Source organism: Diplotaxodon limnothrissa, linkage group LG6 (assembly GCF_057381915.1).
Source record: "Diplotaxodon limnothrissa isolate DT_005_m linkage group LG6, D_limnothrissa_male_GT1.1, whole genome shotgun sequence".
In the NCBI taxonomy this organism is placed as follows: domain Eukaryota; kingdom Metazoa; phylum Chordata; class Actinopteri; order Cichliformes; family Cichlidae; genus Diplotaxodon; species Diplotaxodon limnothrissa.
Window position 1 is genome coordinate 3,941,498 of NC_140601.1, and position 63,550 is coordinate 4,005,047.

The 63,550-nt window shown below is 41.8% G+C and overlaps 4 protein-coding genes across 4 annotated transcripts in view; 2 read left to right on the top strand and 2 right to left on the bottom strand.

Moving 5' to 3' along the window:
• Positions 1 to 1,130: 1,130 nt before the first annotated feature.
• Positions 1,131 to 9,382, bottom strand: ifngr1 (interferon gamma receptor 1). Its single transcript, XM_085355478.1, has 7 exons — positions 9,319 to 9,382; positions 4,542 to 4,647; positions 4,125 to 4,309; positions 3,889 to 4,034; positions 2,813 to 2,999; positions 1,615 to 1,748; positions 1,131 to 1,499 (listed from the first exon to the last, which is right to left on the bottom strand). The coding sequence occupies exons 1-7, from the start codon at positions 9,380 to 9,382 to the stop codon at positions 1,131 to 1,133; spliced, it is 1,191 nt and encodes a 396-aa protein (XP_085211604.1).
• An 18,506-nt stretch (positions 9,383 to 27,888) lies between these two features.
• On the top strand, positions 27,889 to 29,762 carry smim28 (small integral membrane protein 28). The gene is made up of 2 exons (XM_085355383.1): positions 27,889 to 27,987; positions 29,349 to 29,762. The coding sequence occupies exons 1-2, from the start codon at positions 27,889 to 27,891 to the stop codon at positions 29,760 to 29,762; spliced, it is 513 nt and encodes a 170-aa protein (XP_085211509.1).
• Positions 29,763 to 32,562: 2,800 nt separating this feature from the next.
• Positions 32,563 to 34,445, bottom strand: LOC146629925 (lysozyme C, milk isozyme-like). Its single transcript, XM_085355479.1, has 5 exons — positions 34,244 to 34,445; positions 33,265 to 33,465; positions 33,017 to 33,080; positions 32,761 to 32,805; positions 32,563 to 32,632 (listed from the first exon to the last, which is right to left on the bottom strand). The coding sequence occupies exons 1-5, from the start codon at positions 34,443 to 34,445 to the stop codon at positions 32,563 to 32,565; spliced, it is 582 nt and encodes a 193-aa protein (XP_085211605.1).
• Positions 34,446 to 55,781: 21,336 nt separating this feature from the next.
• The window catches only part of akt3b (v-akt murine thymoma viral oncogene homolog 3b), a 17,753-nt gene continuing 9,984 nt past the window's right edge, over positions 55,782 to 63,550 (top strand). Inside the window, exon 1 of the mRNA XM_085355384.1 lies at positions 55,782 to 55,839. Coding sequence (XP_085211510.1) covers positions 55,782 to 55,839 — 58 coding nt within the window. The remainder of the gene's footprint in view (positions 55,840 to 63,550) is intronic.

The window sequence follows — 63,550 nt, forward strand, 5'->3', positions numbered from 1 at the left end:
ACAGAGCAGGTTTTGCCGGCTGCATAGGTGTGGCACCGTCAGCAACATTGAAAGGTAGCTGTGACACCTGCAGATCTGCTGTCAGGTGTGGAAAATTGCTGGTTTATCTCTGACTATTCATGCAAAACCCTTACAATGGCTCTAAGGCATTTTAAGAGTGTTTAAGGGTCAATACAACAAAAAGACAGAAAAACAATCATGTTTATTTACCCTGTTATAGATAGTTGGGTTTTATTTGAGCCACTGGCCTGGTGATAGACTTTCCCCCAGGGTGAGTCTCAGACAGGCTCCATTGTCTTAGATATAAAGTTAAGAGAACAGATGGACGGACGCCCCTGTCCCAAATGTCTCACACACACCGTCGGCTGGTATAGGCTCCAGCCACGCTATGACGCTGCTTTGATAAGCCCCAACACAAATTTAGAAAATGAATGGAAGCAATTGTTGTAGAGCACAATACAAAAAGATGCAAATACATTATATTTGTTTAGATTAGTTAATATGGTTGCCCCTGACAATCAGTAGATATTTGCACCTTTCACTGCAACTGCTTTCAATAGATCAAAGTAGTAGTTAATATTCCAACAACCTCCTTTGGATTAATCTACATCAGTCAGTCACCTCACTACACTGAAAAACGTCCAAACTGATCACTTCTCTGCAGCATGTAGCGAAAAAAGCACAATGCAGAGAAGCTCCACTCCACAGTGAAAGGAAACACTGTCACATAGCACTGCTGAGCCCGAAACAATAATAGGCAGGTGATTTTAATATTGTGGCGGATCACTTTATATATAGACATACATGTTAAGCAGAGATTAAAAGACGGTATATAAAAGTTGCCTATTATCCTTGTATCTGATGCAGGGGCAGAAACCAGCAGAGATCCAGCTAGCTGCCTCTGTAACCCGACAGAAAACAGCTGGAAGACAAAGATGTCCAGCTTGCTTCCCTGAGACAGCCAAGTCTGTCAGTGCAGTGTTAACCACTGGCCGAATATGTTCAAAAGGCAAAAATATAGTGAAGATTTCATATTGTTATAAACTCACATTCCAAAGGTGGGCTTAGACTGTAACCTTTGATGACCTGAGTTTAAACAAAAAAACAGCTTCAGTCCTCTGAGTCATGACTTACTTCCCAGTGTAACCTGTAACCATGTCTCCACCACCCATGTCCATCATCACATGTGGGCAGTCATAAGCAGACCTTTCTTCAATTGAAACACACTCCGTCTTTACCGAGTCATCTCCAGAGTCATCATCCGTCCCGCTTCTGTCAGAATCGCTGCTGTCCAAATGCGGTCTCTCTGCGTAGCAGGAGTTGCTAGGGTTGTAGTCAGAGCCAGCACTGCTGTTGTCTGCAGACTGACCGGTGTCCTTGAGAAGAACAGTTTCCTCGGGGTCGTCCTGACTGCTGCCTAAGCTTTCGACAGAGATTCGACTAATGTGTGGTCTGGTTGGGTTGGTTGGATGCTTGCTCTGATTCCCTGCACTGTCCTTCTGCAAGGTACAGGAACAGAAAAAGCATTTGGCACAAGGTTAAAAAAAACAAAAAACAGCTAAAGCAACATCATGATCTGCTTATTTTAGTTTAGTTTTTTATTTGACACCTTACCAGAGATGATGGTAGAGTATCTGAGGGGTTAAATGTCCATGCCTTTAGCTTACAGATGCAAGCTGTTACCACAATGAGAACAAATAAAAGCAAGGCTGACAGCACAGCTGCGAGTATCACCTCATTGGAACCTGCTAAAAAAACAAAACATACAAAAGGTTAATTCAGGCACAAAGTAAAGCTAAAACCAAACTAAACAAAAACGACATCAGTTGGTTCTAATTTACAAATCCAACCCATAAACTCATACAGGGCTGCATTTTTAAACATCTTCAGCCTGCAGTTACTATAGATCTACCACCCCAATGAGATGCTTGCTGTGCGATCACATGCAACAGATGCTCAGGACATGTGCTCACAAATTAGAGACGTGTTCTGCCAGGACATTCTGCACCCCTAACTCTAGTACTCAGCGGATATTTTCAAGCTTCTATGTTGATTTTTGTGGTGTTTCTCTTCTGAATGCCCTCCCATCAAGTTAATCATGTAGAAACCATGGCCTTATGATGACTGAACGCAGAGCATGAGAACCTTCACAGACGCAGAGCATTCAAATATCTCGGACACTACTTAAAAGAATGTTTTATCTACAAATTTACTGTCCTTTGGAAATCTATTTAACATGTAGTCACGCTAGCAAATTCTGACCATTTTTCACACCAGTACAGCACCAAAAACAAAAAACAAGCCCCAGATCTCAGCAGTTACATTAAAGTTTGACCAGTTAAAACGTGACCCAACCAGCCAACCTGTTCTCTTTATGCAAATCTGATGCCCTTAAATATATAATATAGTATAATATTCCCCAACATTTAGACGTATTCCTTCTAGGTCTGCTTCATGAAAACTTTGGTAAACAGTGAAATTCATTTGCAGTAAACACTGTTAGGCGTCACCATAATAATATAGTTTACATACGTCAGTGTTTCAGTGTTTGTATCCCAACAATCTGAATATTGTATGAGATGCAAATCGCTAAGGGTACAAAAATAATTGATGAATAGCTGGACCTTTAGTCACATTGCAATAATAGAATGAATGAGTTCCCACCCAGAGTTTGCATGAGGCCTGTGCAAATACTGAACTACTTCCTGTTGACAGATGTGCCTGTGCCTTTAGTTTCTCAACTTTGTTGATCCTAAAACCACTCGTCTCTGTCCCACACCGCCAATAAAAAACAAAAAATAAAAACACTTACGTTGGGGAGGTGATACTGCAGAGGGCCAGATCGTGCATGTCTCTGTCTCCTTGAACTCCACCTGCTGAGCACCGACCCCGACAAACAACGTTCCACTCACATTGACGCACTTCTTCACACCCTCTTTGAATGACACATTATCACATTGGCAGATTTTTTCATCTGTGCATGACGTTGTAAATTCTCCCTGAAAGTCACAGACGAATTTATTAATGTCTTGATTATTCAAGTTAATTAACAGAAATAATGCAGATCATGGTGGTTGTGACACGTAGCGCATTGGTGCGTTATTACCAACAGGTGGACTGCTCATGCTCATATCTGGCTCCAGGTATTAAATAAGTACTATATAATATACAACATCTTTATTCTTGATTTCCAGGAGGCAGTTAATATTGTCACTTCTAAATTTTTCAGATGTAGTTTACAACCAGCAAACTTTTGTCTGCAATAAAAAACACGAAAATATTTTTTGCGTCCCAAAAAGCTTCCTGAAAATGATCTTACAGACTCATAACTGCTTCCCAGAGCACAAGGATGTGAATTTGATCAAAATCTTCACTATCAAGACTCATTTTGGTCAGGAATAAGAAAAAGAAACATCTGTACAGACCCAGAGAAACATTTGAGCCTTATCATGGTCTTGATGCATCTCAATCATCCAGGAAAGTAAATCTCCAAAAAGTTGATTCTGTTCATCTGGACGTAGCGTTTTGTGGGGGAAACGTTTCGTCACTCATCCAAGTGACTTCTTCACTTCACTTCACTCCCTGTACAGCTGCTATACTGACATACACTTCACTTGGAGAGCAGATAGCCTGCATTTATCACACATTTATCAAATGATTGAACTAAAAGACTGAACATGGGAATTCTGTATTCTGTTATAGCCAATAAACACGTGCAGCATGCAGCTTTCATGTTTATTAATGTGTTGATTCATTTTCTTCCTCATAAAGAATATGCAAGGTTTAAAATGAAATCACTACATCTTATAAGTATCATCACGGTTTCATTTGTCAAAACACATAAAAACACACAACAATTTTCAGCAGTATATGCCAGCCACCCCTTACCTGTTCATTTTTAACTGTAAAGTCGATTTGGTATTCACGCGTGTCCTTCTGTGCCATCTCTTTGTAGAACTTGAGGGGATTCTGGAAACTTACTGTGGACATCTTCTCCTTCAGTTCTATTTCTACAGGAGGGAACTCTAAAGAACCTAAGAAGAAGAGAAGAGATATCCAAGCTTAATCTCCATCTCTCTCACTTAAACCAGGCTCTGCAAATGTTTACTAGCAGCATTGCTTACATTTTGTGTCGACTGTGACGAAACTGTTAAAGGAGAAAGTATTTGACTTCTCAGCTTCAGACTTGATGCCTCCCTGTACAGCTGCTACACTGACATACATGAACTTGAGATATCTCTCATCCCCAGATTTCCAGATACAGTTGCTCAGGTCATACTCGTGATCTGTGGTTTCAAATGTACAATTCCTAAATAAAAAACAAAAGAACAAAGACAGATTAATCCCATGAATAATACTTTAAATATAGTGGAGGAAAGTTTAAGTTTCTCAAAAATAAAAGTCTTTCCAGAGTCTAATGCTGACAAACGGGAGCGCACAAAGCAACAGAACAAGCACAGCAGTGCATTTAGGCACCTGTATCACACAAAGTAAAATCCAAATAAGTTTGAACATAATGTATTATAAAAGCTCATTCTTACCATGGATGAAGAGTTCCTCTAAAGATTTGTGGTTGGGTTCTGTAATCCCAGCGGACAGAGACCTTTACATTTTGGCAGCTCACTCTTACATTTGTTGGAGGTAAAACTGCAAATAAGAAAAAGAGGAAAGAGACATTTATTTCATATATCCTGTTCAGAGCATTTTCCACCAGAAATCAGACTTTATTTTTCTTTGGGAACTTTTCAGAAATTCGAAGAAATGAAGGAGAGAAATATTCAGCTTACCATCATTACTATAAATGGGGTGGACACAATAATAGAAACACCTGACTGCATCAGTGGCCCTCCCACTGATTACATGGTTGAATCATGTAATCGAGCCTTATTATAGGGTTGCCTGGTTACACCCTCAGAGCTGAGGGGACATAAGAAAAAAAAAAAATCTGCCACCTACAATGTTGTTTTGTTTTGTTTGGGAAATTCTTCTGGGAAATTTGCACACAGGAACTGAAGTTTCATCATACCCACACCTCTGCTTGCTGCGTGTTGTTAGCGGGGTGGATGTTGTTAGCGGGGTGGATGTTGTTAGCGGGGTGGATGTTGTTAGCGGGGTGGATGTAGTTGGGTTTTTTTGTTAGTTTTACACCAAAGAAAACATTTGTTAAAATTTCAACTTTCATACGTGCTGTCAGAGCTGGATAAACACATTTATCATTGGAGCCAATCAGATCTGCACAGACACGAACAGTCTACGCAGTTACCGTGCCGCTGCTCCTGTGTCGGATTTCACAAGAGAGGGAGTGTTAACGCATACTCTGTCTCAAGGTAAACTTACAGTGGCAGATGTAGCTGTTGTTTTTCTGGTTTCTCTCCAGCATTTCACGTTGTTACTCAGTATCTGTCTCACCTGTTTTGAGTCTTAAAGGGCGTGAACATCAACATTTAAGCAAAACAAGGATCCAAAGGTAATTGTCAAAAACATTTGGTGTGGGCGGAAAAGCTACATTAAAGCCTTTACTGATCCATGCAAAATGAAAACCAAACTCGGAAAGCAAAGATAACTTTAAAGCAGAAATAGTGAAAGTTAATTACACCAGGAACATGATGCTGTCCATAACTACCAACCAAAACAATGACACTGTGTGGACCACAGAAAGTAGGCACTACAGAAACTTTTACTTTTTTTTTTTTGGGCTTTCTAATTATATTCAAGAAAAGATCATCTCTATGCGTTTTTATACAAATTTCACACAACAGTAATTTAGTTAGATAAACGGCACTACAGTCCAGAGGAAACACACACTGCAGAAAGTGTTTAGCGACTGGAGAACTACAGCCAGTATCAAACACTTCCACATCAGGTTCCAACCAAAATGTATAAACTGCTAAATCTTTAGAGCTTATTGTGTTCACTGCTGGTATTAACAACTTATCAGTCTTTGAACGTTTTGCAAAATCATATAATCTTTGCTGAAAGATATCGCGAGTGTGTGCTTCTCAGGACAACAGCTCAGGTTCAAGCTCCTTGACTCCATCTGCAGTAGATGAGCCATCCATCTTCAAATGCTCATTTTCAAAACAGCCACAGACAACAATCAAAGGTGTCAGGCGCCGTAAAAAAGAATAAATACACACACGGCTGCAGCGTTTGCTTCAAAGTTAAGTGTGCAGTTGACCTTCAGTTAACTTGACCTGTTGTGTAGATTTTCTAAATTTAACGGCATCTTTTGTCATGAATATGTTTACCTGAACGTACAACTCATCACACCATTCACAAAGCCATCACGGACTCTGCAGCAGCTGATCGCTTTGTCCTAGAGTCAGCTAACAACAGGATCATCTGCATACTTTTAACATGATCCTGTTGCCATACCTGCTGTGGCACATAGCTATGTACAGGATAAATAATAGCAATAGCACACATCCCTGTGGGGAACCAGTTGATTGAAACGAGTTCTATTAATCTGGACTCAGATTCCTGTTAGTTAGAAAGTCAAGAATCCAGGCCTTGAGATTGTTATTCTAAATGTTTAAATGTTGTGAGAGACGTCTGAGGTGAAACTGTGTAGAAGGCTAAAGAACAATCCAAAAGTAATAGAGCTTTACTATTTCTCTCCAAGGATTGAACTGTTAGTTAGATCATAGTTAGAGTTCTTGTTGGGGGCTGTCTTATTTCCTATTAAAAGTAGTAGAACTCTGTCATGCTATTATGGGAAATTACTGTACATCTAGGAATATGAGTTGTTACAGCTAAAGTTAAATGAATGAATCATTCCAAAAGGGCAAGAATTAACCTGCCACTTCCGATCCCATTAGATGTTATTTAATAATCCTGCACAGAGTTCATGTGTCTGACGGATGGTGGAAACATGAGACGGTCCCGTGTTTAAGAAAGTTGGACGACTATAGAAATGATCAGTTTTAAAGATTGTCTGCTGTCTGTTGCTTGATTCATACTACTGCCCTAAAGTGCAGCTGTAAACCTTACATCTAAACCTTTTAAAAGCTAAAAAACACAACACAAACAAACATATTCTGATACCATAGGGTCAGAGGGTTAGGGGGTATTTTTTGCGGTCATCATTGATGATGACTTGGCCCAACACAAGGTTAAATCAAAGAATTTGCCACATTGCTGTTTGTCATTTCAGGTGATATTTGAGACCTCTTTGAAAAAGAAAAACAATAAAGTGATGTTGATGTGAACACACTGAAAGTTAATGACTGCAGTTCACAGCCAAACAACCTCATCTCAAATGTGTAGGATGTGGTGGAGGTCAGATTGTTTGTGCAGGTCAACTTTCAGAGAAAACATTTTTCTTGATGGACCTGGGTTGGTCATATAATAGTTATGTTTGAAATTCCAATGAACGCCACCAAACCAACCACAAACAAACATACACGTATTTGATTTGATGAATTAAAGTTTGAGGACAAGGACATCAGAGGAGTGTCATCAACTGACTTGTTCAGTTCTGTGGAATACGCACTGTAGCTGGTACCGTCCTTTATCAGACAGAGCAGGTTTATCAAGACCTCACCCTCTTTCACAGTACAGTTTGCAAACACTCACAGTGCCCATAGTTGACCTTTGTTTTATAAGGGAAGTTTAGTGTTGCAGTTGATCAAAATTAGCTGATATGTGGTTCAGCATTGAAGAATGTCAGTGCGCCACAACAGGACCGGTTAGCTGTGTTCCTATAAATAGAACGACAAAGCATCTGAGAGGGAAATGACAACTTAAGCAAAAGGTTTTCCACTAAATGAAACTGTTCTTAAAAGTTTCTGTGAAAAGATTCGAAGCAAGCAGGGACAGAGCTACCTGATTACTAATTAAACTGATTGTAAAATGGCCACAATTATATGAACATCACCTCAGCAGCAGCCTGGACCTTGATCACATTTATAACTTTATATTTTCATAGTATCACAAAGTCTAAAAACACATAACATTCCCAAACACACCCACACCCACCTTTTCCTTAAATCATTAACAAATCGCTATCAACTTAGCTTCTGCTATCAAAATTAGCAGGTCTGGAGATGAGTTCCCAGAAACAGTGATTTGAAATAATAATAACGACATCTCACGGACACTGTACTGCCTATAGATAATGGCTGGAGCAGTCTTCCAGAGAAAGGGTGCGTGGCAACAACAACAACGACAAAAAAAGACGTCCAGTCTGAACAGCATTGCTTGCTCAAGCAAACTCATCAGAACAGCAGATGCTTGAAGGAAATGGAAATCTTTAAGAGCTTCAAATGTCAGCAAGACATCTACAGGTAGCTCTGTAACTGTTAGAGTAATAGTACACACAGAAAAAAGGGGCATGAATCCAACCTTCACTAGAAAAATTTGCTATTCAAAAAGAACTCTGAGGAAAACTACAGCGTTCCAGCAACCATACAGGAAAAGACCAGGTGTGGTGACAGAATGTGCTATGGACAGACGAGTCAAAGGTAGGGCTGTAAATGCTCTGTTTTAGGAACAGGACAGCTTGCAGTCATTCCCTTAACCATGAATACATCATGTCAGAAAGTGTTTGAGGATAATGAGAGATCACCTGTCAAATAGATGAGGTGCTCTCAAGAACAGCACAAAATTCCCATTTTAATTTCCCAACAACAACAAAAAAATACATTCAGGGTTATGGAATGGCCTGGTCAACACAAGTCCCACTGTTGGGGAAATTTGGAAAGGAGAACACACGTAAGAAAACCCTCAAACATCTTAGAAATCAAGGGGGAGAGGTCCAAAACTCCAACAGGTGACATTAAAGACCAGTGTAACATTTTGTTCAATTAAATTGAATTCATTTAATAAAAGATTTTCCTTTAGATTTTTGGTCAAATGTCTCACCTCAAAGAGGATAAAGTGTTTGATTATTCAAATGTATTAGAAAAGTGACAGCACACTGCATAAACACGTTACCTATGCTTTTAGCATGCCAATTTCATTAACCTTCACGTCGTTTGGGTGTTGTAATAACTTTTAAGTCATAGTCTTTACATATTTGTAGCAGTTTGATTGTTACTTTTATCACCATATTTTTGTCACGTGCAACAATGTCCACATTTTACCAGTTTTTTCTCCTTTTGTGCTCAGCTCGTTAGACACATGCCAGGAACTTTAAATTACATGGTGACATAAATAAAACTTTATTAAGTGAACGTATGATTAATGATTGCCCTTAAAACAGCGCAAAACAGATCAACTTTGTATGTACTCTTCGGTGTATAAACTTGTCAATTTTATTGAACCCAAGGTTTGAAGAAACAGTGATTCTAAGATAAGTACTTAAAAGGGTCTACATACCAATCACAGCAGAAACCCCGCTGATCAGAAGGAACAGAACAGTCAACTCATCGCTCAGAGACATCGCTCCGACCTCGAGGCTGTGATAGCGACTATTTAAATTAAACTTCCTCTTCAGAGCCCAGGAGGCAAATAAAACGAATAAAACGTCAACTTGCCCTCATCGAGAAACAGACTTGTCACAACAACACGTGTAATTTCTCATCTGCGAGCTTATAAAAAATATTTTATATTTCACCACAAATCTGCTGATATCAGCGGACTCACATCATTAACAGCTCCTACTCCGGCATGTGTCTAAGCGCGTACAACCGACCAAATTTACCTGGAAAACACCTAGGCGACGTCAACGGAAGACGCACTTGTATTTTCAAAACAAAAGCTTTAGACAGCGCACACATTTTCTCGATCACTTGACACGTTTTTCTCAAAACAGTTTTCATAACTCAGGTATTTTTCACAACATAGACTCACCCTTTTCACATCAGCTCTCCGATCAATGAATGAAAACATTTTAACACCAACAACGTTTTAAGACTTGGGCACCATTTTTTTTAAAATGCCTATTGTGGAGAAAAAAAAAGTTAAGAAAAAAGTTCAGACATAGAAGTGAAATGTAGCGGATTTATTTGAAACTTTAGAGAATTCCTGAAATCAAAACAGCAAATGTGCATGTGCAAAAACAGGCAAAAAGTCCACAGAAGTATATGCAGCTCGTTGATGCAAAATATGAATCAGACAATTACATGTCAGCAACACAAAGCGGACTGAGAAAGACACACACACACACACACACACACACACACACACACACACACACACACACACACACACACGTATATATATATATAATATACAATAAAAGACAATAAAAGCAATAAAAGCAACTTGACTTGACATGCACTCATCGACCACTTTAGTAGGTAAATTAAATCCCTTTTTGCCCTCTGAGCTGCTCACAGTTTGTCTTTTTTTTTTTTTTTTTTGCCTGTCCCGTTTGGCTCTTTTGCATCAGAATTGTTGTCTAAAGGCAAAGAAAGATGCCCAACGGATTTACTTTACCAAATTGACCATCCCAGCCTTGCTGAATGGTCCATTTGATTCACCTTTTATTGTTTATTTTATTTTCACTTGCTGAATACGGGACAGACTTGACTGGAGGAAAGAAGGGGAGAAAGAAAGAGGGAAAGAGAAACAGCTGAGAAGAGGGACGGGGGAGAAGGGCAAAAAACAAAAACCAACAGAACGGGCAGAGAAAAAAAATGCATATATCAATCACCTGGATCACCTGCTGAGAAAGAAAAAAGAAAACAAGCAGAAGAGAACAAGAGTAATAGAATAAACAACATCACAATGATATATGGGAATATGACAGTAAATACTAAATATTAAACATTATTGTGCAAGCACATAAGATCAACAGAACACAGTGTGCTTTGAGGTAGGAGCCACAAAGGGTGTAGTTTGTGTGTGTGAGCACCCGTGTGTACACCTGTGAGCATGGACGCGCTTGTTTTTAAAAGGTTCCTTCATGTAATGATCTGCTAGAGGGTGTGGGGGGGGGGGGGGGCACAGCCCCGTCCTCCAGGGCATGAAGCAGGTATGGAGGAGATCAAAACTCCAGACATCCAGAGGCCCCCAGAACACAAGAGACCAAGGAAGACCAACAGAGGGGCAGCTGCGCCACTGTCCCAGAAAGAGCTGAGGAGAGTCCCAGATGAGGGTTCACCCAGCAGCCGCGGAGCAGAAGCCAGGGGGAGTTGCAGTGACGCGCCCGTGAGCTCCGCCGGCAGCCAGCCGTGCCTGAGTGACCGAGCCCCAGGCCGAGAGGCCGGGGGCACCCCACCTCTGAAGTGGCCCGAGCGAGCCCCAGGCTCCAGGCCCCGATAAGCGGCCGCCAAGGAGTGAGCATCAGCAGCAACTCAAAGCCTTTTAAGCATGTAGACATGGTCAAGACAGCTTGCTGCATTTCATACTGAGCATCAGAATAAGGAAGAAAGAGGATTGAATCATTAATCTCACACAGCCTGATTTTCCTGCACAGCCATTTACATGGAATGGTCTGAAATGAGAAAAATCCAGTTATCCAGTTCCAAGATATCTTTACCCAGCAGTCCTCTCGGTAAATGTACAGTCCTGATCAAATGCTTAAGAGCACTTGAAAAATGGCAAAAAAAATATCTTATATTGCATGGTTGAGTCTTAGCAGGGTTTGAAGTATAGCTTCAACATGCAACAAGAAGAAATAAGAGTGAGACAACACATTTTTTTATGAGCATGCAATTTATTGAAAAAAAACGCTTAAACTGAAACAGGCTATTTTACAGCTGATCAAAAGTTTAGGACCACATGCCTTTAAAAGGTCAAATCTGTGCAAAAGTGTGGATTTATTGCCATTTTCTGTAAGGTAGTCACACTGTCATGATGTTCTGATGGCAAAGTCAAAAACCCTTCTCCTTCTTGAACATGGGCGGGTTGTTGAACTGCATAAGCAGCGTCTCTCAGAGCGCACCATTGCTGCTGAGGTGGGACGCAGTAAGACAGTCATTAGGATTTTCTTAAATGATCCTGACGGTTATGTGGATGGGGATACAAGTCGGAGATCGGTAGCGTTACAGAAAAACACTGAAATGTACACAACAATGGGAAAGAACAAGAGGAAAAAAAGATACCTCTACTCATGCTGTGCTTCCATGGTAGGACAGCACGAGAACAGGAAACAAAAAAACTCCTCTGCACAAAAAGCACATAAATGTCCACAGCACAACTTTGTGAAAGACATGACAAGCCACAGGATTGGGTGGGGGGTGAGGAGTAATACGAAGCGAACACAGCAGCCGCCCTGCACAGCGCTACCATTCCAGCACGGCACACAGACCTGCCGTGTTCCCCCGCAGGAAACAAGCATCGAAGGCGTTTGGAAAGGGAGGGGGATGAGTGTGTGCTTATCAGTGTAAGTGTATGTGTGTGCGTGTCCATAGTTCAGCTGAGACAGTGTCCTTCGCCCTGCCAGGCTAAGTAAACAGTCTACCAGCCAACCCAGGTGGCCTTGCATGGAATGGGAAGGAACAGACTAAACACAGTCGTTATCAGGGTGTTGTTTTTCGGCTCCAGCCCTGTTCTTCAGGAACTTCACTGGCTCCCTGTGAAATTCCGGATAATATTCAAACTTCTTCTGCTCACCTTCAAGGCCATTCATAACCTCGCTCCTCCTTACCTTTCTGACCTGTTAAGCACTACCTGTTCTGCCCTTTCACTTTGATCTTCTTCTTCTATCCAGCTTGCTGTACCTTCCTTCCGCCTCACCACCATGGGAAGCAGAGCTTTCAGCTGCTCTGCTCCCAGGCTGTGGGACTCTCTACCCCCAGAAATAAGAAACATTGGTTCTCTCCCCCAGTTTAAATCTCAACTCAAAACCCATCTGTTCAAATCTGCATATTCACTGTGAATCCACTGTTTGTTCATTTTATTTTATGCTTTTGTTTTATTTTTCTTATTTTGTCATCGTTTTATTATGTGTTTTATCCTATTGTAAAGTGTCCTTGGGTGACTTGAAAGGCACTCATGAATAAAATATATTATTATTATTATTATTATTATTATTATTAAATATGACTCTGTTCTTGTTATTGGTGATTTTAACATGCACATCTGTTGTAAGGATGACCTGCTTGCTAAAGACTTTCTTGCTTTAACTGACTCTTTTAACCTCCTACAGTGGGTAAATGGACCAACCCATGTTAAAGGCTATATGTTGGACTTGTTCTTTACGTATGGCCTGGATATATGTATTAAGGATATAAATGACGCTGGAATGATCATTTCCCAGTTATTTTTGATATTGGTTTATCTGCCGTGGGACCGCAGTCTGTAGCTCCCTCTTGTCTGCTACATATACTCAGCTCTGAAGCTGTGTCAAAGTTTGCTGTGTCTTTTTTGGATTCGGTATTTTTGATTCCTGACTGCTGCTCAATTCGCTCATCTGATGGTTATGCTAATATTTTGTTATCATTATTTTCTTCTACCCCTGATTTGGCTGTACCTGACTGCTGTTCTCTCTGCTCGGTTGATGGTTATGTTAATATCTTGTTAGCTCTTTGTTCTTCTATTCTTGAGTCTCCTGCTCCCATCAAAATGAAGCGCTCTAGAACCTACTCTCATTGCTGGCTAAATAATACTACGCATGCCTTACGACGTGTTTGTCGCTGTGATGATAGAAGGTGGAAAAAAGGTAAACTTCAGGTCTCTTATGATATGTTACGGACTAGCCGCTCAAATTTTCAAACTGCTGCTAGAATGGCTAAAGCATCTTTTTCTCCCAAAGTCATTCTGGCTAATGGTCATTAACCATTAGTACTGAGCAGAATGGCTAATGACCTAATGCTGAGCCAGAATTTGTTACTTAGTTTTTAAGTAACAAATTTTAAGTAAAAAATTTTGTTACTTAAAATTTTTAATTCTGTTGTTAATCCCTGTTCTGATATTCCTTTACTATATTCACAAGCTCTTTGTGAGCGTTTTCAAATTCTCTTTTTAGATAAGGTTTCATCTTGAAAGTCTTCCTCTTCATCTGCTTCTTGTCCTGTTTTTTCCTCTGGGTGTAATTCAACTTTTCATCGAGTTGAGCCCGTGGTACTTTTGACTCTCAAGCAGCTGGTTGATCAACTGAAAAACACCAATACTATGTTTGATATTCTCCCATCACGCATTGTTAAGGGCTGCTTTGATGTAACTGGACCAAGCATTCTATTCTTAATAATTTAAGAATAGTCTCTGGATCCGTCCCACTGGCCTTTAAGCATGCTGTAGTCCAGCCTATTCTAAAAAAAAAAAGAATCTTTTTTTTTTTTTTTTTTTTTTTCAAAGAATCTTGATTGTTATGATCTCTTGAACTACAGACCGATCTCTAAGCTTCCATTTCTGTCCAAGATCCGGGAGCAACTAGTTCTTTCTCAGCTTCGGGCGTATTTAGACGCAAACAACATTGCAGAGAAATTTCAGTCTGCCTTTAAGCCACGGCTCAGCACTGAAACTGCCTTGCTTAGAGTTCTCAATGACCTTCTTATAAGCACTGATTCTGGACGCTCTGTGGTCCTGGTTTTATTGGACCTTTCCTCTGCTTTTGATATGGTGGATCATAACATTCTTCTACTAAGACTTGAGCATACTGTGGGTATTAGAGGCACTGCCCTTAACTGGTTTAAATCTTATCTGGCTGACAGGTCCTTCCCGGTTAATTTGGGCAACTTCTCGTCTTCCTTGGTACCTGTACGCTGTGGTGTGCCTCAAGGATCTGTATTAGGCCCTATTCTCTTCTCATTATATCTGCTCCCTCTTGGAGCAATTTTTGATAAGTATAATATTACCTTTCATTGCTATGCCGATGACATACAGATTTACTTTGAGATTACTGACGATCTTGCTGTGTCTTTTCATTATTTTCGTGAATGAATGCGTGGGGTTAAAGATTGGTTTAAGAGTAATTCTCTTGTCTTGAACAAAGAGAAAACAGAGATTGTGGTGTTCGACAGTAAAATCCTCCGCGACCAATTGTGTGCTGCTTTGATGCCCTTTGCTAGTTCCTCTTCTGATTATGCCAGTAATTTGGGTATATTATTGGATAGCTCGTTTAAATTCGACACGCAAGTGTCTGCTGTAGTGAGGTGTAGTTTTCATCAGCTGCACCTTATTTCTAAGGCTATGCACTATGTTCCTCATAAAGACCTGGAGAAACTTATTCACGCATTTGTGACCTCCAGGTTGGATTACTACAACTCTCTTTACATTGGCCTTTCCTCCTCCCTTCTCCTTAGGTTGCAGACTGTCCAGAATGCAGCAGGAAATTTCCCTCCATCACTCCTGGTCTTGCCGGCTTGCACTGGCTGCCAGTTAAGTACCGTATTCAATTTAAAATACTACTCTGCACGTACAAAATTCTTAATAATTTAGCGCCGAGCTACCTCAATGAACTTCTTAGGTTACACACTCCTGTCAGAGCACTTAGATCTGCTACCCAACTACCAAGGTGGAGCAATCTCGTTCTCGGCTGAAGTCTCGGGGCGACCTTGCATTTGCTGTAGCTGCCCCAGTCTTATGGAACAATTTTCCTGTTGCTATCTGGGTGTCTGACTTTATGTCATTGTTTAAATCACGGTTAAAGACATTTATTTAATCTTGCGTTGCCATCTAGCTATTTAATAATAATAATAATAATAATAATAATAATAATAATAATAATACATTTTATTCATAGGCGCCTTTCAGACCCTCAAGGTCACCTTACAGTAACACGTAAACAATACCATAAAAAACATAAGAAAAATGTATAAATAGCAAACATGGTAAGATAAAATTTAGACATAAACAGTCATAAAAGTATAAAAGCAAATATAAAAACTGAGCAAGGTAAAAATGGCCTAAGACAGATCAGGTGTATGCAATTCTAAATAGATGAGGTTTGAGACGTGATTTAAAAGTGGTGAGACAGTGTGTGGTCCGTAGAGCAAGTGGAAGTGAATTCCAAAGTCTCGGGGCAGAACAACTAAAGGCTCTAAGTCCAATGGTAGTCAGACGAGCAGGTGGAACATAATATGATCACCTGGATTTTGAACTAACTGCAATTTATGGAGGGATTTATGAGGTAGACCATAGAGAAGAGAATTACAGTCATCCAGACGAGATGTGACAAGAGCATTGACAAGTATGGCGGTACTGTCTGGTGTGAGTGAGGGACGAAGACGGTTAATATTACGAAGATGAAAGTAGGAAGACCGAGTGATAATATTTATATGTGCTGTGAAGGACAGAGTGCTATCGAGGATGACACCAAGACTCTTAACCCGAGGGGAGGGTGTGACACCAGAGTTATCAATGGATAACGAAAGACTGGTTGGAACTGTAGTCAGTTTTGATCTGGTGCCTATTTAAATGAATTCTGTTTTATTGCCATTAAGTTTAAGAAAGTTGTGAGGAAACCAGACCTTGATTTCACTTAAACAGTCAGAAATGGATGTGGGTGCAAGAGTAGCTGTGGGTTTGGAGGATAGGTAGAGCTGGGTGTCATCTGCGTAGCAGTGAAACTGGATGTTATGCTTCCTAAAAATATTACCTAGGGGTAGGAGATAGATGATAAAAAGTAAAGGACCCAGGACAGAGCCTTGGGGTACACCGGAATTAACTGGAGTAGATACTGATCTGTGAGGGAGTAATTGAACAAACTGTGAGCAGCCAGAGAGATAAGAAATAAACCAGGTGAGTACTGTACCATGCCAATAGATGCTAATCTGTGAAGGAGGATGCAGTGGGAGATAGTATCAAAAGCTGCTGTAAGGTCAAGGAGAATGAGGATGGATATAAGTCCAGAATCAGCTGCAAGCGGAAGATCATTGGTGATTTTTACTAGGGCTGTTTCTGTACCGTGACATGAACGGAAGCAAGACTGAAACTGTTTGTACACGTTATTTCCAGTAAGATGACGATGAACCTGTGCAGCCACTATCTTTTCAAGATTTTTTGCTAGGAAAGGGAGATTTGAAATTGGCCTGAAATTATTTAGATTGGAGGGATCTGAACCATTCTTTTTCAGTATTGGGGTTATTATTGCAGCTTTAAGAGAAGAAGGAACAGAACCAGATATAAGAGATGAGTAATATTGTATACAATATTAGCAATCAGTGGGGCAAGAGATGGGAATGAGAGTTTAACAAGATTTGTCGGCAGTGGATCAAGTTTACACTACGATGACTTTAAGTTAGTAATTATGGAAGATAGCTGAGTTATTGTGGGAAGTTCAAAATTGGATAGAGAGAATGAGGACAAAAAATGCAGATAGAACAATTGACCATAACACAGGACGAGGGCAATTGTTGGTAAAGATTCTCAATCTTGGTGTAAAAAAAGTCCATAAATTTGTTGCAAACTGCGACAGAGTGTGCATGTATGGCAAAGGTATCTGGGGGTTTAACAATATTATGCAATGTAGAAAACAAAGTGCAAGTGTTTCCTTCAGCGGATTCAATAACAGAGGTGTAGTAAGCAGATTTAGCATGATGAATAGCTTCTTTATAATGTTGTATATGACTGAGATACATGTCCTTGTGAATAGTATTCCTGGAGAGACATTCCAGGCAGCGTCCGGTAGCTTTAAGTTGGCGAAGTTCAGATGAGTACCATGGCGCAGAGCGAGAGAAAGAAACAGTTCAAGTTTTTTGGGGAGCCAAGGTATCTAAGAGGTTGATTAAGTTCATTGTTATAGTGAGATACCAGGTCGTCTATGGAAGCTGAGGCATTAGTGGTAGGTAAATATATTAATGCCATGGGAAAGAGCTGATAGATCAATGCCCCTAATATTTCTAAAAGTAATTGAGCGGTTTTGTTTATTTTTGTATAGTGGGAAACTAGCATTGAATAAAACTAATTTATGGTCTGAAAAAGGCATGTCCAATACAGCACAATTCTTAGGGGTGACACCAATCCAGCAAACAAGATCCAAAATGTGTCCTTTGGAGTGTGTGGGAACGTCCATATATTGGTGTAAGCCAAAATTGTCCAGACAGGATATAAACAGGATATAAAATCTCTTGTGAGTATTTGATGTGTGTTGATACATTTTTATCTGTTATGCTTTGTTAACTACTTTTATGTATTATGATTGTTATGGTTTTCATATTTAATACGTGCTGGGTATTTTCTCTTTTCCCTCTCCCATCTCCTTTTTTCCTATGTTATTTTGTCAAGCATCTTGGTATACCCTTGGTTTTTCACTGTGCTTTATAAATAATGTTTATTATTATTATTATTATTGACCAATCGATTAAAATGTAAAATAATTAGATTAAACAGTTAGTAGGCATAGTACCAACTAATGGCAATGGTGATGACTAGTTGACTGGTTGACAACTTAGACACATCCTTTGTTTAAACCAACGCAGCACTTAATCATTAGTTATTATTAATCTTTCACTCTCTTCCACAGTGTGTCCTTGTTCCCTCACTCAGCATGCAGCATTATTTACCATCCCCAAATTGAAGGACACGTTATATTTAATGGGAAATGGGAGATCAGAGACAGGCCACGAACTGGGCATCTTAAAAAGACCACACCACAAGAAGACCATTTCCTTACCCTGTCAGCACTTAGGAACCACAGGCAGTCTCTTAAAGCTTTGCACTCAAGGTTTACAGAATAATATTGATGATGGCTCTCTATTTAGCTAGGTCAAGTGATGGCTTTTGAAGCAACGGCTTAACTACTGCCAGCTTCAAGGCCCGTGGTGCATAGCTGTTTAATAGAGGTCGGTTGAAAAGACTGCACAGAGCAAACCTCCAGTCTTATTGTACTGCAATGGCTGCCCTTCACCGTCAGGCCCATTGGTGGTGTGCTGATTCTGGCAACATGTGCACTGGAACCTGAACATGTGGAGAGAGGTTCAGCTGTGTGTCCAGATTCTGCCAATGACAGTTGAATTGCTGAGTCAAAATGTGGAGAAGATACAGAGAACACTATTCTGATTGCTGGCCAATAGGCTGGTGGCAGTGTGATGGTGTGGGTCAGCATCACTTTCACTGGAAAACAAGGTTTTTCATCATTGGAGGCAATCTCAGTGCAGAGGGATATAGAGATGTTATTCTGCAACCAATGGCAGTCTGTCATAGTACGGCTGTGTGCCGGCAGGAATTGGACCCAAACGCAAACTCACTGGAGACAGGACTGAACTCAAAATGGCAGCTTTTATTGCTGAACACAAAGACTCTAACAAAACACACAGGGAGCTACAGGTAGAAACACACAGCATGAGGGTACAACGCGACAGGGAGCACAGGAAAACACAGGGCTTAAATACACAGGGGAGTAATTAGGAAATGGGCAACAGGAGGGAGACACAGCTGGGAGAAATTAGGCTAACGAGACAGGAGAAAGGTAAAACTGAACACATTGACATGAGACATGAACTTTCAGAACAAAACAGGAAACTAACAGACAGAACCAGAACGGACACTGAACTTGGCAGGCAGACTCACGAGCAGACACAGTGACACCATGGACAGACAGGGAACACAGGCAGGCATGAAACAAGCACACTAACACATAGCAAACCTAAACAAAAGACAAGGCAGAATAAACAAGTATATAGAAGAATATAAAGAAACACAAAACATCGAGTCCTCAGACTCAGGACCATGACAGCAGTCCATATTGTCAAACTTTGGGACTGAACTCTATCCTTCTGACAATGCTCATCACCACAGAGCAGGATTTGTTAGAGACTACAGAATTTGAGAGTGGAGAGGTCTGCCTGCAGTCTTCACCCAACTCCACTGAGCATTTATGGCTGCTGTTTAAAAGAAAGTAAACAGGCTTTCAATTCAAGGAGCTTAATATTGTAAGGTAAAGACCCTACAATAACACAAAGAAAACAGAGTAAAAATCAAGAATACGACCTCCTGTGAGAAAGCACTTTGGCGACAGTGGGTTTCCTTTTAAGAAACCTCCAGCAGAGCCAGGCTCAGGCAGGGGCTGCCATTCACTGTATCCAGTTGGGGTGAGGGGAGCAAGACAGGACAAAGACATGCTATGGAAGAGAGTCAAAGATTGATAATAACCAATAATTAAATACAGAGTGATGTATAAACGTATGGTGAGCGAAAAGAGAAGAGAGAACGAGAAACAACCAGTGCATCATGAGAAGCCCTCAGCAGCTTAGACCTATTGCAGCAGTAACTAAAGGTGGATTCAGGGTCACCTGATCCAGCCCTGACTTTAGGTTTGTCAAAAAGGAAAGTGTTCCAGGTTCCACAGAGGAGGGGCCTTAAAGCTGAAGGCTCTGCTTCCCATATTACTTTGAAATATCCTAGGAACCACAAGTAAGCCCACAGTCTGAGAGCAAAGTGCTCTGAGGTGATATGGTACTACAAGGTGATCAAGATACGATGGAGTCCAAAAGCCATTAAGAGTAAGCAACACTTTTGATACCATGTTGCCCATTTCTGGAGCCGACTACCATAACCTCAGTTTTATTTAAATTTAGCAGCAAAAAACAAAAAAACTAAAATTAGAGGCCATCCAGGCCTTTATATCTTTAAGACATTCCTGTAGTTTAACTAATTAGTGTGTGTTATACCAGGCTTTACGGATAGATAGAGTTGAGTGTCATCTGCATAGCAGTGAGAATGTATGCTATGCCTCCTTATGATACTGCCTGAGGGAAACATGTATAATGTAAACAGAACTGGTCCTAGCACTGAACCCTGTAGAACTCCATAATTAACCTCAGTGTGTGAAGAGGACTCTCCATTTACATGCACAAATTGGAATCTATTAGATAGACATGAATCAAACCACTGCATTGCAGTACCTTTAATACCTTTACAGCATGCAGTCCTCACTGCAATAAATTATTATGGTCAACAGTATCAGTCAGGTGTTTTACAGCTACTCTTTCAAAAATTTTTGAGGTAAACGGAAGATTGGGGTGTGGCCTATAATTAGCTAAGACAGCTAGGTCAAGTGATGCCCGTTGTGCATAGCTGTTTCATAGAGGTAGGTTGATCATATCTAAGATTCAAACATTGCAATTTAAACACATTACCTATTACAAAAAAATCACAGTTTGGTGAAATAATCTTTTTGAAAAGGGTGTCAGTATCTGAAACCAGGTCTTCAAATGACAAAGTGACTTGCTAAGACGGGGATGTTTTAGTTGGTAGGTCAGACACTTTGAAAGTGTCACGGTCCTGGGTCGGGTCGACCCAGCATTTTGAGTTTCTTATGTTTTGGTTTATTTTTGCATTATGGATTAGTTATTCTCTGGTGGTACTGTTTTGATTACGATTATATTCTGATTCTTTAGTTATCTGATGATGATGTTGATGACGATGATGATTATTTCTGGTTTAGGTTTTGTTATCTTGCCCTTATGTTTAGTTTAGGTTGCCTGTGCTTAGTCGTCTCTGCCCGTATGTCCCTCTGTTTGTCCATGACGTAATTATGCCTGTTTACGAGTCTGTCTCTGTCTGGCGTGTGCTTCCTGTTTTATTTTGTAGGTCAGCCGTGCCTCCCAGCTGTTTCCTCTTCGCTCTATTCACCTCTTGTATTTAGTGTCTGTGTCTTCCCCTACTCGGTGTCACATCGTTAACGTCTGTTCACCCTCGCTTCCTCTGTGTGTTCCGTTTGCCAGCAAGCCAGCCTTCCTGCCTACTTATTCCGTTCTTCCAGTTTAGTTAGTGTTTTTCTGTTCTGCTTCTTACCAGCAATAAAGCTGTGTGTTTTGAATTACTTCCGCCTCAGTGAGTCCTGCATTTTGGGTCCTCTCTTCCTGCCTGCCTACACACAGACATGACAGAACGATGCGACCACAACCAGGACCCAGCGGACTCGTCCCGGGAGTGTGATCTCTCCCGCATCCAAGGTTTGATGAAGCGGATTTCCCACACCAAAGACACTACGACTATGGTGGTTGGGATTAACGCTATCAAAGCCATCCTGGAGGGAAATCCTCACCTGCGCCAGCTAAGAGGATTTATGGGCTATATGGACCAGCTGCACGAAGCCCAGGAGGTGCTACAAGCTTGCGAACTCGCGGCTTTTGCCCGCTCCCAGTTTGCCAACCTGAAGCCACCGCAGCAGCAGCCGCGGAGCACGGAGCTTCCCGCTACGGAGCAGCGACGGTCACAGGGGAGAGGCGTCTCCACACCTCTGCCGCGGGATTCCTCCGCGTGCTGTTTCGAGCCAAATTCACCGGCCTCCTTCTTGGCAGCGATGTGGTCAGAGGATGAGGAGCAAGTTGTCATCCCTCCGCCACTTCTGTTCCCTCGTCTGGGAGGAAACGCCGCTCACGCCGCCGGCACCCCTTACCTCAGCTGGATTCGGGAACTTCTGAGCAGCCGGCTGGGGTGAGTGACAAGAACACTTTTTCTGTCTCGTCTGAGGGGGGCTGTTCCCTCTCAGGGGATTTAAAGGACTTTGTTCATACTCCTTTGGAGCTTAGAACCATACCCAATAAACCGAAGGTTAACTCAGAGACTAAAAATTCCAGAGAAGCACTTGTTGCTGCTAAACTAGTGTCTCCTGACCCTATGGGGCTAGTGCAGCCTGCTCTTCCCCCCACTGGCAGCTCAGCCGAGCGGTCTTTGCCTCCTATTTCTGCTAAGAGCCCAGACGAGCTCAGCCTGCCTGCTAAAGACTGTTTTTTACCTGCCCACTCAGAGCAGGGGAACCCGAGGAAAACTGTTTTCTCTGAGCCCATCCAGCGGGTGAAACTGTGCTCTGGAGGCTCAGGAGAACATAGGCCACCACCCTCTTTACGTTTGCTACAAACACCTCTTCAGCCAGAAGCTCAGTTAGTTGCCCGACGGTCCCCAGTTCAGTCTCCTCCTGTTCTCCAGTCAGTTCAGTCTCCTCCCGTTCTCCAGTCAGTTCAGTCTCCTCCCGTTCTCCAGTCAGTTCAGTCTCCTCCCGTTCTCCAGTCAGTTCAGTCTCCTACTCAGTCGAGTTCAGTGCACTCTCTTGTATTGCCAGCACCTCAGCCATTAGCACTGCCTGCTCCTCAGCCACCATCTCCACCCACTTGTTTTCAGGAGGAGGATAGCCCCACACAGACTTTTGTTGCTCCTCAAGACCTGGCTAAATTTGAGACTTTTGCTCTCTCCAGGGCCTCCCCAGAGGTTAGATGTCAGCATTCAGTTAACTCTGGCCCCCTGGATGTAAAGAAGCCAGCGCTACCTGTTTTTTCCCTGCCAGAGGTCCCCGGGCCTGCTGGTTCTGTTCCGTGCCTGCCAGAGGTCCCCGAGCCTGCTGGTTCTGTTCCGTGCCTGTCAGAGGTCCCCGGGCCTGCTGGTTCTGTTCTGTGCCTGCCAGAGGTCCCCGGGCCTGCTGGTTCTGTTCCGTCTCTGCCAGAGGTCCCAGAGCCTGCTGGTTCTGTTCTGTGCCTGCCAGAGGTCCCCGAGCCTGCTGGTTCTGTTCCGTCTCTGCCAGAGGTCCCAGAGCCTGCTGGTTCTGTTCCGTGCCTGTCAGAGGTCCCCGGGTCTGCTGGTTCTGTTCCGTGCCTGCCAGAGGCCCACGTGCCTGCTGGTTCAGTCCTGTGTGTGCCAGGGGCCCACGTGCCTGCTGGTTCAGTCCTGTGTGTGCCAGGGGCCCCGGTGCCCGCTGGTTCTGAGACTGTTTTCGCTGGGGGGCCCGTGGAGCCCGTGGAGCCCGTCCAGCCTCCTGCTTCACCAGCTGGGGGGCCCGAGGAGCCCGTCCAGCCTCCTGCCTCGCCAGCTGGAGGGCCCGAGGAGCCCGTCCAGCCTCCTGCTTCGCCAGCTGGAGGGCCAGAGGAGCCCGTCCAGCCTCCTGCTTCGCCAGCTGGAGGGCCCGAGGAGCCCGTCCAGCCTCCTGCTTCGCCAGCTGGGGGGCCAGAGGAGCCCGTCCAGCCTCCTGCTTCGCCAGCTGGAGGGCCCGAGGAGCCCGTCCAGCCTCCTGCTTCGCCAGCTGGGGGGCCCGAGGAGCCCGTCCAGCCTTCTGCCTCGTCAGCTGGAGGGCCCGAGGAGCCCGTCCAGCCGCCAGCTGCAGCTTCATCCACGCCGCCAGCAGCAACATCAGCTTCATCCACGCCGCCGGCAGCAACAGCAGCTTCATCCACGCCGCCGGCAGCAGCAGCAGCTTCGTCCTCGCCTGCTGCAGCCTCATCATCCTCGCCAGCTGCAGCCTCCTCATCAGCGTCGCCTGGTCCAGCTTCAGCATCCTCATCAGCGTCGCCTGGTCCAGCTTCAGCATCCTCATCAGCGTCGCCTGGTCCAGCTGCAGCCTCTTCATCAGCTGCCTCATCCTCGCCTGGTCCAGCTTCAGCCTCTGTGTATTCATCCTCGCCGTCGCCTGTTCCAGCTTCAGCTACACCCACGCCGTCGCCTGTTCCAGCTTCAGCTACACCCACGCCGTCGCCTGGTCCAGCCCCGGCTTCGGTTTCAGCCTCGCCTAGTCCAGCCCCTCGCCTAGTCAATTGGCAGAACCCAAAAAAATTCACCAGCACTGAGCCGGAGTATCCAATTGGCTGTCGGGCTGTTGGGTGCCGACTGCAGCCCCGTAACCATCAGATGGCAACTGAGACTGAAGACTGGTGTAGGGGCGTCAAACAGCCAGTGACTATGTCCAGATGTTGCAGAGAGCATCCCTGATGACAGAGAGCCCTCGTCTGTGAGGTAACCACTGGGTTTTTCAACAAGACAACGCAGCAGTACACAATGACCGCAGGATAAGGGACCTCTTCCAGGAGAATAACATCACTCTTCTGGACCATCCTGCATGTTCCCCTGATCTAAATCCAATTGAGAACCTTTGGGGATGGATGGCAAGGGAAGTTTACAAAAATGGACAACAGTTCCAGACAGTAGATGCCCTTTGTGCGACCGTCTTCACCACTTGTTCCCACTCACCTCATGGAAATGCTTGCAACAAACATACCACAAGGAATTATTGAAGTGATCAATAATAACAGTGGAGCTACTGATTACTGAGTTCATGTTTGAAACTTTGATTTCTGTTGCGTTTAACAGGATTGTTGGAGGTGTGGTCCTAAACTTTTGATCAGCTGTAGAAACAGCCCATTTCAGTTTAATTGTTGTGGTTGTTTTGTTTGTTTTTTTTAATAAATTGCATGCTCAAAAAATGTTTTGTCTCACCCCCATTTCTTCTTGTTGCACGTTGAAGCTCTATTTGGAACCTTGTTAAGATCCAACCATGCAAAATATGAATTTTTGCCCATTTTCAAGTGGTCTTAAACTTTTGATCGGGACTGTACCTTGTTGATGTCATAAGAGAACTGATAGGAAGGCAACACTAATTCAAATAACTACTCATTACAAACAAACTATGTACTGAAAGCACAACACATCTCACCTTTCTTCCTGATGCTCTGTTTGAACGTAGCAGGGTTTCTTGGCCATCTCTTGATTTCATTCTTGATTGGCTGATTGGATATTTGTCTTAACAAGCAGCTGAACAGACATGCCTAATAAATGAAGACTGCCTTAACTGATCTATGAGCTTCACTAAGATTAATGAGAGTGACATTACTGCTGTGAGAATTGTGCTAAAGAAGTTGAGAAAAAACTGTAAAATTTGTACTTTTTGTATTAAAAAGAATAAGATTTGTAACATTTAGTTGGCAAAAAGAATAAAAATCTGTGGTGTCAGTCACAACAGGTCTTACTCTTTCCATGACTGTTCGCTCCACCTCTGTAGGCATGAACCCAGCCTCCTGGATTTCTGACCACTCGGCACTCCACGTGAGCCTGTATTACAGCTGCCTTCTGCACACCCATATCACTAATCCAGCTGTGACAAATCCTACTCGCTGCTAAATCTCCCCACCCTCAACTCCCCAAACCCTTCGACAGAGAAGCCATCGAGCATCCCATCGGGTTCCCTCTACACAGATGTTACAGATGGATTGCAGATGTGTAAATAAATCACTGATCAACACTGTGAGCTGCATTTTTTTTTACAGCGGGACAGCCGATGTTACTGGGTGCTATTTGTTAAATGAAAAGAAATACACCATTCAAATAAAAGTGAAAAAAAAAATGTAATTGAGTGCAGTATTGTTTAATCTGCAGCACTCACAATCAACAAACAAAACGAGTTTACTAAAAATGAGACACCCGTATGTTAGGTGAATATTTTCACACTCAGTTCTGTGCCTCCTTTGTTGTATCTTTATGCAGTCACTTTCCCCTCCATCGCAGACTTTTTCACACACACTGCATCTGAAAAGCCACAAGCACTGAGGACAACCCCACACATGCCTCATACCAACTCTTTAGCCTCCTGCCATCTGGCATCAGGGACTAAAGTATTTAGGTCCCCAGTGTCAGACTGCAACACTTTCTTCCTGTAAGCCAACAGAAAGATTAATACTCAAGGAAACTGGAAACATACACAAATACACTTCCCTAAGTGCTTGCACTTTGCAAGAAAAAATGTACATCAGTGAAGGTGTGAACAACTTTGACTCCATTTCCTAGTCTTGCCTCTTGATGACCTTGTTACACACTTTGAATTTTAATATTAATATTAATTTTAATATTAACCTGCCAATCCAAGTCAGTTCCTACTTCAGAGTCCACAGGTGAGTTTTTAAGGTTGAAGTCTCCTACTTATGTACTTGAGGTGCTTTACTTAAGTATTAGGATATTTAATCTATTAACTCATTCACTGCCATTGACGTCTATAGACGTCAATTGAAAACATACGTTTGAAAATGGCTGGCAGTGAATGAGTTAACATAAAATCTATTAATATATCTATCACATAGGTGGTACTTCTATACCTATGCTATAGTACTCATGTAGCATATGAGACAACACAAAGGCATAATAATGTAATGTCACAATGTAACAATGTAATGGGATACTTTTGTAATTCATAACTTTCACTACTTAATAATACTGAAGAGACCTACAGACTGTCACCAAGTTTTTATTCATTAAACTCTGTCGCATCCATCATGCTAGGATCTACGGTATAAACTGGCTTGAGGCAACTGTGAATGACTGTGGTTTAAATAAAGTTGAATTCAACTGAATTGACAGACTAGGAAAATCTCTTTGAAAATGAAACAGAATATTTAATGATACTTTGCTCCAAAAAAGTTGTATATAAACACATAGGCACGACATTCTAGAACAAAGAGAGCTCAGGTGTATTAAATTCAAAGTGATCACTCTCATGCTCATCTGTATAAGCACCATCATCAGTCAGAGCTTGATGGCTGCTTTATATCCCCTGACTGAAGGCCTGTTGGGGATTTAAACCAGAGTGAGCAACGAGTCTGCGGATTTATAAACCTGGGTTGAAAGTCAGGCTTCATCTCCAGGGGACACAAGACTTCTTATCATCTGTGAAGTCTGAAACAGACTCTGAGAGGATCTTCACATGTGATGCTGGTGTCGATGCCGCCCACATGAAGGCGTCCAAAGCTTGTCAAAGAAGACTTAAAACTGTAACTGCTGTAAAAATGGCTGAATTAAGGCTGACAAAACTTGGAATAAGGGAATTCTATTTTACACTTTAACTAAATTAGCAAATATTTCTAAAAGCACCCCTTGGCTCGGACAAATGATTAAGAAAATGGATAAATGCATGAATGTTTTATCATTTTGTAGCAATAAATAGTAATACACAAATAGTTTGTAACAGGTGTGTAACTTCACTCTCAGATTGATTTATTTCTCGATTATGTCCATGTGTCTGAGGTTTGATGTAAAGTGAAGCCCCGCCTTTTTATGTAACCAAGCTTTTCACACACACGCTCATATATACTTAATATTCTTATAAGGCCGGCTGGAGTATAAAGCCTGCATGTGCGAGCATGTGAGCAGCTGCTTAGCATGTGGCCCCTCCCACCAACCGTTTGACCCCAGTTTTACTCATTTCACCGGACTCCAAGCACCCTCCTCCCCCCCAATCAGCAGCCATCTCCGCCCTGCTCTCAGCTTTGTTTACTCCCGAAACATCCGGACCAACAGCTCGAGCCAGTCTTTACTCTGTAAACATATATTTCACCATCCAACATCAATCACACACACCTCAGCATCATGCGGGGGCTACTGGATAGCAGCTGGATGAGGTTTGGACCAGCAGGCAGAGAGTCGTATGACTGGGTGACAGGATCTCCTTCAACATCAGAGCAGCAGGTGTGTAGAGTTCAGCTGTGTAAATCTGACAAATTAATCCTTTATATTAAAGCTCCCCCAACAACAACTACTACCGTACTAATAATAATAATAATGAATGAAAGAAAGAAACATTTCTCACCTAGCTTATTTTTGTGTATCCTTGTTTTTAAATTAAATGTTATAATTTTAAGATATGAGTTATTCCAGCACTGATGCTGCAGAGCCAACATCTGTTGGAATAACACCACAACACCTTAAGATGAGTTACTGGCTCCTCTGCTGCTTTGATGATAGCAGATGTTGGTTGTTAAGGAAACAGATTTTTACATTAAGCTCAAAGTTGCAGCTGTTATGTTTAATAAATACTTTTATGCTACAGTTAAATTAAAGGTTTTTTTATTTAAGTCAACTCATTTTTTTTCAGTTAATCTGATTTAATTTTCACCTGTTATATGTTCAATTCAATTCAATTGAATTCAATTTTTTTTATATAGCGCCAACATGTAACTCTGTGAAATGCAGAGTTGCCTCACTTTCCTGTTGCCTATCCAGGCAGCATTAACTAATTGCTAGAAAAAGTGAGGCAACAGGAATTAGGGACACTATGAGTGGACGTAAGAAGAACATGTTTCTTCACACGTTGTTCTCTCAAAGCTGGAGGGCTGTAGAATCACCCTTTGTTTCTGGATCAAACCGTCTCAGGGTTATGAGTGATCAGCACTGCAGATGTGCAGGTGGGACAGCTTAATCTAAAATGAAATCAATGTTATCTCACTGCAGAAACAGCTGCTGCTTATTATAAATTGCCCATAGGTGTGAATCTTAGTACGAAAGTCTGTCTGTCTCTATGTGTTAGCCCTGTGACAGACTGGCTAACTGTCCAGGGTGTACCCCGCCTCTTGCCCTGGAAAAGCTCCAGCCCCCCGGCGACCCTGAAAAGGATAAGTGGAAGAGAATGGCTGGCTGGATGGATTATTACAGCAGTTGTAGTAGTAGCAGTATTCTACTACGAGACAGCCAGGTTCCTTTTGTTTGTACAAATTTGTTCATAAAATACCAACTGTAATAATTCAACAATTTGTAAATGAAACATTCTGACACATAATTTATGCACTGTTAGTGAATGAGGGCTGTTTTTTGGTTAAATGGTACATTTTTTCAGTTTAAACATTTGATTTGTTTTTAATGTTTTATTGTGAATAAAATCTTTTGGGTTTTTTTGGGAGGGGGGGGGGGGTATAAGGTTATATACTTACCTGTACATCATTAGCAATCTGCATTAATTTGCACATCTCTTACATGAATGTGCTTATAGATGACTATGGAAGTTCTGACAGTGCTGACAAATATATCATGAATTCTTCTTTGCTGATCTCTAGGACAACAGTTTTTATGGACTCCAATTAGGATTTCCAGAAAGTGTGGAGCTGGTGGTTTACATTATCCTTCCAATTGTCTCCGTCCTCCTGCTGGCTGTCCTGGTTGGTCTGATATACTGCTGTTATTCACACAGTAAACTAAGCTTGGCTAACATCATCACTCTTGACCTTGAGGATGCAGAGAGCAGCGTTGAGTTTCTGTCCTCTCTGACCAAGAACGCCGAGCGCCACGCCAGCACCAGCTCTGATGGATCCGATGGAGTCTTTGTTATGGTCTACCTGCCTCCACCGTACGAGGAAACGCTCACCAAGATCACCAGAGCTGCCAGCCTATCCAGTTCCAAAGATGTAGAGTCCATAAAAATAGAAAATATAGAAGCAAAAATGTGTCCAGAGCTCAAATCCACTGGGTGACAATTGTCCTAAACCAGACCCAGCCAACTTAACTATCATCCAACTCTCCAGCGCAATAGAAAACTTTAGCTTCTCTTGGTTCCTGTTTTGATCTTAGTACACATCAAGTCTTGTGTGTTTTTTTTCCTCAACACTACATGTAATATCTTTTCTAGCAGCAGAGGGCAGTAGCAATCTCTGATAAAGCAAACACACCACATGCCAGTGTAAACAGATACTGGAAAGGACCATCTAGCTGTTCAAGAGCCAAACTGGACTTAAAGGGAACAAATGATATGAATTGCATGCTGGTCTTTATTTACTGTCTTTATTAAAGTTGATTCTGTTCATCTGGACGTAGCGTTTTCAGTGGGAGAAATATTTCATTATTTATCCAGGCTTCTTCAGTCTCAGCTGACTGCAGGTTTACACAACCTTATAAACAATACATTTGCACAACGACTGAAACTAGCACCACTGAATGAACAGTGGGCTGGGAGGTCAGTTTAACCCCAGTTTAACAGTTAGAAAACCTGAAACTTATGGATTTCTAACTGTTTTGGGGTCAGGACGAAAGAGTTAAAAGCCAGAGAGATGCAGTGTTTAGAGAAAACGCGTCTCAATTGTGATTGTGTGATTCTCCTGACACACAAGGGATCACTAAGGGTTAGTGTTGTAGCGTCCTGATGACACCCAGTTTGTGCTCCAGTGGATGATGAGAGTCAGACATTAAATACTGATCCGTGTCCGTAGGTTTAAGGCACACATCAGCTTTTAAATGTCCACATTACTGTTGTAAATCTCACGGTCTATGAAGGCCAACCTGCCATTTTTCGCATCCTCCCTGGTGAACTTGCTGTGTTGACCCACCGTGTTAATGTGATCAGTGAATTGTGGTATGTCCTGAGATTTGATTTTCTCCAGGTGTCATCCACATACCTGATCCAAAGCTTGTTGGTGTTCCATGGTAGGATAACAAAGCCCCCTTTTCCACTTCTACCATTTGCAGGTTGGCCAAAATCGATGAAACTGGGGAACCCATGGCACAGCCATGTTTCTGCCTGTAGTACTGACCCTTATTTCTAAAATAGGTGTAATGAAGACAGTTCCAAGAGCAAAAAAATGTGGTAAGTGCAGAGAGTGGTCCTGTTGCTGAGGTTGGGGTCACCCTGTAATCTCTTACAAACTACCTCCACTGCTTCAGTAACTGGAACACAAGTGAAGAGAGATGTAACGTCGTACCAGACCATTGCTTCATCTGCCTCTATAGTCAAAATCCGAGGTGTTCTGGATGTGGTGTTTATAAGATTGGGGAAACCTGGAGCCTGAAGAAGTCACTTGAATGAGTGATGAAATGTTTCGCCCACTGAAAACGCTACTTCCAGATAAACAGAATCAACTTTCTGGGATTTCCTTATACCTGAACGATCGAGCATGCATCAAGACATTTACTGCATGTGTGAATACACTTGTTTGTGTTCTCAACTTGTTTCGGATTTTCTTTCCCCTCTGTGACATGTGACCGTGACATGTGTGTGACTTGTCCCCAAGGACAGAGTGGAACAGAGAGAAAGACAAATGTAGAAGTGCAGGATGAAGAATCTAAAGAAACTGCATCAAAGACTGACCTCTAGTGGTAACAAGCCAGAATGACAACATCAACAAATTTGCTTACTCTAATATGGTTTTAATACACTGTATGATGTACACGATCACATGTTATGGTCATAATCTTTAGTAGAAATCTGATTTATGTTCCCAACACTGCACATGAAACCATGATAGTGGTATTATTTGTAACTATGCCAGGCTGAAAGAAGCACAGAATTGTTTTTAGCATTTGTTATTGCGTCATATATCATGTTTGAACAAAAAGATGTCTTCATTATTGAGGATCAAAAATAATTAAACTACAGCCCTTGAAGGGCTATCACCTGCCAACAAAAAGGTCCTGCATTTGAATCAAGGTGGGATCAACCTTTCTGTGTGGAGTTTGCATATTATCCAGTACTTCAGCAGCCTAACACAGTCCAAAGACATGCATAGGGGTAAGTTAACTGGCGCTTCTAAAGCAACTGGGGTGAATAAAAACATGAAATGGTTCTGGATTTTTGACACTAAAGGACACCTTGTTCGTCTCTGTGAGGCCAACAGCCTCCGACTGTATTTGACACCTTGCAGTAAGAACAAGTTGGATAGCTCTGCACCGTCCTGCTAGAACTGTTGGGGCTCTTGACAAAGCTGAAAGTGAATCTTACTTGTCGAGTACATCCTACATCTATATTGTGTCTCCTGATGCTAAAGTTTAGTAATCAACCTCACACTGGTGATGAGTGCTCCCACTCTGCCTGCTCTGTCCTCTTTCTGGTTTTGTGTAGAGACAGGCAGGGTGTGCGAGGCAGTTCCTAAAGGAAGTACACCTACTGGCTGACTGTTTTAAAAATGGCTTGATGCTAACAGCATCTTTCTTCCTTTTAACACCTTCACCACATTCATGAACTCATCACATATATTTTGATGGTAATTGAATTTGATTGTTTTGTTGTTGCTATTCAAAACTCCATTATCTGTGTGGTCTCACTGTTTTGTTTGTGCTTTGAGCTGCTCCATGGCAGTACCTGTGCCATAGGACATTATTATCTCTACTTATCTAAGTCACTGGTTAACATTTCTGTAGTCTCCTCTTCACACTGCTCATCTTAATCCACATTTCCTAGATTCAATTCAGTTCTTCCAGACAACTCTAAATCTTTACTTTACATGCTTTAGTTTTATTTTATTTTCACAAATCACTTTATTCCTGTTAACATAAGATTCATTACTAATGGCATTCAGCAAAGTACTCAGCTGCTTGCTTATCTTTGCACTTATCCTGCAAGATGAGCTTAATCCTGCAAGAGAACAGATTTGCATTAGTTTATGTATTCAAATATTGCAATTTATTAGGAATAGCATATGCACTGAGCAACGAGTTCATCTTAAAGGTCATGTTTTCAAAACAGATAAAGACATAACTCACTCTTTCTTTAGCTCCTTCCAATGGGCTGCCCCAAAACCTTTTTCACTGTGGAAATCATGAAAATAGGCACTGAAGTGAATTTCACTGAGTACTCACGGTTCCTTCTGTTAATAATTGGTGTAGTTGCAAACAAAACATTCAACTTTCTAATCTGATCACAACAAAATCTCTCAGTTGTCATCGTGGATCTTTGCTGGTTCGTTGCATCCTGTGACATCATACCGACAAATTACATAGAAAAGACAGAAAGACCTACACCAGATCGACGAAGAGCTTCATCAGACAGCGGACATCGTCTTGTATGTCATCATCAATCAAGTCTAGAAGGAGAAAAAGAAACAAACATTTTTCTAGTTCAGATGTAGATTCTGTTTATTTACATTGTCTAGGCTTGACGCTACAATTACATCTGATATTCTATCCATCAAATTTCAAGAAAATAACAAGTGAAAGATATTAAAAATCTACAAACGTACTTATTTGCCTGTAATGAATGATACTCACCCATGCAGTTTATCGCACAAATATTTGGTGATGAATTTGTGCCGTTACCACAGACCAGCTGATCCCAGAGCTGGAAAATGCCATAGAGTGTGTCGTCCGAGTCCCCAGAAGAATTGTTCTTCTGCCAAATGCCATCGTCTCTCAGCCCGTTACTGACCAAACTGGTGTTAAATTCTGATACGTTTTCCACAAAACAGACGACTGGAGAAGAAAAGAGAAGCAAACTGACAAATGTTTTTCAAACGACTGGGCATATATCTGTTTAATTTCCTCTGGATATTTATGGCTCCTAGAAGTTGCTAATAATTCCATGACTTAGTTTTTCCTAGCACCACCAACATTTCAAAACATGTCTTTTAACATATCTTAAACAAACCCGAACCAGTTTCACCTAACATTTTTACCACTAATCTGGTTGATCTGGAGGAAGAATATTTATCTGTGTTTGGGATCATTATCCTGTTGCAATATGAATCCTTCTCAAAGATGACAAAGCAGCTGCCATCTGGCATGTTTCTTTGCTATCACAGTGGTGCTTAATAAGTTGCTGAGAGTTTGCTTTGTCATTTCACGTGAATCGTCGGATCTTAGTTGTTCACATTAAAATGGGATTTCAGAGAGGAAACAGAGTCGAGCCCACAGTTAAAGTACCTTAATAATGAAACTAAAGCATAAGAGCAAGATAGAAGAGTGAGTTGGGCTAGCTTGCCATTTAAAGTGAACACCAAATTACTGTTTATATTAAAGATATACAAGAAAAAAGATGTCAGGCATGACTCTTGTCATACTCCCAGTTTGTTTACAAGTCTAATGTTTTGATTTCATCAGCTTTCAAAGACTCTATACGAGACTTAAAACAAATATCAATATAAAATCGAAGTCCTAAAATACAATGCGTCACAATCCTTGGTTTCAATAAATCCATTAAATTAAATCTATTTCATTTCTAAGCAGACTTCAGTGCATCGTTGCCACTTACTCTTGGTCACGAACTTCTCACTGTCCAGTCCTGAATCTTTTGCTTTCTGTGGAAGGCTGCTGGTTGCCCAGATCAGTTGGTCTCTCAGTTCACATTTTGGCACAATTCGTCCACCGGCCCAGCTGCAGCCCAGCACTACCAGGAGAAATATTCTGTGTACCCTCATCTTGAGTTCATCTGTCGTCTCTGACTCAAAGAGCATACGTGACTTAGAATATATCATCTGCAGAGCCGCTGGCAATAGGCCATCTCTTGTTCACTTTAGATAAATGCCATTCCCTGAATGGAGCACAATAGTTATCCCCACCAGCAGCCAATATCACATGGCTTCTGAGCTCAAAAGAGGGTGTGGGAAGAAAATGATATGTCTACCTGAAACTCTCTTTTCTTGTTTATAGGGCATGCCTTCATGTAGCTGAAAAGACCTGGCTGAGAGTGTAAAGGACAGACGAGGTGAAGCTGAATTATCACATTATCAGGATTCATAATTTCAGAGGATCAGGTGTTTGAGCACACAGTGTTACTACAGTAACCACAGAATGTATTAAATATAAGGCCACCTGATTCCTGAGTGCAGCTGTCATTTTATATCCAACAAAAAGAAGAACAATAACAAGTCCAGCAAAACAGCAACATAAGAAGAGCAAATCATCTTCACTCAGGAAGGAGACTAAAAAGAAGAAACCAGAAGTACAACACATTATACAAGCAGTGCTCATCTTCATTTGACTTGCAACATTACCTCATATTCCACAGTCCAAAAGTCAAAATGCTGGGTCAAAGTCTCAGGACCGTGACATAGATTGCATATTTATTCAGGTACCTGACCTGTGTGTATTTTGCTGTGCAGAACTTACCTCCAGTAAACAGACCAAATAACACGAACAATATCATCAGTTGTTTTAAAGTCAGTGAAACTTTAAAGGAAACAAAAATGAATGCACTTTATGTGTCAACATCCAAAATCGAATTTACAAAAGCTTGCCAGGTTTTCACGACTTTAACTGCAGTACGTTTTAATGCTTGATGATGATTATTATGATAAACAAAATAAGCTTATTTGAAATATTTGTCAAGAAACCTTAAAGCAGATTGTCGTGAACACAGTCACAGTTTGCTGTTCAATAATTTCTTCCCAGGCATCATTGTAAGCCTACAAGGAAGTCATTGGTTAAAAATAATAGCGAGAAAACAAGTGAGGGAAAAAACTGTCAACTGCGAAAACTGTAAAATTTACTGCAAGCATCACGGTTATGTCTCCACAAAACGCACGAAACAGCAACAATGATCTGACAGATAAATTCAAGCTACACAAAGTCAACCTAAAAAATAGCCTAGTCAATGTACGATGTTATAAAGGGCTTAAAAGTCTTTGAAAGTTTTCTCACCTTTACTCTGCACACAAAGTGAAGTTAATTTATTGTTTATATAGGTTGACAGTGGCTTATTCTACAATCATAAGTGCATGAAATATAAAAGCTTCCTGTTGAGCTGCGGGGAGTGCTTATAAATTAATTAGGGCCTAGAAATTTGACTGCTATCGGTGAGGGCGTTCCCGAAGCGGGTAAAATTGACCAGCAGGGTGGGCAAACCTGGGCCTTAGAGGCTTTTAAATTAGTCGAAAAGTTAGGTACTGAGGTTTTGAAGATGAAGTGAAGATGTGATATGGTAATAGAAATAATTTACCTTGGCAGTCAGTGGCAGTCTTTTGTTATAAATGTGTGAATGTATAAATGAAGTGTAAAATTGTTATTTGGATGAATGATTAAATGTGCACATTGTTTTGAGAGGAAAGGCTGTGTGTGTGTGTGTGTGTGTGTGTGTGTGTGTGTGTGTGTGTGTGTGTGTGTGTGAGAGAGAGAGAGAGAGAGAGAGAGAGAGAGAGACAATTTTTTTTTAAGGAAGCTCAGGGAAGTGTGCAAAGTGCTGATGAAAGTATTGTGTGAATGACACTACAAAACTGAGCTAAAGAATGGTGATCTGTGTGAAAAAAACTGTGTTGAATGTTGATGTGCTGAATAAAAGCAGCCATACTAAATATTGACTTTCACGTTGGTTGGAATTGTACAAGCCCCAGTTTTGCCTTATATGCTGTATATGGTGTTTATTGTTTGGGTTGTTTTCCATTGTAGTTTGATGTAAAAGCAGACTGGCCTGTCCTGACTAGGACAGAAAGAGCGACCTCCTCTGGACAGGAGGCACTTCTGCAGATATCAGACTTGCCACATTTATATAATATGTACTGTATATACATATGTTGGTTTGGTTCAGAAGCGTGGAAAACAGGAAAAGGACCCCCATGTGGGATTCAGGAGATGGAATGTAAAATCAGTGGGTAGATTTATTAAGAAACTCTCAAAGCAAACACAAAACAAGGACGTCAGATGAGCTGGCGCTAAATAATCAAAACTAGGAATCACAAGAGGCATAGATATGAACATGGACACTACACAGATGGATGAGTGAAGAGCGAGCTAATATATACTAGGTAACGTGAAACACCGGGGAACTCAGCTAAAAAATCAGGAATAATGTTAATGGAGACATAAAACTCAATATGAAGCACACGAGATTATCTAAATAAAACTGAAACTAACACACACACTGAGAACCAGACTAAGACATGCGAACCCGAGAACCTGAGAGACAGAAGAGAAACAGGCAAGACAGGATAGAAAGAACAGAATGGAATTACAAAAGGAGACAACTCAAACTACAGAACCAAGAAGATGAACTTGAGTATAAACAGAAACTACAAACAGAGGATATAATAAATGCAAAGAAAGCCATCAAAATCTGCTCCTGAGAAATGTAACTGAGTGACGGAAGATAAATGAAAATGTTACCAAATCGTAAAACCATCAACAAACAGCCTCAAAAGTTCCTAAATAAATGTATTTTCAGTTGCAGCATATTGAGAGGTAAAACATATAATACTTCTTGTATTTGTATGGCTTTTTTACAAGCGATTCACGTAACTTCCTGCAGTGTTTTCTTATGATAGAATCCATTTCTAAAGCATGAATGCAGAAGTGCACATGTTTCTCTCGTGGACGGATCATGTGGGGCTTTTGTTGCACTAAAGAAGATATTGTGCTTATGTAAGTAGTTAATGCCAGAAATGATAAGGATCATGCCAGACAGTACATGTATGAACATATCACATACCTGGATTGCTAAAAACAAAACAGGTTTTTGAGCCAATGACCTGATGAGAATACAGACGTGTTATCATAGTGCTTCCGTTTTTGATTCACATCAGAACGAATGTGCAGCTCAGAGAAGGACTTCATGCACTGCGTTGGTTTAGTATCTGAAATAAAAATGTACTTTAGTTGAACAAATACAAAGTGTTTCTGCTATTACTGGATAAAAATCTGCTTGAATGTTCCCCAGTTTTTAACTATTTTTAATTTGATTTTAAGTTAGAGGGAGGGTCAGCAGACAGCTGGCATGTGAAGATAATCAGTTACCCCGGTAACCCCAGCTGAAGTTAATTGTCTTTCATGAACAGAAAGCCTGGATTTTCCCTCATCTCAGGGTTAAGTTGACAAATTCAGAGTTGTTAGCTAAACCTGCTTTCTGGAATAGGGCTCTGGTTTGCTCTTGTGTTTTGTGGTTTCACTCTCTCCGTGGTCTGGCTTGGGTTGGGCATGCATGGTTCTACTTCTGGATGGAGGTGTGGTCTCCCACTCTTCGGTCATCCGCTTCATCACCTGGATTCTTCTTCTGCAATGTAAAGTAAGCTGTTCCACTCACCTCCCAATCCAGTATCACGGAGTAACATTGACAGCATTTCTGACAGACTTACCTGGACTAATTTACCTCTCCGCTCACGCAGTGAAATGCTGTCCAGTTACCTGCTTTGGCTCCATGCTGTGATCCTCTCTGTGCAAGCTATTCTTTCATGAAAAACAAAACCTGTAGCCCTCTTCAATTACCACCAATTACAAAAATGCAGTAAAAGCAATAAGTCTATTGGAATGATTTCAGTTTGTTTTAATGTTAAACATGGTAATGTACTGCAATCCACAGGAGAAAAGGATTAAAACAAAGACAGACATGTAAAGTTAAGATTGCATATTCATGAATATCACATTTACAATATGAATGAGCAGAAAATACAGTTAGATGTTATTTAAAAGTGGCACACTACAGCTGAAAATGATCCTGGCAGGCTGAACAAGGAAGGTGCTGCTCCCAGACTTCCGCATTGTGGCGAAGGACACTCAAAGCTCTCAGAGTGCAAATATCAAAGCTCGGCTGGTAGCTTTCCTGTTGATGGTTTGGAGACGCACGGAGGTGCTGAGACTGTTCACTGTGGTGTTCATAGCTGTTACATGGTGAAAAATAGCATGAACACAAGCATTAATACCTTAAAGTCACTGATAATAGCTTTGCTTGTCTCAAAGGCTGACCGCTCAGGTGGAAATGTCCAGACTCCACGGTCTTGGACTACAGCTGGCCAGTTGAGACGGTGGTCTCATTTTGAGCAGATTTTAGCGTGTCCTTTCAATTCTTTGCACCCTACGTGTGGGGTGTGTACCTGGAGGCAATGGCCCCTTTCTCCACCATGTTTGGTTCTGGTTGGGGTGACACATTAGCTCCAGTCTCACGGAAAGCAAAAGAGCGACTATTGTCACCTGATGCTGTCCAAGAGGGTGGAATTGGAGTCTATTTTCAAGATGCAGGGGTTACTTGAGAAGTTGCATTATACAGAGAACTACCACAACAGTTACCTGACTAAGACTACATGCATGGAAGCATTAGAAAATACATGTAGCAGAAATTACTTATTTCTCAGTATAAAAGTTATATATTTCTGAAGTAGTTTAATCACTAACAGTGAAAACTGAACATGTTTCTTTTGCATTAATGAAATAAATCATCTGCAAAAGTAAATATCACATGTAAAATGTTGGCCTTTTAAAAACATATTTAGATACATAAACACTTTTAAACAGTATTAACAAAAATGCTATGTTCAAAAAGGCAGCTATATTTATTCCACTCTAAGCAAGATCATCTCCAAGTGGTTTATGTCAGACACACTGAACTCAAGAGCAGACTGTTTGATGTCTCTAAGAATCTAAAGATTTCAGGACCCTTCATGGGAGGCATGCCAGAAAAACATGTGCTTTCTAAAAAGAATATAAAAAGACAACAGACTGAAGCTGAATAAAGACAATGACCAGCTAGATAACTAAACCTAACCTTTCTGTATAAAAAGCTGTCTGAAGGGAATGCTGAAAAATAAGGGCTCATAATGCAAGAAACTTGACCATATAATGGCTCAAAAAGATTTCAGGGTTTCATCGAGGACTAATTCTATAGAAATACACAGAACTTTGAACTTTAAGATGTGGGGATTTGAAATAGTCTGCTAATTCAGGAATACTTTTGTCCCTCTTCCCGCTCCACCACAATCACCCACACATGCAGGGCCTTGGGGTAAAGGTGTGTCACCAGGGTGCAGGGGAGGCACCCCCCCCTCTGTCCCCTTCTGGCTGCCTGTGCCTCAATTTTATCCCAAAACATTCACATTACTCACACTCTCATTACACATACATATAGGATCTTGGGGGTGGGCACGCTACACGGAATCCAAAGTACCATCAGGGTGTACGTCTCACCCCTGGCGTCGTTGCCCACCCCTCAATTTTAAATACACGTAGACATTGAGGGCTAGCAGGAGGGACTATGCGCTTACCTGCTGCTCTCTGGCAGGTAGCTCCATGCCCTCCTGGGTTTTAAATGCACCTTAGAACACACATGCATCAACACTACATATGAGCGGGTGGAGGGAGGTTTGGAGTCTTCACACACCCCGTGTGTGCGGCCTGCTGGAGCGGGGGGGCTAGGAGGAGGAGTTGGCTGTCCGATTGGGGTCTGGAATGTGGGGCCTCCCTGCTGCTGCTGCGGAGTCGGGGCGGTCTGTTTCTCTTCACCCCAGGGAAAAGGGAAACACTACCTGGGTCTGGGTGCAGTTTCCCCCTCCAGGGGCAAGGGTACCTAGACCCGGTTTGTAGAGTACGCTTGGGGAGTGTGATCGTGTGTACAGCGTCTCTTTATGTCTGTCTCCACGTTGGGTGAGTGTGGAGTAAGTGCATATGAGAGCATGAGGGTGGGAATGGATGTTTGTATATGTGTGTGCCTGTATGTCTGTGTCTATATGTCAGGTTGGGTATCAGACGCCACCTCTCTGGGGACATCTCAGGCCCCCCAAGGTTTGGAGGCCTATCTCCCCCCACCACCACTTCCCCTGCCAGTGGCAGACGCCCTCAGACATCGGTGCGTTGGTGGGTCTTTGTGTCTGGGGATGGGCGTCCAGGTACACACCGGCTCACTCCTTGGTGGCTGCTTGTCGGGGCCTGGAGCCTGGGGCTCGCTCGGGCCACTTCGGAGGTGGGGTGCCCCCGGCCTCTCGGCCTCTCGGCCTGGGGCTCGGTCACTCAGGCACGGCTGGCTGCCAGCGGAGCTCACGGGCACGTCACTGCAACTCCCCCTGGCTTCTGCTCCGCGGCTGCTGAGTGAGCCCTCATCTGGGACTCTCCTCAGCTCTTTCCGGGACAGTGGCGCAGCTGCCCCTCTGTTGGTCTTCCTTGGTCTCTTGTGTTCTGGGGGCCTCTGGATGTCTGGAGTTTTGATCTCCTCCATACCTGCTTCATGCCCTGGGGGACGGGGCTGTGGCCCCCCCACACCCTCTAGCAGATCATTACATGAAGCAACCTTTAAAAAAAACAAGCGCGTCCATGCTCACAGGTGTACACACGGGTGATCACACCCACAAACTACACCCTTTTTGGCTCCTACCTCAAAGCACACTGTGTTCTGTTGATCTTATGTGCTGCACAATAAGGTTTAACATTTAGTATTTACTGTCATATTCCCATATATCATTGTGATGTTGTTTATTCTATTACTCTTGTTCTCTTCTGCTTGTTTTCTTTTTTCTTTCTCAACAGGTGATCCAGGTGATCGATATTTGTATTTTTTTGTCTGCTTATTTTGTTGTTTTTGTTTTTTCCCTTTATCCCCGTCCCTCTTCTCCGCTGTTTTTCTTTCCCTTTCTTTCTCCCCTTTCTTTTCCCCAGTCAAATCTGTCCCATATTCAGCAAGTGAAAATAAAATAAACAATAAAAGGTGAATCAAATAGACCATTCAGCAAGGCTGGGATGGTCCATTTGGTAAAGTAAATCCGTTGGGCATCTTTCTTCGCCTTTAGACAACAATTCTGATGGCAAAAGAGCCAAACGGGACAGGCAACAAAAAAAAAAAAAAGGAAATACTTTTGTCAAAAAAAGAGTAAAATATTATCATTTTAATGAGCTATTGTCAGAAACAAATGAACATCTTCAAAATACCTCAAATATTTTTGTTTTGTTATGTTTTTCCTTTTCCTCCGATCTGAGGCCAACAGTGTAACTGATTTTTCAACCGAAGAATATTTGATCTTCTGATATTTGTGCTGAATCACTGTTCAATGTTTTCCCCATGTGTTTGTCAACTAGATACCACTGGGATCGAATGTTTGCTTGTCCATTTGATATTTTTCCTATTTTTGTTGAAACTGAGAACATGTATGTTTTATATACAAGTGCTGTACAAAAAAGAATGATAAATAATGTAAGTATAACTATTTTGCAAATAATGACAGAAAAAAACACAGAAATGGTCTTTCATCTGTTTTTACATTTTAAGCTTTTATGCCTTCTTTTTTATCTTTTAGCTGTAACAAGGTAAATCACTGATGAAATACAGGAAAAATCCCTTGTAATCGCCACAGCAAAGATTCATATAAAACCAGCTTACCCACAGGCCTTGGAGTGGATAGTGTGTACTCTGCCCAGCTGTCCTGGATATAATCCATGCACATTCCTCCCCAAACGTGATCTTCTGTAGAGAAAAAGAAACAAAATTCTGTGTGAAAAACTTTTTGCTCTTACTCCTGACATTGCTACACTTCATTAATCATGATATCCAAAAATATAAAATAATAAAATTACATTTGATCACATGAAAGTTCATGAAATCAATAAGGTTACAGACTTTTCTAATACATTTTTGAAAGCTAACTATAGGGCCAGTAGTTATTTCTTTCTCCAGTGGGCTAGTAGAGTTTTGCTCCAGCAAGATAGAGAAATCAAATCCAAGCTATCTGCCGAGTACAGTGACTGCATTTGCTTCTACTTGGATTTCTGCATATATTTGGGATTTACTGTAAATGTAATACTTTTATGACAAGAATGATCTGATGTTAGCCAAATATATAGTTACTCCACTACTGCAGCAGGATAGATATGAAAGGTTTTTTGAAGTCTTTCTCCTTTCAATTTTGAAACTTACATATATACACTTTTACACTGTTCAAAAAGAATTGCCTGACATTCTTTTGGGGGCCTTGTGCTCAATCCACGGCAGTGTGGAGACCAATTGGCATTTGACAATGAAGACAAAATCGGCAGATCCACCACTGGCATCCTGTGCTTTTCACAAATAAGCGCATGCTCACCCTACGCACTTTAAGACAGATGTAACAGGGTCTGGAGAAACTGTGGAAAACGTTGTGCTCCCTGTCACATGGTTCAGCATGACCGGTTTGGTGGTGGGAAGAAATCACCAGGACACCATCTGCCATCTTATTAGCTTGTCATACAAGCATGTCAGGGTCAGACAAACTACTGAGTGTTATTTATGTTGTTGCAATGAAATTTCTGCAAAATGATCCAGCCTGCCACATCAGAATTTCATTTTGAATTAAGGGGTTGTGTGTGAATTCAGCCCTTTGTAGGCTGATCATTTTAATTTCCATCAAACGATGCCATCCTGCCGTTCCTAACACAATGCGCAGTTCAGTATAGATATAAGCATGACTTTTTTTTAACAAGTTTTTTTATTTCTTTCTTTTATTTTGTAGCAGTATAATTTACATTTATTACTTATACCATAAGTAAATTTGAGGGCTATTTGTAACAAAGTATTTACACATTATGGCATTAATACTTTTACTTAAGCAAAAGGTCAGAGTGTTTTTTGAGAACTTTATCCAGATTTAGTTTGAGAGAGTGACCACTCACTTTGGTTTTAACATAGCTGGTGAGACAAGCTCTTTGGAGTTGTGAGACTCTCTGAACTCATGCAGCCTCACAGCGACACCGGATCCTGCCATCACTGTCCAAGTTAATGTCTGCAACGGATCCCAGTGAAGGTCAACAATGAATCCACTATCACAGTTCAAGTTTGAGAGTTTCCTGAAGAAAACACAGGAGACACAATAATCTCTGCTGAATAATGCATTTCTATATCATCAGTCAGCCTTTAAATCTGTGAACATGCCTAATGACAACCCTAAGAAATACAGTCATCTTTAAGCCTCTAAAGTAATATATGTGTGCAGTATTCTGGTGTCATGTGCTAATATATTTTGATGGGTAATGATTATTTTGACCACTTGAGGTTGCTAGTGAGAAGTTACTGTTTTAGTTATGTTCATAGTGTCGTATTTTTAGTATATATAAATATAGTATTTTACTAACTAATAATACTAATAATAATACTAATAACTATATTTTGTACAGCATATTTAATCCAAGTATAGTTGTAGGCAAAAGAAATGCAGTCAAAGCCTGCATATAAAAACAATCACATTAGTGAGTTTAAGCACAGAATAGGAAAAATATAATGAATTCATTTATTTAATAACTTTGGCTTTGAAATATGTTTCCTACATAAGAAAAGCCTTGTTAATTGAAAAAGCAGCAGAGGACGTGCAGCCTTACCTTAACATGAGAGAGTCATCACATCTATTCGTCCTATCAACCCGAGACCAGATACACTCGATTCTGCTCACTATTTCCTATCCTATGTTTCTCTTCTCTGACAGAGAAACCCAACACTAAGTGCTCTGGCAACAAAGAAAGCTGATACTAGCAACTTTAATCTCTCTCTGCCTCTCTCACTCCCTCACTTGCTCACACACAGACACATGCATACACCTGTAGTTCCAATTTGACCTGCTAGTAATTTGCACAGAGAAATATGTGGGACATCTTATCTTGCATACACACATTCATTCATCCAGAACTTCAAATTCCTGTAAAACAATGTTTCTATCTTCAGTTCAGAGGTTCGATTTTTTTTTTTTACATTATGGCGACTGGGTTGGTTATCATAAAGAATATCAGATTCTGCTGTAGACACAGGCTGGGACCTCCCACAGTCCACTAAGCACTTCTACTCCAGTTGATTATTTGCTGTAATGGCAGAACTTTTGTCTTCTGTTTGGTCCTTAGTCTCACTTTTTCTTTCATTCTTTCTTTTTTTTTCGGTTTGTTTTCTTTCTACTCAAATCAGTCATGGCAGAGCATCTGTTGGTTCCATGAAAATATCTTCTGGTCCTTCTTCTTATCTACAGTTTGACAACAGGCTATCACACTGTTTACCCTATAAAGCCTTTGAAAGGATGTTGCTGTAAGCTGGTGCTACATTAAAAGAACTGAGCTGAACTGACCTCAGTTTAATTAATATTAACATCTCCAAAACAGGAATAATACCTGGAGCGTACAAACACAGAAGTTGACACTTGTTCAGACGAAGAGAGTTCAACATACCTAGGGTATCTTTGTGTTATCTGGTTTCACTTATTCTAACTTACCCAAGTAATTGGTTGACATCATCTAACCAGTCACAGAGGCATGTTTCACAGATCATATGACTTGTTTTCCACAAAAAATGATCCCAATGAGTGGCGCCTGCTGCAGAAATATTATCAAATGGTGATATAAATCTCTACAGATCACAAAAATGTACCAGTAAAATACAATATTGTTGTTAAAATGATGCTGATAAATGTTGCAGAAAATGTTTTAGTTATTCTGGCGATTTAGTGCACACAATAAATATTTTAATTCCAATTAATAGTTTTATCACCAAGTGCGTTCTCACTGCAGATTATTATTTGTAATGTGATGGCTGCAGTTCAGACTGAATCCATTTAAACATTAAAGCTTACTATCACACAGCCTAATAAAGGAGATGCTTCAACTTGTCGCAGATCAAAAGTAAATCCTTTTTATTGGTCGAACAGGTATCCTTGCTGTGTATTCTGTGTTTGGAGGTCCTTCCAGGAATGTTGATGCTATTTTCTGAAGATTTATTTGGTCAGTAGGTGATAATTTCATACCTGCTGATCTTTAATCTGGATCTTAACCTGCTCTGTAGCAGGTTTCAAAAATATTTAAAATATGCTCACAAATATGCTAATACAATAACAATAACAATCTTCATCATAATCACAATCATAATAATGGCATCAAGTGCTGAGATCTAACAATAAAAAACAAAAAAAATCAACGTGTACAATGAATTTACATCTATTAATAAATCTCATTTTTGAACAATATCCTTAAACTACCTCATGGACGTTGTAGACCAGAGACTGAGACTGAATTGTTCTTTCAGACACCAATTGATTAATGCAAAGCACCAGCACCAGCAACAGGAGCATCACTCCCACAGCCAGACTGGGACCGGATCCTTAAACAAAGCAGCCATTGAGTGGAAGGCTGGGGAGGAAAAGAGGGGGGGTTGCTATACATTTTCTTAAAACACAACAAAACAAAACAAACAAACAAACAACAAAACATTACCGAAAATACATATTTTGTGTTGGGCAAAACATACACTTAAATATACACACAAAGAAGACACTTATATCTGCTGTGAATCATAGGAAATGAATTATAACTGAACTGAAACTGGACAGATACAAACGCTTCACACACACACACACACACACACACACACACACACACACACACAGCGAGAGAGAGAGGGAGAGAGAGAGGGGAGAGAGAGAACAAAAGCCAGGGATCAACAAAAGCCTAGGATGCCATGAGGAGACAGATGCTGCATTCACGTGTTCCTCGTAAAGTCTCTTTTACCACATACACATGTAGCCAACAAACAAACGTGGAAAGTCGAGTGTCTCTTTCAAGTGCAAAAACAAAAATTGAAACACCTGGGTTTTCACAAGATAAAAATAAAGGGTAAAGATGACATAAAGCAGAAAAAGTTAGAGTACTGAGAAGAATACACTACGAGTAATAGCTCAGTGGAAATCCACAAACGTTTTTGTAACCACAACGTAATCCCCATCATTCGAATAGGATTCAAATCATTTTAGCGCCTTTAGAGTTTATCCACGGTTTCATAACAAGGGTCCAGCAAAGAGATTCAATCACACCAAGAATGGCCCCTTTTTAGCCAATAGATGCCACTTACAACTTTAAGAAAACGTTTCATTTTCCGTTTTCTTATGAGTTTAATTCTATAATTGGTTACTAAATGGATAGTGAGACTCCATTTGTTGATAAATACTTTAAAATGTAAGTTTAGGACTTGAGTAAAAGCTTGTTTCTACCTGCATTTTAATATATATAAACTATAAGGCAGGTGGAATGTGGAAAAATATTGCATAAAAGCAGCATTTTGAGCTTTTAAATGAATCTGAACACATATACTTATAAAGTACAGGAAGAAATTATTTGATGCCAAATAAATAATTACCTTTGAACCTCACATGTAATTTTTCTGCAGCTATTTGAATTAAGTAAATAAGCCAAGCTCCTGAAATATAATCTATGTTTTAAATTGCGTTTTGGTCCCCCACTTAAACAACATGTCATAAGCAGTATTGTCTGATTCAAGTTAAGTAATGTGGCTGCGACTAAATGGCGAGGATAAAGTACCCCAAATTATTTGATTAGCTGCGACTTTTTTGTCACCGTTTTTAGAAAGATCACATTTCCGACAGCCCTTGAAGCCAGCAGGAGTCCTCCCAGTCAGATCTGGCTGAACGTGACGAGCCGACTCGGAGCCGAGCGAGGTTTCCTGGCGGAGCTGCGGAGTTGAGCGGGTTTGTCTGTCTGTCTGTCTGTTCGTGTGTCTATCCGCCGCCGCAGTCGCTGTCTGCCTGGGATATAAAAACAAAACAATACACCCCCGAAAACTCATCTTTACGGCTTCAACGGTCTGGAGACGGCATCCACGGCTATGGACCCATCGATGTCCTCCTGTTATCCACACTGAGCGACGTTACTCCGTCGGATGCTCCAGTGCCCAGAGGAGAGGAGGAGGAGGAGGGGGTATCCCTATCATTTTTCGACTGCCAGGTGAAATAATTATATGATATAATGTGTGTGGGGTGGACGCTTGGGTTGTTTGTGTGAAAAGGGTGATAAGGAGGGGGGAGTGGGAGTCGTTGTTTGTTGGGCACGGGCAGCGGGTTTGTCTCGAGCCTGGAGCGGAGGTTAGCACGCTAGCTAGCTGCAGTTAGCGGACTGCTGCTGCTTCGTCATTCGCCGGGCTGGGAAGGATGCGGCGCTGGGATGCTGCCGCTGCTGCAGCAGCAGGGAGGGGAGGGCCAGTAATGGTAACTGTACCGGCCGTCTGGCTTCGGCCCATCGTCCTTATGAACTACACCCCCAACCTCCCGTTTCCCCCCCCTCCCACCTCTCTTCGTTGCGCCCCCCGCCTTCATAAACCACAGACTCTCGTTTCAGTTCAGGATGAACAAACAAAAATCGCAGATGATAGATACCGGAGTGGTTTCATCTGAGAAATAACACCACTTCCAACAGCTTGACTGCCGGACTGTCAGTTAGCCAGCTATGCTAGCCAGGCATTGAACTGGCTGACCGGCTAAGATTAGCACTAGCATCACCCCCCTCACCCTCCCCAGCTAGCATCCCTGGCTAACCCGCATCCTCCAGCCGAGCCATCACAGGCCAACCACACAACCACCTTCCCATCCTGCCGTCTCACACCAGCTATTTCATCGCCACTAACAGTTAGTAATCGGCATAAGAGCCGTTGCCAGACATTTATTCACGGCTCGCCCATTAAAATATAATGGAGCACGCCAAGCGGATGTTGTTATGTAACAGATAATGACACCACACGCCCTTGAAACAAAAGCTGTTGTTTCAGTATTTGTTTGTTTGTGTGTGTGATGCAGGGCACAATCATGAACAATAAATCACAGACAGGGGAGGGGGGAGTGTTTGTCGCACCGAGGGCCGCAGCTCTGAGCCGGCTTCTGAAATATACAACCCCTGCTCCTGTCAGCCATTGTTTTTGTTGTCATTGGAGATCTCAGCATTTGTTTTCCAGCGCTGGATCTTCCCAATGGTGCTTGTGTGAGCCATGCATTGAAGCAACATGACCAGTCGGTCATCAGAACACAACCAGTACCATATGTTGTTTGAATGCTGAAATGTGAATGATTATTGTCAGTATAAGGCATGCGATTTTTACCCACAATGTGTTCGTTTTTTCATATGAAAGAGAAGCCACTGATGTGGGAATCAGGTTTTATTGTTAAATTACTTGTAAAATGATAGCAGAGGTGGACCTATTAGTCTCATCTCATGTTGTCTACTGGCATATAGGAAATTCAGTTACTTGTGAGACATTACAGTGACAAACCTTTATGAATCATCATCATCACTGCATCTGTAAAACTGATCAGGAAAACAATTATCTCTAAGGTCATTTGTCAGAGCATTCAGATAGCTCTGTTCAGAGGCAGTTCAGTGTGATCTTCATAAGGAACAGAATTGCATTACAGAACCATTTAAAGCTAATTGTAGTCCCTCTGTTTATAGTCACTGGGGTGATATAATTTAGCATATAGATATCCATTATCTTTCTGTGTTTAAAGTGGATAATTTGACAAATAAATTGATATAATAAGTTCTTACATTCTGCTAACCTGAATTGGATAAGTGGTTAAGAGCAATGGCTGGGTCTTATTAAGGCTTAAGCTGAGGGACAAGTTTTGGCTCCAAGGAGCTATATTACAGTTGCACACAGTTAGTTGCTCTAAACATGAGTTTATTTTTTAATTGTATGATTTTTGCATTCATTTACAAAACATCATCATGGAAAATGTCTTTATATGCACCTGTGAAAGTAATTTCAGGTAATATGCTGAAATAGTTATTGTAATGAAGCAGTGTTAAACTATACACGTGTTCAACATTTTAACATGCATACATCCATTATTTCACTTGATAGTGTTGGTTCTGTAAATGTAGTCTAAGTATCAGTGATGTAGAGATTGGGGCTCTGTAGGGGCCATCAGTTGCAGGACTCCTTGTTCTTTTTGCTTGATGCATCTGGCTGGATGTTTGAGCTTTGAGTTTGAGCTGCAGCATGAATTTGAGATGATCAGATGCCTTCTTGAGATCTTTACATGATGGAGAAGAATCTAAACACTTTAAATACCCAAACTTTTGCATAATAAAGTTATACTATTAAATGTCAAATATTTATCCCATACCATGTTGTCTCAGATCCTATGTTGCCTCTGAATGTGAGTCAAGGAGCTGATGCTGGTGGGTTTTTTTTTTCTTCATTGTGTTTTTGGTAGGGCTGCACAAACTGTTCAAAAATTCACAAGCACGCAGAAAAAAGTCCCAATAGCTGAAGCTGCTAAGGATTTTGAAGTTCCCTTTCTGATCCATGGGAAAAGGACAACTTGTTTTAACCTCTCTTTTTAAAAATATGTTTAAATTTAGAATTGGGGGGAAAAAAAGATAACTTCGGAAAATACTGCCGTGCATTTAGATATATAAACATCAATCAACAGGGCCAATATTTGCCAATAGAGATATTCAACTAAAACTATATATTGTAACTAGGGCTGTTCGATATAACGATATATATCGGTGACGATATAAAAACGTCTATCGTTTCATATTGCGCTATCGTTTGTTTCGTAGTGTGGCAAAATATAATGTTTACGGCAATATTTTTTCATCGTTTTGATGGTCACTGTAGTGGTTATATTAATTTGTTAAAGTTCTCTCTTTCTCTTATATTTAATATGACCACACTATGGACGGACAAGCGACTGTTTTTACGCGTTGTCGTTAGCAACCACCACGGTAAAACAATGGCGTGGCTCCACTGTCTGCTTGTTTGTTTTGCATATTAACCTTTCACAATAAAGCTCAAGATCCTGTTGAGACTTTTCAAAATAAACTAAATCCCGTGAGAGAGTATGCAGTGTTTACAGATGAGAAGCAAAAAAGAGGCGTTAGGTGCTAAAAAATAAACCTTAGACTCAAACGTTAGAACAGGCTTTTCCCCGCAGCACGCCGTGTAATAAATACTCACAAAGAAAACGGCGGCTGTTACAACTTATGTCTAAAAATGTATAGCTTCATGCATCGGCTAAAAGTCATAACTCCAGGGACACGACGCCCAGCTGAAAACACTTCATGCAAGTCGAGCTGCCTGAGATTCACAGAATTTACAGAAAATTTTACACTTTTGTGATTTTATATCGTTATCGGGATGATAGATGTCTTATATCGGGATATGAGATTTTGGTCATATCGCACAGCCCTAATTGTAACTAGGGCTGCTACGATTAGTCGACTAGTCACGGTTACGTTGACGAATAATTTAATAGTCTTAGCGACGTTTGAAGCTTTGTAAGATCCCAAAAGACGCAGGAAGAAGTAGTAGGATTTAAGAGTGTAATAACGGACTGAAACAGAAGATGGCAGCACTGCATGTACAAGGATGCCAGCTGCCATTAAACCCTGAAGAAGAAGAAGCTGTGTCCCAGAATTCATAGCGCGGCCCTGCTCAGTTTCCAACAATGGCGGCAGGTAGTTAGTTTTAATATTACTCTTATTATTCTTTTTGGGTCACAAAATAAACGTTTAACATATTTTCAGGCGAGAATGTAGCTGTGTAAACCTCAAATATCTGCTCAGTTTATCAAGACACCACATATTTTCAAAAGTGCTCCGACATTTTCGATAGCTCCATAGCTAGCCAGGGTTCAAGGTTCACTAGAGCCGGTGAGAACACCGGACTCCCGGCAATCTTTTTCAAACCCACTGCCGTCTTTCGCGGCGGTGGGTATCATGTTTAACCTGAAAGGTATTATGTTAAACATGATATATGAGTCACTTAGATAACTTAAAAATGATATTGTTTGGCTTTTTTCTGTATTTTATTTGTTCCTGAGTAAATCGGTTTGGCTGAGATTTAATTATAGTTTTTACACAGCTGAATAAACGTCAAGCAGACAGCTGATTATCAGAAGTGTGAGATGCTCGAGAATATACTCCGGTGTCCTGTTATATTTTAGATAGCAAGGAGCAGACGGCTGAGTTTATTAAACTTCACCAAAACAATCTGCAAATGTCATTAAAATTTAATAAACTATCATCTTGTCTTTATTTTTAGTTAGCACCTTAAACACTTAAAGCTGTAAGCTAATGATAGTTATATAAGAGCAGATGCTACTGGTGCAATAAGCTGTACGTTTTACGTCCAATGGATGCAAGATCTGATTAGTCGACTAATCGCAAAAATAATAGGTGACTAGTCGACTATCAGAATAATCATTTGTGGCAGCCCTAATAGTAACAAAAAGAACTGACAGTTACACATCCATGGATCTGTTGCTGCTCAGTGTTATTTCTAAAAGTCTCAGAAAATCTACCAGAACTACTGACTAAAATGTTTAGTTAAAATCTTCCACAGGTGTTAAGTTGGTTTGAAATCGGGTGGATTAAGTAACTGTACTTATAGCTGTCCACATTTCATTTTGATTCAAAATCATATTTAGATGGCGGCCTGCATGTAACATTTTTAGGGAAGACTAGCAAGTTGTCCTTTATGGAAGCTGTGTCAGTAGGATTGAGGAGATCCTCAAACTATTCCTTCAATTGCCCAACTAAATTCTCAGTTGAAGCCAGCAGGACCATTTCCTCACTGTATAAAGTACCATGAGAGCATGGTACTGGTTCAACAGAATTGTTGAACCATTATACAACTTAGGAGGGCCTAAGTTGTATAATGGTTCAACAGAATTGTTTGGAGGCCAATCAAATGTTTTGCTCCATGGCCTTATACTTCCGGCGCCCCCCGTGTGCGGCAGCCTGTTACAGCAGCTCTGCTCATTCTGAGTTTCTTTCTTTCTTATCTTTTTTCTCGTAATTTTTTTATAACTAACGTATTAGTAATTAGACTCTGCAACCATGTTCTACCGTTTTGTGCTAGTCCTGGTCGTTTTTTCAGTTTATTTCTACTTTTTTCACCCGTGTCTGGGGACCCAGAGCAGAGATCCTTTGTTTACAGTAAGGATCAGCTGTTAGCGCTGAGTCCTGCAGCGGTACTGCCGGCGGACAGACCCGATATTCCCAGCGAGCTGAGGAGGAAAAGACGGGGGTGTCGTGCTGGGAAGGAGCGCCGTCGCCCGAGAAGGAGACGTTATTGACCATCTCTTCCTTCTGTAATTATTGGAAACGTAAGATCTTTGCCCAATAAGATGGATGAGCTCATGTCGCTAACTTGGTCACAGAGGGAGTACCGGCAATGTAGCATCATGATGCTAACGGAGTCGTGGCTAACATCGCTAACTCCGGACACAAGCGTGACACTACCGGGATTCCAGCTGCTGCGAGCGGACAGGACCAGAGACAGCGGTAAGAGGAAAGGAGGGGGACTGGCAGTTTTTGTGAACGACAGATGGTGTAACCCTGGGCACATCACTGTAAAAGAGCAACTCTGCAGCAGAGACATTGAGCTGTTAGCCGTTAGCATGCGTCCGTACTACCTGCCCCGGGAGTTCTCGCATGTTATCGCGATAACAGCGTATGTCCCCCCCTCGGCCAACGCGGATGCAGCCTGTGACTCTCTCCACTCTGTGGTCAGCAGACTGCAAACACAATCACCGAGAGCCCTTCTCATAATATCAGGGGACTTCAATCATGCCTCACTGGACTCCACACTGCCCACCTTCACCCAGTATGTGACCTGCCCAACCAGAGTCAATAAAACACTGGACTTACTGTATGCCAATGCAGAAGAGGCATACAGTTCATCACCTCTCCCTCCCCTGGGCAGATCTGATCACAACCTGGTGCACCTTGTCCCTGTGTATGAGCCCTTAGTGCGCAGGGAGCCACCAGCCACCCGCACAGTACAGAGATGGTCAGAGGAGAGCGAGGAGGCTCTTAAGGATTGTTTTGAGTCGACTGTGTGGGAGGTGATTTGTGATGACCACGGTGAGGACATCGACAGCCTTACTACATGCATTACTGACTATATAAACTTCTGTGTGGATAACACTGTACCTACCAGGACTGTACGGTGTTTCTCCAACAACAAACCTTGGATTACCCCAGAAATTAAAACCGTCCTCAAGCAGAAGAGGAGGGCCTTCAAATCCAGAGACAAAGAGGAGTTGAAAAGGGTGCAGAGAGAGCTGAGGGGACTGATAAGGAATGGGAAGGAGAGCTACAGGCAGAAGATGGAGAACCAGCTTCAGCAAAACAACGTTGGTGAAGTCTGGAGAGGCCTCAGAACCATCTCGGGCCACAAACAGCAGAACTCTCTGCCTGGGAGGGATGTGAGGTGGGCAAATGAACTGAATCATTTCTTCAACAGATTTGACTCAGCCATGAGGCAGTCTGCAACATCGGCTGCAGACTCACCCACCCCCACTGCTGCTGTTCCACCTCAGACACTTCACACCTCCTCTATTCACCCTGCTCACTCCCCCCCCACCCCCAACAACAGCATCCAATACACACTCAACACAAGGCTCCAGCCTGTCTCTCTCAACCACCCAGGTTAGGAGGGAACTGAGGAGGATTAATGGCAAGAAGGCAGCGGGTCCAGATGGCATCAGCTCGAGGGTCGTCAGGTCCTGCGCGGACCAACTGTGTGGGGTGATGGAGCACCTCTTCAACCTGAGCCTGAGGTTGGGAAGAGTCCCACAGCTCTGGAAAACCTCCTGTGTTGTACCAGTGCCAAAGACTTCACGCCCCAAGGACCTCAACAGCTACAGGCCGGTGGCTCTGACATCCCACCTGATGAAGACCCTGGAGCGGTTGGTCCTGGCTCAGCTTCGGCGCCTAATAAGCTCATCACTGGACCCACTTCAGTTTGCCTACCAGCCTGGCATTGGAGCGGATGATGCCGTCATTCACCTCCTACATCGTTCCCTCGCTCACCTGGAGACCGCTGGAAGCACTGTGAGAATCATGTTCTTTGATTTCTCCAGTGCCTTCAACACCATTCTTCCCTCGGTTCTAAAGGACAAGCTGGTGAACTCTGGAGTGGACCATCACCTCACTACCTGGATCCTGGACTACCTCACCGACCGACCACAGTATGTGAGGACTCAGGGCTGTGTGTCGGACAGGGTCGTCTGCAGTACGGGGGCCCCACAGGGAACGGTTCTGGCTCCGTTCCTCTTCACCATCTACACTGCAGACTTCTCCCACAATTCCACCCAGTGCTTCCTGCAGAAGTTCTCTGATGACTCTGCAATAGTCGGCCTCATCACTGATGGGGATGACAAGGAGTACAGAGGTCTGACCCAAGACTTTGTGGACTGGTGCCAGCTGAACTACCTCCAGATCAACGCCAGTAAAACCAAGGAACTGGTGGTAGACTTCCGCAGGCACAAGCATTCTCCACTGCAACCACTGAACATCCAAGGTATGGACATTGAGGCTGTGGACAGCTACAGGTACCTTGGTGTTCATCTGAACAATAGACTGGACTGGACTCATAACTCAGACGCCCTCTACAGGAAAGGGCAGAGCAGGCTGTACCTGCTGCGGAGACTCAGGTCGTTTGGAGTGGAGGGCCCACTCCTGAAGACCTTCTATGACTCTGTTGTGGCTTCTGCTATCTTTTACGGCGTGGTCTGCTGGGGCGGCAGCATCTCTGCTGGGGACAGGAAGAGACTGAACAGGGTGATCCGAAGGGCCAGCTCTGTTCTAGGATGCCCTCTGGACCCAGTGGAGGTGGTGAGTGACAGGAGAACGGCGGCTAAGCTGTCATCCCTGATGGACAACGTCTCCCACCCCATGCAGCAGACTGTGACAGCACTGAGCAGCTCCTTCAGTGGGAGACTGCGGCACCCACGGTGTGGGACGGAGAGATTTCGCAGGTCTTTCCTCCCCACTGCTGTCAGACTCCATAATAAAGACTTTAACTGATCAAGCACACACATCCATACATATGCAATAATACTAAGTGCAATAATCCTTTCTGTCATCGTTGTATTTTTACTCAGTTGTATATAGCATTCGTATTCTATTTTTATCTTATTGTATATTTATTTTATTTTATTCTACTGTATATAGTATTTTATTTTATTCTATTCTGTACAGCTGTGTACTGTATTTATTCTTATTGTATTCTAATTTTTGCCTCATAACTTTTGCACTGTCCACTTCCTGCTGTGACAAAACAAATTTCCCACGTGTGGGACTAATAAAGGTTATCTTATCTTATCTTATCTTATCTCACCAAACTTTTCCCACAGCTGAGTTTCTGCTTTTGTCACTGCCAGAGTTACAGTCCACTTTGCCTTTTGGTACTTGCCAGGTATCTCAGGAAATATACGATCTAACAAAGTCCTATGGGACGTCTTCTTTAATTCAACAGTTCTTTTCACATTTGGTGTCTGCTATCTACTTAGGAGGTTGCCACGATGACAGGCATCAGCTACCTCGCAGCCACAGCTCTGTACAGACACCTCAACAATGGAGGTGTGGAATGCAGTCCATTAAGAGTCAACCAAACTTGCTCATGGTTCTTCCCCAGCTGAAAGCTGTTGTTCCATGTCTCAACATCTAGTTTCAAAAGGCAGAAATCAGACTGTTAGGGCCTTCACCTAAAGCTGCACCCTGACTTGCATAGCACTGGACCTGCTCTTTGTCACTGTGCATAATTTTTTATGAACAGAATAATTTGGTGAAGCCAAGTGGCAGAAGGTCTTCACTTTGGTGGCCTCAAAATCTTATCATTGCTTTTTGGAGTAGTTTAAGTAACTTGGTGTCTTGTTCATAGGTGAGGGAAGTGTTTGATTGATGAATGGATTGGTACTGCTTCTGCAGTAATGGAGACACTCATTGTGGAAAACTGAGAGCTGAGCATTAAAGCAAAGCTGTCAATTTACCAGTTGGTCTGCATCCCCATCCTCAGCTGTGGTGGCAAGCTTTGGGTAGTGACCAAAAGAATGAGATTGAGGATATAGACAGCTGAAAGTTTCCTCCAAAGCGTGGCTGGGCTCTTCCTTAAGCCCTTTTTCCGTTGCTACCTACTTGAATTGGCACAAAGCAACTCAAGGCGGCACAACTTGTTTTCCATTACAATCGAGTACCACTTAATGTGCATGGGGTTGTTATAGCAACATGGCTGAACATCCCGTGTCGTCATTTGTATGTGACATGAACAAAGGTGGATGTCAAGGCGATGTTATACCTGCTGCTCGGTCTGTGGCTTTTTGTCAGGCTCAGCACCACGGTGTTGTTTCTGTGTGGGCATTTCCCTTGTTGCCAGGTACCAGGTTCTGTCATCTGATGGAAAACCCTAAAAACCGTGTCGAGCTGTACCGAGCTGACCCGAGTATGTACTAATGGAAAAGGGCTATTAGAGATGGGGAGAGGAATTCGGTTAATTAAGGTCTCAGAATAGAGATGCTACTCCTCCACATCGAAAGGAACCAGTCATCTGACTAGGGTGCCTCCTTGGTGCCTCTTAGGTAATGTATTCCAGACATGCCCCACGAGAAGACCCCCTGGCTGATTTGGAAACCTCCGGAAGAACTGGAGTAGGCGGCTGGGGTAAGGCAGGTCTGGGCGTCTCTGCTTGGACTGGTGCCCCTGCAACCCAGCTGCAGACGAATTGCAGTGGATGGATGGACTATTTAATCCCCAGAGAGAAATAGTCTCTTTAGCCGCAGCTAGCTGGATCTGATTTATTTTGACATGATATGCAAACTCCCAACTCCTTTTCTAGTTAAACTGGAAAAACTATTTCACTGTATTTAAATTTTATATAGAAACAGTTTTATCCAATTGTTTAGCTGTTCTATGAAATAATGTAACAGCTGTTGGTGTATTGTACATTTTCACACTCAAGACTAACAATTTATCTTGGGAAATCAATGAATTAAAGTAAATAGTAGCCGCTGCCTTTTTGTTGTTGTTACCTTGATAAGTTAAGACATAAGTTAAGTCATAAGTTTGACACAATGCAGATTGTTCTAGAAACAGAAACATATGTCCCATTGTTCTCAATTAACTTGTCATATTTACTGTAAGTCTTATTTACATAAACAAGCAACATTCTCACAACTGTGAAGTCCTACCTAAGAACAGAGAAGTCTGTTGGTATAGTCAGAGAAGGTTATGAGGGGTAGGATGGAAAAATGTGAGGATGGATGAAAAAGGTGAGAGAAGAGAAATAGAAATAGGAAAAAGAATCAAAGTAGGGGCTGGTGAAGAAGAAGGGGGCGACAGGAGTTGAAAAAGTGAGGCAAAAGAATTAAAATGAATGATGGAGGAAAGCAGGAGTGAGAACTGGGGAGGGAGGGAAGGAAGGAAACGGGTGAGACTGGGAGGTCCTGGAATTCTGTGTGGAAGGAGGAAAAGTCAGCCAAGGGAGAGATGGATGGGGAAACTGAATGAAGGACCGGAGAAAGAGAAAAAACTAGTATACCTAGTCAAGAAATGATGAAGAGAGGGACAGAATGGGGAGGGGACAAGACAGGAAGAAAATGAGTTTGTGAGGAAGAGAAGGAACATGACAAGAAAGGACTAAAGGAAGTAAAAGAAAATGAGAATCATCAGGAAGTTGATAGCAGGTAAATGATAGATGTCTTGATGCATGCTCAATCATCCAGGCAAGCAAATCCTGAAAGGTTGATTCTGCTCATCTGGACGTAGCATTTTTCCCACTGAAAACGTTACGCCCAGATGAACAGAATCAACCTTAAATGGTAGTTGGCATAGAAAATGGGAGAGGAGAGAATGAGATACGTGAATTTCCTTCACTTAAAGGTGAGTGAAGAGAGACAAAGGAAAGAGAAGATGAAAAAATTACAGAGCTGGGAACCAGAGACATGAAAGAAATAGCAAATTGTCTGGCAAGGGATGTAACAAAGGAAACAAGGAAAAGGTTGGAAGGAGTTAAGGAGGCAGGAAGCGTGCTAAGGTTCTGAACAATGAGTGGTTGCCTGCTGTGTTTGCTGTGAGAAGGAAACTATCCACTGACCTGCTGTGGGTTTTTTTTCTTCTCAGTTTTCTCCTTTCTCTGTCGTTGTTTCCTTCCAGGCTGACTCACTACTGGACCGCCTGAAAACTGAAGAACTCTGAGAGAACAAGAGAGTGAAGGGAACACTGTAAAAGAGGGAGTGAGAAGAAAGGAAGGAAGGAGGGAGGGAAAGAGGGAGCAAGAAAAGTAAAGACGGTGAGGAACACTAGACGGGAAGAGAGGCAGCAGGAGAAAGTCAGGTTGGGTCAGAAGGGCAAGAGGAGGAAAGAGTAAGTGATAGTGGACAAGAGAAGTATAATTATTCATCTATTAGGCAGTGAGTGGAAGAATTTAAAGTCTGATGAGAATAAGTCAAGCGGTCAGACGGACAGCTGACTGAGCTTCAGACAAACCCACTGTCCTGCTAACCCTCCAACAACTGTCCCTTCACGGTCACCATACTGGGAGAGCTGGGAGAACTGGTCACGAGGAGAAGCCACCATGAGCGACCAGAACGTCGTCAAGGAAGGCTGGGTCCAGAAAAGAGGCAAGTTTTCCTTCTTTTTCTATTAGGAATTCTAAACTCTGGTCTTTAAAAACACATCTGGCAACCTTGTAGCTCTGAGCATTCCAAATAGAGCTGCAATGAATTGAATGGTGATTTGATAATGGATTCGATTTTCAAGCAAAAATGTAGTATTTATTTGTTATGCTTATCCTACATTGCAGTAAATTGAAGAAATAATTGGCAGGTTAATCAATGCTAAATTGTAGACCTAGTGAAGAATCAGACCTGCAGTGTAACCAGAGCCTGCTGTGTTATTCCTCTGTTGTGTCCCACAGAGTTACACTGCTGTCCAAAGTTGTCATTCCCATATACACTAAACTCTCGTCCCAAATACCTGTTAGAGCACCAAATGTGGATTAATCTTAAAAATAGAACTGGAAGGTTTATTAATTTTTTGCAGACAAAGTCATGGTGTGAATGTGTTTGAGTTTTCAGCACAAAAGTTGTTAGAAACCCACCTGCACAGGAGTTAAACACAATTAATATAATGCTATTCACTGCTGTACTGTTAATGCATGTGCACCTCTGTGCAAGGAGGAAAGATGAAGGAGATGGAGAGACACGTGGGATTGTTTTGAAGGGAAAGCAGTTGGTATGCTCTTAAATTCTAGCAGAAGAGCAGAAAATCATATTGATTACTGTTTATATACAGTGAGCAATAGTTTAGCCTACCCTGATTTGTTAACATAAGTGGATGGACATCAGTTGTACAAGTGAAATACTATTAATTTAATTAGTTTCTTAACATTTGCCTGGTTCAGTAATCTCTTTTCTAGCTTTTTAATTGTTTGTTCATGCTTGTTTAAATACAATTAAGGGAAATAGCAGTCTAATATACATCGGAAAAAGTAATGTTTGAAGTTTATCTTAAAACAAAAAAATCAAAATCATGCTGGATGGACTGAGAGGGAGTCATGTTAGACTCAAGAGGCTCCAAGGCTTGTAATACATTTGTAAAACAGTCGTATCCAGCTATTGGCACAAACTTTGCCTTTTCTCTTTTTAGTTACACCCAGGATGCTGATGTGTTGCTAATTTTATTAGAGACCAACTGTTTTTTTAAGTTAGTTGTTATTCTGTTATGACCAATATACGTTTGAAGTGATACTGAAAAAACTGTCAGTTTCAAAGAACATACATTTCACTACTAAATGTAGTTAAATGCCTGTTTATTCGTGCTTTTGTTATATATTATTATATTGTTCTGTTATAATTAACTGCATTTCACTTCAACAAAGTGCAATCTTTGAGCAGTTCTGCAAAACTGGGAAAATGCAATCATTTATGTCATCATAGAAATAGATCATGAGGGCTGTGGGATATGACCAAAATCTCATATCCCGTTATGAGATGTTTCTCATCACGATAACGATATATATCACAAAATAGCGCTTTTTCTGTAAATTCTGTGAATCTCAGGCAGTTCGACTTGTGTGAAGTGTTTCCAGCTGGGCGTCGAGTGTTTTGACCGATGCATGAAACTTTGAGTATTTATTGCATGGGATGCTGCGGGGAAAAGCCTGTTCTAACGTTTGAGTCTAAGGTTTATTTTGAGCGCCTGACGGCTCTTTTTTGCTTCTCATCTCCCCATTCACATGATTCTTGTGTAGGTGGTAGAAGAGATTTGTCGTGTTTGAGTCCGTTGTGGGGACCGGTTTGAGGCATAATTTGCATAGTACAGTTTTCTGGTCCCTGTCGGACGTTTCATAACCAAACCATGTCCATGCAACTGAGGTAGCCCCTTGTTTAGGAATAAGGTCCTCGATTTGTTTTGACTGGTCTTTCTGTTTGGAGCTACCTGGTTCTGGCTCGTCTTCACTGGCCACGGTGGTATTCTCCGTGCCCTGATGAAAAAATATTGTCGTAAACTGTGTATTTTGCGACACCACGAAACAAACAATAGCGTATAATTTGAAACTATAGATGTTTTCATTTTGTCGACCGATATATATCTTCGTATCGCACATATCACACCTGTAGTGAAAAGGACTAGGATGTCTATAAGAAATATAATTAATTTCCTAACCTGCTTACTTGAATTACTCCACTCAAATGGTATACTCTGCATTCATAAATTATTAGATTAGTTGAGTGTAACTAACTTGTAGTGGTGTTTGGATCTGCAGCCTTGTTGCAAGATAAGGTTCATGTTGTCTGTGCAGAATGTGGCTTTATGCCCTTTTAATCTGACTCAGCCTACCTATGACTAGCACAGTGAACTGACTGTTGAGTGTTTTAGAGCTGCACTGTTTCACGGGGCTCTCATCTGTCTTACTTTTCACATTATTTGTTAAGAACTTTCTTTGACAGAAGCGAGAGGGGAATGGAGGGTGCTGCTGTCTGTGGTGGGTAGCGCAAGGTAGAGTAAGATCTTAGAACCAACAGCAACTGTTGTTGCACTTGAAAAAAGTCCTAATTGTCTCATTGACTAGTTGCTCACTTTGCTTCTGGCTGTTTTACTTATTAAACGTATAAACCAATGATTATTATTATTACCAATTTATTTTTAAGATCAGTTCACTGCTAAGAGGGCTTAAAAAGAAACCGCTTGTGCTTTTCAACACACCGGCTTCAGTCATAATAGATTTGTTTTTATCCAGCTATGTGTGGACATGGCCTGAGCCACCATGCCAGTTTGAAGCACAGAACCTCCAAACAATGGTTGTTTACCTGCCAGACATTGAGCAGTGAAGGCAAGCTTTGCAGGGCTGCAGCCCAGTCTGAACTGCACTTTGCTGGTGTGTTTTATTTCCCACACTGGTTTTTGTGTTTGTGTAAGTGTGTGTTTGTGTTTGCTGAAGGTGGGTTTGTCTGGTATGAGCTCAGGGCTTTTGGCTGGCAGGCAGGGGGAAGTTTCTCAGTGGCACTATGAGCATACAGAGGATGACCTAACACTCTGGTTCCTTCCTATCTGGCCCCCACAAGTCCCTGAATTGTTTATTGCGCCTCTGTGTGTTCTTATAATTCAGCCTTAATGTCCGTCTCAGGGACGCTGTCCTCACAAGCTCTCTGTGCTGTTTCAACATCAAAACTCAAGAGTTCACATTAAGTTCAGGAAAGTTTGGACACAGTTTCCACACTACATATTAGTGGGCGTGGGGAACACACATTTTTACATATAGCTGGTTTAAAACAAAGCAGAGGAAGCACAGTTTTGCACTATAGCTAGCTTTCACAGAATGCAAGTAAAATGTTTCACATATCAGTTAAATTTTCTAATCTAATTTGACAGATGTTAAAAGGGATCTGTTAACCTCTCCTTCATTTTTTCATATCTGCTGCTATAAAGGTAGAAGTTTATATTAAACATTGCTGAAGATTAAAAAAAAAAAAAAGACTTTAGTGTCTCTACAATGTATCCCTGTGAGCCAAAGACTTGGGCTTCAGGCTGTGTGCCTGTGTTTTTATTTCTTTGCTTGTTTGTTTGTTTGGTTTTTTTTTTGGGGGGGGGGTCTACTTTTGGATTCAGTGATGTCACATTGCTCTGGCTGTTGGCACAGAGGTCCCACCAACCTGTTGTTTAAACCTTTTTGTTAATCAGAAGGAAGGGGGCTTACAGATAGGGTGACCTTAAAACAAGAGAACCTTAAATAGCTTGTTTAAAGAGGATGGACTAAAGAAGTTGTAAATGAGTTGGAAGTTCCCTCTCCTGGGAGTAAGGAAGAGGGAGGCCAAGCAAGACCAGCTGAAGCTGCAAGTTGTTTAATGTGATCAGGTATAGATTTAAACTGTAACTTAATGGGAAATCATTCAGTTTGAAAGGTCAAGTAGGGCAGGACCAGACAGTACACATTTTGAAGAGATTTATATGAGTAATAGCTCAACTGATATAAAAAATGTAGTTCTACTATTCCACTGTACAAATATCTGGACATACAGCATGTTTCTGTTAAGCAGAGATGTGGACTGTTGAGACAAAAAATACATTCAAAAACCTTTCTCCAGCTTTAAAGGTGCAGTATGTAAAATCTCACCAATGGATGTCAGATTGATGACAACAATCTGTTTTCCCTCCCAATTGAAGTGCACAATCCTAGCTATGCTGGCCACTCTAGGACAAAGAGCTGTTCTTGCCGCCGTTCATCTGTAATGAATGTAGGCTGTCAGTCCACTGTTTACCTCAGCTGACAATATGCTGCATCACCATGTTTGTTTACTCTGAATGAGGCTGTAAAACGTTCAGATATCAATTCATGATTCAGTGAAGCTCGCGTGTTTACGTTAGCTGGCATAATTTTAGCCTATAACTAGCTGTTAATGTTTAGCAAGCTAAGTGTCAGCTGCTTAGAGCCAGGAGGGTTCCCCGTTTAATCTGCTGACAGTAATTGCGACAATGTCGAGTTTGTTTTTTCTAATAAATGACCCCCACTAAAATTGCTTACTTTACCCTTAAAGTAGAGCTGCTGTCAGCGGCAGTTATCTTACTGACAGAGATATTTGGTGTCTGTCTCATGCCGAAGCCTTTATCCTTCCCATAAGACTGTTTTTTTTGTTTTTTCTGAAGCCTTGTGAGTCATCACATGTCATAGTTTCTTCAGGGTTTGACTTGTTTGATAGACCATAAAGTGGTTCAGATATTAATCACTGATATCACAGTTCTTTGTTAACTCTGCTGCTAGTATGACTCTCTAATTTATCAAGATATAAATATATAT

What these genes read in the sequence shown, in the direction of transcription:
- ifngr1 (XM_085355478.1), bottom strand. Translation starts at nt 9,382, where the DNA reads ATGTCTCTGAGCGATGAGTTGACTGTTCTGTTCCTTCTGATCAGCGGG. An exon ending in AGAGGAACTCTTCATCCATG is followed by an intron (nt 4,310 to 4,541) that starts GTAAGAATGAGC and finishes TTTTTTATTTAG; the next exon opens with GAATTGTACATTTGAAACCA. An exon ending in ATACTCTACCATCATCTCTG is followed by an intron (nt 1,500 to 1,614) that starts GTAAGGTGTCAA and finishes TGTACCTTGCAG; the next exon opens with AAGGACAGTGCAGGGAATCA.
- smim28 (XM_085355383.1), top strand. Translation starts at nt 27,889, where the DNA reads ATGCGGGGGCTACTGGATAGCAGCTGGATGAGGTTTGGACCAGCAGGC. An exon ending in CTTCAACATCAGAGCAGCAG is followed by an intron (nt 27,988 to 29,348) that starts GTGTGTAGAGTT and finishes GCTGATCTCTAG; the next exon opens with GACAACAGTTTTTATGGACT.
- LOC146629925 (XM_085355479.1), bottom strand. Translation starts at nt 34,445, where the DNA reads ATGCTCTTTGAGTCAGAGACGACAGATGAACTCAAGATGAGGGTACAC. An exon ending in TGAGAAGTTCGTGACCAAGA is followed by an intron (nt 33,466 to 34,243) that starts GTAAGTGGCAAC and finishes TTTCTTCTCCAG; the next exon opens with TCGTCTGTTTTGTGGAAAAC. An exon ending in TGGAAGGAGCTAAAGAAAGA is followed by an intron (nt 32,633 to 32,760) that starts GTGAGTTATGTC and finishes GTTCTCTTGCAG; the next exon opens with GATTAAGCTCATCTTGCAGG.